Source organism: Coregonus clupeaformis, chromosome 8 (genome assembly GCF_020615455.1).
Source record: "Coregonus clupeaformis isolate EN_2021a chromosome 8, ASM2061545v1, whole genome shotgun sequence".
In the NCBI taxonomy this organism is placed as follows: domain Eukaryota; kingdom Metazoa; phylum Chordata; class Actinopteri; order Salmoniformes; family Salmonidae; genus Coregonus; species Coregonus clupeaformis.
Window position 1 is genome coordinate 15,537,882 of NC_059199.1, and position 70,669 is coordinate 15,608,550.

General features: G+C 42.2%; 5 protein-coding genes across 6 annotated transcripts; 3 read left to right on the forward strand and 2 right to left on the reverse strand.

The window, feature by feature from the left end:
• The first annotated feature begins 1,504 nt into the window (after nt 1–1,504).
• LOC121572130 (NADH dehydrogenase [ubiquinone] iron-sulfur protein 2, mitochondrial) lies at nt 1,505–19,213 on the forward strand. The gene is made up of 13 exons (XM_041884058.2): nt 1,505–1,648; nt 3,022–3,125; nt 10,320–10,510; nt 10,801–10,921; nt 11,421–11,533; nt 12,329–12,403; nt 13,943–14,106; nt 15,771–15,890; nt 16,420–16,549; nt 16,848–16,943; nt 17,348–17,431; nt 17,861–17,918; nt 19,003–19,213. The coding sequence occupies exons 1-13, from the start codon at nt 1,542–1,544 to the stop codon at nt 19,038–19,040; spliced, it is 1,401 nt and encodes a 466-aa protein (XP_041739992.1). The 5' UTR covers nt 1,505–1,541; the 3' UTR covers nt 19,041–19,213.
• Nucleotides 19,214–19,303: 90 nt separating this feature from the next.
• LOC121572131 (high affinity immunoglobulin epsilon receptor subunit gamma) lies at nt 19,304–25,282 on the forward strand. 2 transcript variants are annotated; one of them, XM_041884059.2, is made up of 5 exons: nt 19,304–19,731; nt 22,669–22,760; nt 23,515–23,565; nt 24,006–24,029; nt 24,134–25,282. In XM_041884059.2, the coding sequence occupies exons 1-5, from the start codon at nt 19,668–19,670 to the stop codon at nt 24,197–24,199; spliced, it is 297 nt and encodes a 98-aa protein (XP_041739993.1). In that variant the 5' UTR covers nt 19,304–19,667; the 3' UTR covers nt 24,200–25,282. The 2 variants fall into 2 exon arrangements, with proteins under 2 accessions (XP_041739993.1, XP_041739994.1); XM_041884060.2 differs by having other exon boundaries at nt 23,527–23,565.
• A 3,082-nt stretch (nt 25,283–28,364) lies between these two features.
• Nucleotides 28,365–46,512, forward strand: LOC121572988 (nectin-4). The gene is made up of 12 exons (XM_041885030.2): nt 28,365–29,070; nt 36,112–36,233; nt 36,344–36,419; nt 36,997–37,164; nt 37,835–38,113; nt 40,171–40,288; nt 43,518–43,669; nt 43,883–44,042; nt 44,180–44,255; nt 44,456–44,527; nt 44,881–45,057; nt 45,251–46,512. Exons 1-12 carry the CDS (start codon nt 29,037–29,039, stop codon nt 45,647–45,649), a joined length of 1,833 nt encoding a protein of 610 aa, XP_041740964.1. The 5' UTR covers nt 28,365–29,036; the 3' UTR covers nt 45,650–46,512.
• A 16,147-nt stretch (nt 46,513–62,659) lies between these two features.
• Nucleotides 62,660–64,900, reverse strand: LOC123491436. The gene is made up of 8 exons (XM_045222215.1): nt 64,718–64,900; nt 64,443–64,501; nt 63,963–64,032; nt 63,786–63,875; nt 63,242–63,340; nt 63,031–63,114; nt 62,820–62,924; nt 62,660–62,743 (listed from the first exon to the last, which is right to left on the reverse strand). Exons 1-8 carry the CDS (start codon nt 64,898–64,900, stop codon nt 62,660–62,662), a joined length of 774 nt encoding a protein of 257 aa, XP_045078150.1.
• Nucleotides 64,900–67,999, reverse strand: LOC123491437. The gene is made up of 13 exons (XM_045222216.1): nt 67,866–67,999; nt 67,404–67,447; nt 67,087–67,164; nt 66,876–66,941; nt 66,659–66,763; nt 66,413–66,490; nt 66,209–66,295; nt 66,029–66,127; nt 65,790–65,894; nt 65,441–65,539; nt 65,271–65,318; nt 65,068–65,148; nt 64,900–64,953 (listed from the first exon to the last, which is right to left on the reverse strand). Exons 4-13 carry the CDS (start codon nt 66,909–66,911, stop codon nt 64,900–64,902), a joined length of 792 nt encoding a protein of 263 aa, XP_045078151.1. The 5' UTR covers nt 66,912–66,941; nt 67,087–67,164; nt 67,404–67,447; nt 67,866–67,999.
• Between the last annotated feature and the right edge of the window lie 2,670 nt (nt 68,000–70,669).

The following is a 70,669-nucleotide window of genomic DNA, read 5'->3' on the forward strand; positions in this document are numbered from 1 at the left end:
GGTGCTAAATGTGATGCGCTGTCTGACGGGGAAGGATTGGTGGGCTGGGCGTTCCTCATTGAAGACCATGTATGTTGCATTGATCCGATCTGTAATAGACTATGGCAGTATAGCGTATGGTTCGGCAGCCCGGACCTCACTGGAAAGGCTAGATGTCATACAGGGGCAAGGACTCAGAATATGTAGTGGGGCGTTTTGGACGTCCCCAGTGGCTGCATTACAGGTGGAGATCGGGGATATGCCATTGCAGATTAGGAGACAGCAGCTGGCAATGAATTATTGGGTCAACCTACAAGGACATGGGGTGTCTCATCCTGTGAAAGGGATTTTACAGGCATGCTGGGAACATGAGTGAAGACAGAACACGAGCTTTGGGTGGGTTGGTAATACCCATGCGAAGGAGATGGGAATGTATGGAAGGGAGTTTAGTCCAACGGTAGCTATTCCTGTAAATCCACCATGGCTACTCCCGCCTCCGGTAGTTGATCTAGAAGTGTTGGAGAGACTACAGAAAGATAGGGAGGGTGTTGATCCATCTGATTTCTTTAAGAGACGTCTGGAAACTGTTTATCAGGATTTTGTGGCCATTTCCACAGATGGTTACACAAAAGATCCATGGACAGGACGTACTGGGTCAGCATTTGTAGTGCAGGAATGTGGGGTGGAAGTCAGGAAACTTATTATAGATCATCTGGCTGTATATACGGCGGAGCTGATGGCCATACTGTTGGCCTTGCAGTGGGTGGAGGAAGTCAAACAAGACAGAGTAATTATTTGCTCTGATTCATGTGCAGTGTTAATGAGTCTCCAGTCCTTTAGCTCACGTAGCAGACAAGACCTGCTTTATGAGGTGCTACAAATCCATGGCAGGATTAAACAGATGGGTATTCAGATAATATTTACTTGGTTCCCAGCTCATGTGGGGGTTGAGGGGAAAGAGGCAGTATATGAACAGGCTAAACAAGCACTTGGTAGTGGGGATGTTGAAGTTTCAATGAGCAAGGTAGAGGCAAAAAGACTGATATATACAGTGATGGTGCAGAGATGGCAGGAGCAGTGGAATAGAGATAATAAGGGAAGGCATTTATTTCAAGTACAGAGGAAAGACAGGGAGGGGAGGACAGCAGGAAGGGACAGAAGAGAGGAGGCTATTTTTTTTACAAGATTAAGGGTGGGACACAGCCATTTGAATAAGACATTAAATGTGATAGGAAAGCATCCAACAGGAAAGTGTGATTATTGTCAGGAAACAGAGACCGTGGAGCATGTATTGCTACAGTGTGGACATTATCAGAGGGAAAGAGAGAGGATGAGATCTTGTATGAGGGAGAAGGGGATACAGGAAATTAGTGTAAAGAGTATATTGAGTAGAACGTCATTAGAAATAGTCTCAAACGTTGCAGGTAGGATTTAGTTTCTCCCTGTCTCTGGCCCACACTCCAGTACAGTAGGTGGCGGTAATGCACCATAACGTTGGATGCCAATAGCCGATAAACCCCACTGAAGAAGAAGAAGGACGCAAAGATACGTCGGCTGCCAAGATGGCGGGGACAATGTTGAGGTCTCTTAGCAAACTCGGACGTCCTTCAACAAAATTGATTTTAAATAGTAATTTAGTTAGCCCTGCTTTCACTGTCCTGCAAAACAGGTGAGATTCTCATATTTCGATAAGTGCAAGTATAGTTTAACCGGACAATAATGACCAAATAGGTCGTTTAGGGATCAAAACGGTCACATAACAGCCAGCATTAGCTAGCTAACAAAAGGCACTGCTCATCATACAACAGCGTTTGGGCTTGTCGTTCACAGACCTGACAGGCCACCCAACATCAACATATTGTGTCTTATGTTGTGTCAGAAGGAACTGTTGTATACTTGCTGTAACATTAAAACAGCTTTTAGTTAGGTGGCAAACCGGCTAACGTTAGTAGCTAGGTTACTTGAGTCGAATCATGTGGATTTTGACAGCACTGCAGCACATTCGATTCGTGGCCAGCTTGTCCTCTTGCGAACTAGCAGAGTAACGTTAACCTTACCTAGCAATTTCTTGCAATTAAAATGCATGTTTCTCACTTGTCTGAAAAAACGTCTACAATGAGTAGAACGTTGTCACAAAATAGGTCTGGATTCCAGGCTAGCTAGTTAGTCACCTTGTTGTAGTTTGCTAGGCTCAATAACAACACGTTTAGATAACGTTTTATGAGTGTTTACACAACCTGAAGCCAGTTACTGTATTGAGGTCAACAACACCGGTTGTACACCTCTCACACATTCATATGAATCACTTCAGAGTCAAATATAAAAACGTGTTAGACAGTAACTTGGAACAGTTCAGCCTTTTCGAGAGAGAAAAAAAACAATCAATTTGTGCCTTGAGAAGTCGGCTATGAACCATTACCAACAGTTGGGTAATGCTTGATATTGAGGCCTGCTTTATACACAAAATCATTATATTTGGTGAGTCTCTGTTTATTCCTACTGTTTTACCTGTGTGAAATGTAATTAGTGACCATGTCGTCAGTCTGTCTTGGTTGACCTAGAGCAAATTAATGCCCTACCCAGGCCTCCAGTCTACTTATATTAGGAGTTTACTTGGCACATGTTATCAAAAAGGTCAAATAAGGGGTGCTTATGTTTGTCCTGTTTCACACATGTACAAGTGTGTAACCTGTATAAGTGTGTGTGGTGTGAATTATTTTGATATTTTTTGCATATCCCACTCCCCCTGTATTATTTGTTATTGCTCTGAGAAAGCATTAGTTTACCTCACTAGAGTGTGTAGGTTAAACAAGTGGTTTTCAAACCTCCTCCTAGACATTTCACAATTTTGTTGTAGTCCTGAACTAGCTCACCTGATTCAGGTAGGCAAGGGCGCTTGATGATTAGTTCAAATAGATGGAACGGCTGGGGGTCCCTGAGGAGAGTTTAAAACCCCTTGGGTTAAACACTGGGTCATCCACATACACACACTGCCTTAGTACCATTGATGCATCATGGTTGCTTGTTGTTCTCTCTTTCCAGGCAGAAACAGTGGCAGCCAGATGTGGAGTGGGCGGAGCAGTATGCCGGGGCGGTGATGTACCCCAGTGCCATCACTGAGAAATGGGTCCCCCCACCGTGGAATGGTACGCCCCACTGTTTTGTTCAGTCTTCATCTATAGGCCTGCTAGTTGTTATTACGGATGGGCATGAGTAATCGAGTACTCAAATTGACATCAAAACTCAATATTGTGTTCCACGATATAATATAATCAGTTGATATTACAGTTTCAGTAAATTAATCTTAAATGGCACTTGTTTTTTTTATTGACTGAATATATGAGGCAATTTAGCAATTAGGGTTTGTTATCTGTATGAAAATGTATGCACTCACTAACTGTAAGTCACTCTGGATAAGAGTGTCTGCTAAATGACTAAAATGTAATGTGAAATGTTATCTGTAATGGTTATTATAAATTAGGCATTGTTGCTCACTGTTGGCATGTAGATAAATGCACACTTATTTTTTTACACTTATTTTTTCCCTTGTTCTAAAAATAGCTTTTTTTCATTCGAGTACTCAAAGTCAAAGGTCAAATCCCAAGTGGTTTTTTAGGCCCAAGTCCAAAGTTGTGTATTATGATTGAAATCTGTTTGTTTGATATGTGGTAGTTGCATTTTATTGACTGCTGCTCCATCAAACCTGATTGGCCACAACATTGTTGTCAGTGGTTTCTAAACTCATTCTGTGACTTTATCACTTTATTATAGATTTAGAATCATTCCACATCATGCTCTGTGACGTTGTCATACAGTCATTCTACATACAGCTTTATCTCAACTCGTATGCATGAATTCCGAACCAACTAGCCCAGGGGTGTCAAACTCATTTTAGCTCAGGGGCCACATGGAGGAAAATCTATTCCCAAGTGGGCCGGACCGGAAAAATCATGGTGTATATATATAACTTAAAAACAACAACTTCAGATTGTTTTCTTTGTTTTAATACGATCAACATACAACATAAAGATGGAGCCTGAGGACAGTGTGTCCAAAATAGTACAAGCACAACATCACTATTAATCATAAAACACGTCAAGTTTATTTGAAAATTCTAAAGAAAAAGAACACACAAACACACAATGCCTCAGTGATTAACAGAACTGTTTCACAGATCACAGAACTATATCAGGGTGTCATTTCTCAGGCAGAAATGTAGATAAAAATAATGAAATCCTGTTCCCCAAACAAGTGCAAGAACCACAGAGTCAAGAATAGGTTAAATATACAAATAAAATCAATTAAAAACAATAGCACATCAACATAAAAACATATAAACATAAAGCTGGAGCCTGAGGACAGTGTCCAAAAGCACAACATCACTATTAATCATAAAACACCAAGTAATTTGAAAGTTCTGAGGACAAAGAACACACAAACACACAATGCCTCAGTGATTCACAGAAGTATATCACAGATCACAGAACTATATCAGGGTGTCATTTCTCAGGCAGAAATGTAGATAAAAATAATGAAATCCTGTTCCCCAAACAAGTGCAAGAACCACAGAGTCAAGAATAGGTTAAATATACAAATAAAATAAAATCAATTAAAAACAATAGCACATCAACATAAAAACATATAAACATAAATCTGAAAGCGTTGCTCAAACTCCCGTAACAGTCCCGTTATTTTATCTTTGAACCGCTTCATGTCTGCCACATGTTGGGTCGCGCACACATTTTTCAGACAGGGGAAGTGAGCTGCATCACCACTGGCAAGTTGCGTCTCCCACAATGACAGCTTCAACTTGAAAGAACGTATGCTGTCATAATACTGCGTGACAACTTTGTTGCGCCCTTACAGCTGTTTGTTCAAGTTATTCAGGTGCTCTGTAACATCCACCATAAATGCAAGGTCCTGCATCCATTCTGCGGAATGAAATTCTAACACTGGTTTGCCCTTTTCTTCCATGAACTGTTCAATTTCTTCTCGTAAATCAAAGAAACGCCTCAGCACAGCACCTCGGCTTAACCATCTTACCTCAGTGTGGTATGGCAGGCCATAGATGTGGTCTTTCTCTCTGAGAAGGCTGTCAAACTGACGGTGATTCAGGCTTCTGGATCGGATGAAATTAACAATATGGATGACCACCTTCATGACGTTATCCATCTTTAATGACTTGCAACACAAAGCCTCCTGGTGCAAAATACAGTGAAAAGTCAAAAAATCACGTCCTCCATTTGCAGATTGCACTTTCTCTCTGAACTTTGTCACAACGCCTGCTTTTTTCCCGATCATTGAGGGCGCACCATCTGTAGCCAGGCTGACAGCGCGGGACCAGTCCACTCCGACCCTGTCCAGCGCGCCGTCGAGTGCGGTAAAAATATCAGCTGCTGTCGTTGTATCTGTCATCGGCACCAACTCCACGAACTCCTCGGTGACGGTCAATGTGTCATCAACTCCGCGGATGAAAATGGCCAGTTGTGCGACATCTGTAATGTCCGTGCTTTCATCAATTGCAACCGAAAACGCAATAAATGACTTTACTTTTTGCTTCAACTGGCTGTCCAAATCCACTGAAAGATCGGAAATCCTGTCTGCAACTGTGTTTCTTGTCAGGCTGATATTTGCAAAAGCCTGCCGCTTTTCAGGGCACACAATCTCCGCTGCCTTCATCATGCATGTTTTTACAAATTCACCCTCACTAAATGGTTTTGAAGCCACTGCGAGTAAACACAGACTGCTGTTTCTTCAGACCCGCCAACAGTTCATTCACCTTCTCTCATCTCCGCTGTCCTTGAAAGTTGTCATATTTGTCGGCATGAAGACTCACATAGTGGCGACGAAGGTTATATTCTTTCAGCATTGCAACATGCTCTGAACACACCAAACATACAGCTTTCCCATTCAATTCCGTGAATAAATAGGATGACCATTTTTCTTGGAACACTCTGCACTCTGCGTCCACTTTTCTCTTTTTTGACAGAGACATATTGGGGCAATGAGGGTGCCAAAGCACATAATGTTAAAAGTAGAAGCCGTAAAAAAAATCGCGGGCAGAACAAAGTAGCTCATTGGCTGCACGTGCTTGACCTACTTGCTCTGCCCCGGTATAAACAGTTTGCTTGCTTAACACAATTGCTATTGCGCCATCCAGTGGACGCAATTGGAACAGCAGTTTATTTTATTGAAAAATTGCAGCGCATTTTTATACTTTACCCAAAAAAAAAAAGACAATTTTTTATTAATTTTTTTATCATCTCGCGGGCCGGATTAAACCCGTTTGCGGGCCTGATCCGGCCCGTGGGCCGGACGTTTGACACCCCTGGGTTAGAGTCATAAGTGTTTTTTTCACATATGCTGGGCTATTAACAAGTGCAGGAGTGAGAAACGTTGACAGGAGGCCTGCTCAGTCAAAAGCCATGAAGGCATATCATTCTGTCGGATCCCAGGTAAACTTTCCCTCCAGAAAGACACAATGTTCAGATTAGCAGCCCAATAATACAGTTTAAAGTGAGGAAGGCCAAAACCCCCCTCTATCTTGTACTTGCATAAATGCTTCTTTGAAATTCTGGCTGCCTTGTTATCCCATAAGAATGGAATTACTATTGAATACAGTTTCTTAAAATAGCTTTGTGGTATGAAATTGGGTAGACATTGGAAGAGGTAAAGAAACCTGGGTAGGACAACCGTTTTAATAGCGTTTATACGACCAACCAAGGAAATAGGCAGAGTTGTCCAAAAATCAATTTTTTGTTTAAGCTGATCAATTTTCATGTCCCAATTCGTTTTCAATAGCTGATGAAGTTTTCTTGTCACTACAATGCCAAGGCTTGTGAACTTGTCCTTCACTGTTCTAAATTGGGTAGATTGCAGAAATTGCATATCCACAGGCCGTGATATCGGCATCAATTCGCATTTTTGCCAGTTTATCTTGTAAATAAAATAAATTGGTCATTTAGCAGACGCTCTTATCCAGAGCGACTTACAGGAGCAATTAGGGTTAAGTGCCTTGCTCAAGGGCACAGACAGTTTTTTCACCTAGTCGGCTCGGGGATTAGAACCAGCGACCTTTCGGTTACTGGCACAACGCTCTTAACAACTAAGCTACATGCCGCCCTGTAGCCAGAGAAGGAGCCAAATGTATTTATCAAGTTAAGTAAGGGGGGAATATAAGTTTTAGGCATGGATAAAAACAAAAGAACATCGTCTACATAGAGAGAGATTTTGTTCTGCGTGTCTTTTATCTTAAGGGGAGCTATATCTGCACATACGCAAATGCGAGTAGCAAGGGGTTCCATTGTATAGCGAAGAGAGCAGGCGAAATAGGGTACCACTGTCGACAGCCTTTGAACAGGCGGAATGACTACGACATCTCCTGATTGGTTACCACGGATGCCATTGGGTGTGCATAAATAATTCTTATCCAGTTAATAAATTCCTTTCCAAACCCGAAATGCTCCAGAATTCTATTACATATCCATTGGGCCCAGGGGCCTTGCTGTTTGGAAATTGTGCTATCGCTGTGTTAAGCTCCTCTAAATTTATCCCGGCACCGAGTGCAGCAGCTTGCCCCCCTGTCTAGTTTAGGAAGTTCACATTCAGTGAGAAAGTGTTCCATAGTTTGTGGATCAGTAGCATTTCGATTGATATAGCTCTGAGTAAAACTGCGCAAAGCATTTATTAATATCCTGCAGATCTGTTACTATTTTACCATTCTTGTCTTTTTATTTTATGAATAGCTCCTAGATGCCTGTACATGCCTTAGCTGTCTTGCTAATAATTTATGTGGTTGTCACCCAGTTCAAAATAACTGTTGCATTCTAGCAAGTAAAGAGGCCACCCGTTTGGAAAGGATAGTATTGTATTTCATATTTCAACTTTGTGATCTTCTCAAGGACTGCATTCGAGGAATTTGTTCTAAAAACATTCTCTTGTTCCCCCTAACTCTCTTTCAATTAATTTCAACCTAGTATTGGCGTGTTTCTTCCTCTCCGATGTATATGAAATAATGTAACCTCTAATCACAGCCTTGAGAGATTCCCAAAGGGTGGAGTCGTCAACATCCCCCGTGTCGTTAGCGCAGAGGAAAAAAGCAATCTGCTCCATCAAATACTGACACAGTCTCATCTTTCAACAAGTAGTCTGTAATTAGAATCGGTTGATAGGTAACCGACGCAGCTGCTGAAATTAGTTTGGAGTCCAACAAAAAATAGTCAATTCTGGAATATGACTTATGAACTGATGAAAATAAAGAATAATCCCTATCAGTCTCCAAATATCGACAATGTTAAGGTTTGTCATCAATGTATTTAGACAGTCACTGGCATTTGATTGTTGAACTGACCTTGATAGCTGTTTATCTAAAAGAGGATCTAACATACAGTTAAAGTTGCCTCCAACAATAACACTTGTATCTGAGATATTTGCTATGGCCTTAAATACCCTTTGTAAAAAATAATGGATCATCGAAGTTGGGTCCATATAAATTGACCAAGGTTATTGGTATCGAATTCAGTGTACCAGCCACAATAATATACCGACCATTAGGATCTGAAATCGAGGATGAGTAAATAAAATGAATGTTTTTCCTTATCAGGATTGCTACCCCTCTCGCTTTTGCATCAAAATTAGACTGGTATATCTGACTGATCCAGCCGACTAGTAGTTTGTCCTAAGCCGAGCGTTTTAATGAGTTTCTTGAAGAAGCACTATGTCAGCGCCAAGTGATTTAAGATGGGAAAAAACCTTAGCTCTTTTCACGACATGACCCAAGCCATTGCAGTTCCAACTGACTATCTTTAATCCACCAGGTCTACTCTATGCCTGGTCACTATGTGGCATTTCTTATTTTAGAGCAAATTGTTGCTGTCATACAAAACCCAAAAGGAAAACATCCCGCCGTGCGGGAACTTGTCATGCCACCTGTACTAAAAGTGAACATAAAACACAGACCCCATACCCCCTCCCGTCTCATTACTGAGTGACTTCCCCAAACGAAGCACTCCTTGACTAACACACAAACCTTACGGTACCTAGACATAAAGCCTGAACTAACTCGGCATCTATAGATGCTCCGCATTTAAACAAATATTAAATAACACTTATCTCTCACGTCAGGGGCTGTGGGACTAAAACATGATTGGCTAAACAATGCTATATAAGCAATAACATCTCACCCATCATTATAAGTCCCAATGTCTGATCTTCTGATCGAAAAGACATCGGCAGGAAATTCAAACACGTTCCTGGCCTGTATTTGCCACTTAGCCTGCTGACAGCAGTTCTGTATCCTCAGCCAGGGAGCTTGCTTGACAAGAACAGGTCGGCCTCTTTTGGGTTGTCAAACGTACGTGTTGATCCCTCGACTGTCATCTTAAACCAGGCTGGGAAGAGGAATCAATATCGGATGTTGGCCGCCCTGCATTTCTTGCACAACTCATCATACTCTTTCCGTTGGTTCCTCACCTCACAAAGTAAGATCTGGGTAGAAAGACACCCTGGCTCCGTTGTAGTTAAGGGGGAACTTATGACTAGCCAGCTTGAGGATGAGATCCCTGGTCTGGGGATAGTGCAGCCGTGGTGGTGCGCCCTTGGCCGGCTTCGTTGCCTGTGATCTGTGTGCGCGGTCGATCAGCATGGGCGTTTTGAAGTGTTCACTCCCCAGCAATACTGGTATCAGCGCCGAAACAAATTCAGTGGGTTTCCCTTTCTCAGTGTCCTGCTGGATCCCAAATATCCGGATGTTCGGCCGTCTTGAATGCGACTCGAGCATTTCCATTCGGGCTTTCAGGGTTTTGTTGTCATTTTCTCAATGTCCTGTAGCCTGGTCTTTTGATCAACTGTCGTCTGCTCGACCTCATGCACCCTACCCTTGTTTGCCTTCACAGTTTCAGTCAAAGTCCCAATACTATTTGAGATATCAGCCAACCTTGTGTCCACCTTCTTGCTTAGTGAGTTTATAGCGGCCAGTAGGTCACTTGGAGTAGGTTCTGTGGGGAGCTCTTGGGAGCTAGCATCTTCAGCTAACTCCTCGTGGGTTGGCGATTGTTGACATCGGTTTGTTGTCTGTCTCATCCAAATGATCTTGTTTAGCGCCCCCTCTTTTTGGTGCCTTTTCCTTTTGTCATATTGCCAGACAATGTTTAAAGTTATAGGGGGTGAGAGATTAAGATAAATATAAATTTGTTTCAAAATTGAGCGGAGCTCTAACAAAACACGTCTATTCCATAGCACGCTCTCTAGCCCCCCCCCGGTTTTACTTTTAACAATAAAGTAGCTTTCTTATCAACTTTAACTGCCAAATCTCCTCTCAATCTCTCTCTCGCTCTCCACAGATAAGGATGCTCCTATGGAGAAGGAGGTGTCTAACCTGACCATTAACTTTGGCCCCCAGCACCCCGCGGCCCACGGCGTGCTGCGTCTGGTGCTGGAGCTCAGCGGGGAGTCAGTGAAGAAGTGTGATCCCCACGTGGGCCTGCTGCACCGCGGCACAGAAAAACTAATTGAGTACAAGACTTACCTGCAGGTACGTAACACCATGTAGCACACCTAGAGACAGTAAGGTATGGCACCAAGTGGTATGTAAGAAAACATCCAAAAACACTAAGGCTGAATCATGGCAGAATAGTTAAACCTGCAGCTAGGATAGCAAAATAGTTCAGCCGTCAGCTAGGATAGCAAATTGGCTGAAAGTTACTAGCGTCAGTGTCCTGGCTAAGATGCTTGTAATGTACAATCTCGTGTTAAGGCTCTTCTATAACGGGCATATTTTTGTTTGATGAAATGTATTGATCAATCTTCCTGTGTGTACTATAGGCGCTGCCCTACTTTGACAGGCTGGACTACGTGTCCATGATGTGTAACGAGCAGGCCTACTCTCTGGCCGTGGAGAAGCTGCTCAACATCCAGGCCCCTCCCCGCGCACAGTGGATCAGAGGTGAGACCAGGTGCTTCTAGACGACCATGCCAGAAAGGACAAACTAACCAATACATTCAACTGATGAGCAAACCAACTTAAATGAGCTTTTTTTTCCCGAATTGTAGGTTCAGAGATAAGGGTACAGTTTGGGTTAACAAGTGGCATTTGTGGTTAAAAAAGTGCTGCGCCTCCCTCCTTTACCAGCATGACAATAACAAGCGTGAGAATCATGACGACCTTAGGTAATCTGGCCCCATTTACAATTTTATAGTCACTAGTATGAAAATGTAAGCACGCACTAACTGTAAGTCGCTCTGGATAAGAGCGTCTGCTAAATGACTAAAATGTCTAAAATGTCACTAGGGGGCAGTAGTTAGCTACATGGAGTTCAACAGTCAACATGGGAATACAGTGGGACTGTGGCTTGTCATGGAACACAATCTCCACACAGGCAGAAGATGGGCAACAGTTGGTGAATTAAGTAAGTATGACTTTTCAGTGTCAACTTGTCTTGTAGTTCTTTTCGGCGAGCTGACTCGCATCCTGAACCACATCATGGCCATCACCACACACGCCCTGGACATCGGAGCCATGACCCCCTTCTTCTGGATGTTCGAGGAGAGAGAGAAGGTGAGAACAGAAACAGAATTTAGGATCTGGGGCCGTATGTATCAAGCATCACAGAGAAGGAGTGATGATGTAGAATCAGTTTTGCCTTTTCGATCATAACGAATCAGATTAAAGCACTCTGAGATGCTTTATGAACGGGTCCTGATCTTCCTCCCTCCTTTTGCTGAAGTAGCCATTTTTAACTCCTTAAATAATAATATGCCATTTAGCAGACAGTTTTATAGATGTGCGCATACATTTTTACGTATGGGTGGTCCCGGGGATCGAACCCACTACCCTGGCGTTACAAGCGCCATGCTCTACCAATTGAGCTACAGAGGGGGTTTTTAAAGTCCAATGCAGCCGTTCTTATCTGAATATCAAGTCATTTCTGGGTTACTATTAAGTATATTACTGTGATTGTTTTCAGTTAAAATTGTGAAAAAGAAACAAAAATTGCTTCGTAGCAAAGAGCAATTTCTCAAGCAAGAATTTTGCGAGGACTGTCTGAGAGTGGTCTGAGTGGGGATGGGGTAAACTAGCTGGCAGAGAGGTTTGGAACTCTCTTTCTTATTGGTATATTAACAAATGTAATGTCACCAGACAGGCCAAAACTCCATCTCACCCAAACAGGCCGAAATTTCAGGCAGTCTTTTCAAACGTCTCATACACTAAAAGTGCATTATCATAATTTTCACAATTTCCCAGTATTATTCCAACCTCAGTGTGTAAATATATGTAAAACACAGGAAAATCATGTTTTTGATTGCACTGGACCTTTAATGGTGTTTTGTCTTGTCTCTATCCTTCTCCTAGATGTTTGAGTTCTATGAGCGTGTCTCAGGGGCCAGGATGCATGCAGCCTACGTCAGACCTGGAGGAGTACACCAGGTGAGGGCTGCCTGGGAACTAAGTGTTATGGGGTTGCTCCTGGGTGAAGTTTCCCCTAGGTCCAGATCTAGGATCAGCATCCTCTCCCCCAATCCTAACATTCACCGGGGGGACGGACGGACGGACGGACGGACGGACCACAAAACTGACCCAAGATCAGCGTCTAGGGGCAACTTCACCCTACAGCTATTTATTTTTTCATTTTATTTTTTATTTCACCTTTATTTAACCAGGTAAGCCAGTTGAGAACAAGTTCTCATTTACAACTGCGACCTGGCCAAGATAAAGCAAAGCAGTGCGATAAAAACAACTGTGACATATGGGGTAAAAAAACATAAAGTCAAAAAAATACAACAGAAAATATATATACAGTGTGTGCAAATGTAGCAAGTTATGGAGGTAAGGCAATAAATAGGCTATAGTGCAAAATAATTACAATTAGTATTAACACTGGAATGCTAGATGTGCAAGAGATTATGTGCAAATAGAGATACTGGGGTGCAAAAGAGCAAAATAAATAACAATATAGGGATGAGGTAGTTAGGTGGGCTAATTTCAGAAGGGCTGTGTACAGGTGCAGTAATCGGTAAGGTGCTCTGACAACTGATGCTTAAAGTTAGTGAGGGAGATAAGTGTCTCCAGCTTCAGAGATTTTTGCAATTTGTTCCAGTCATTGGCAGCAGAGAACTGGAAGGAATGGCGGCCAAAGGAGGTGTTGGCTTTGGGAATGACCAGTGAGATATACCTGCTGGAGCGCAGACTACGGGTGGGTGCTGCTATGGTGACCAATGAGCTAAGATAAGGCGGGGATTTGCCTAGCAGTGATTTATAGATGGCCTGGGGCCAGTGGGTTTGACGACGAACATGTAGTGAGGACCAGCCAACAAGAGCGTACAGGTCACGGTGGTGGGTAGTGTATGGGGCTTTGGAGACAAAACGGATGGCACTGTGATAGACTACATCCAATTTGCTGAGTAGAGTGTTGGAGGCTATTTTGTAAATGACATCGCCGAAGTCAAGGATCGGTAGGATAGTCAGTTTTACGAGGGCATGTTTGGCAGCATGAGTGAAGGAGGCGTTTGTTGCGAAATAGGAAGCCGATTCTAGATTTAACTTTGGATTGGAGATTCTTAATGTGAGTCTGGAAGGAGAGTTTACAGTCTAACCAGACACCTAGGTATTTGTAGTTGTCCACATACTCTAGGTCAGACCCGTCGAGAGTGGTGATTTTAGTCGGGTGGGCGGGTGCCAGCAGCGTTCGATTGAAGAGCATGCATTTAGTTTTACTAGTGTTTAAGAGCAGTTGGAGGCTACTGAAGGAGTGTTGTATGGCATTGAAGCTCGTTTGGAGGTTTGTTAACACAGTGTCCAATGAAGGGCCAGATGTATACAAAATGGTGTCGTCTGCGTAGAGGTGGATCTGAGAGTCACCAGCAGCAAGAGCGACATCATTGATATACTATATAGCTATGGGACTCGATGTATGCGATGGAATGGTCGCTATAAAGATAAGATGATTGTGTTATCTGTTTGTTCCAGGACATGCCACTGGGACTAATGGATGACATCTACGAGTGGTGCAAGAACTTCTCCATCAGAATAGACGAGGTGGAGGAAATGTTGACCAACAACCGTATCTGGAAGAACCGCACTGTGGACATCGGGGTTGTGTCTGCAGAGGACGCACTCAACTATGGCTTCAGGTGAGATGCACTTTCACACACACACACACACACACATACACTCTCAAACTGTTGAGAAGCTAATGAAAGATGTAACTAACTCAAATCAAATTGTATTGGTCACATACAGTGCCTTGCAAAAGTATTCATCCCCCTTGGCGTTTTTCCTATTTTTTTGCATTACAACCTGTAATTTAAATGGATTTTTATTTGGATTTCATGTAATGGACATACACAAAATAGTCCAAATTGGTGAAGTGAAAAGAAAAAAAAAACTTGTTTCAAAAATTTCTAAAAAATATATTACGGAAAAGTGGTGTGTGCCATATGTATTCACCCCCTTTGCTATGAAGCCCCTAAATAAGATCTGGTGTAACCAATTACCTTCAGAAGTCACATAATTAGTTAAAGTCCACATGTGTGCAATCTAAGTGTCACATGATCTCAGTATATATACACCTGTTCTGAAAGGCTCCAGAGTCTGCAACACCACTAAGCAAGGGGCACCACCAAGCAAGCGGCACCATGAAAACCAAGGAGCTCTCCAAACAGGTCAGGGTCAAAGTTGTGGAGAAGTACAGATCAGGGTTGGTTTATAAAAAAAGATCAGAAACTTTGAACATCCCACGGAGCACCACTAAATCCATTATACATTTTTTTTGAAAGAATATGGCACCACAACAAACCTGCCAAGAGAGGGCCGTCCACCAAAACTCACGGACCATGCAAGGAGGGCATTAATCAGAGAGGCAACAAATAGACCAAAGATAACCCTGAAGGAGCTGCAAAGCTCCACAGCGGAGATTGGAGTATCTGTCCATTTTACCACTTTAAGCCGTACACTCCACAGAGCTGGGCTTTACGGAAGAGTGGCCAGAAAAAAGCCATTGCTTAAAGAAAAAAATAAGCAAACACGTTTGGTGTTCGCCAAAAGGCATGTGGGAGACTCCCCAAACATATGGAAGCAGGTACTCTGGTCAGATGAGACTGAATAATGGATGGCGCTAAAAACAGGGAAATTCTTGAGGGAAACCTGTTTCAGTCTTCCAGAGATTTGAAACTGGGACGGAGGTTCACCTTCCAGCAGATGACCCTAAGCATACTGAGTGGGTTAAGGGGAAACATTTAAAAGTCTTGGAATGGCCTAGTCAAAGCCCAGACCTCAATCCAATTGAGAATCTGTGGTATGACTTAAAGATTGCTGTGCACCAGCGGAACCCATCCAACTTGAAGGAAATGGAGCAGTTTTGCCTTGAAGAATGGGCAAAAATCCCAGTGGGTAGATGTGCCAAGCTTATAGATACATACCCCAAGAGACTTGCAGCTGTAATTGCTGCAAAAGGTGGCTCTACAAAGTATTGAATTTGGGGTGGTGAATAGTTATGCACACTCAAGTTTTTTTTGGTCTTATTTCTTGTTTGTTTCACAATAACAAATATTTTGCATTTTCAAAGTGGTAGGCATGTTGTGTAAATCAAATGATACAAACCCCCCAAAAATCTAAATAGGAAAAATGCGAAGGGGGGTGAATACTTTCGCAAGCCACTGTACACATGTTTAGCCAAAGTTATTGCGGGTGTAGCTAAATGCTTGTGTTTATAGCTCCAACAGTGCAGTAATATCTAACAATTCACAACAATACACACAAATCTAAAAATAAAAGACTCCCTCTACTTGTCTGTCAGTGGTGTGATGCTGAGGGGTTCAGGCATCAAGTGGGACCTGAGGAAGTCTCAGCCCTACGACAAGTATGACGAGGTGGAGTTTGACGTCCCCATCGGCAGCAAGGGAGACTGCTACGACAGGTGAGAAGAACGCCTACTATCCTCTCTCTCTCTGTCTGCCTCTCTCGCTCGTTTACTTAGTATTGCCTTTGTATAGATGAGCGATTTTGACTGTTTTACCTTCATATTTATCATTGATTGTTTTTGATTGTATCCTCTACATCAGGGTTGCCCAACCCTGTTCCTGGAGAGCTACCCTCCTGTAGGTTTCCGCTCCAACCCCAGGTGTTACTAACCTGATTCATCTTATCAACCTGCTAATTATTAGAATCAGGTGTGCTAGATTAGGGTTGGAGCAAAAACCTACAGGACGGTAGCTCTCCAGGAACCGGGTTGGGCAGTCCTGCTCTTTTTTGCCTTGTCGGGGGCTTGTCTAGTGGTAGTGCTGCCACACCCGGTCCACATATGCCCCTGGAGGGCAGCGGTTCAATCCCCCGTTCCACCACTCACGTTCTCTGCTGGATCCCTCATCTGTCTCCCCATCTACTTAACAATATTTATATTTACATCTTGTTTTGTTCCCTCCCTCTTTGTCCTTGGTGTTGCTCAGGTACCTGTGCAGGGTGGAGGAGATGAGACAGAGTCTCAGGATCATGATCGAGGCCCTCAACAAGATGCCAGCAGGAGAGATCAAAGTGGACGACGCCAAGGTGGCCCCGCCCAAGAGATCTGAGATGAAGGTGAGAACGACTAAATGGAATTTGATTTGAGATCATTTAGGACAGTGGGGTGCACATTTTTGTTTTTGCCCTAGCACTAACACACCGGATTCAACTAATCAAAGGCTTGATGAGTTCATTAGTTGAATGAGGTGTCTGAGTGCACCTTTTTGGAAACACCGATTTAGAACATCCCCGCCGATTTCGTCTGCCTTTACCCTATAGTTAAACTCAAGCCCTGGTTATGGTGGAGTGTTGCACATTGAGTCTACATAAGCATAAACATCAGTTGTAATGGTGGTTAATGTTCCCATGTTAGATGTCCATGGAGTCTCTGATCCATCACTTTAAGTTGTACACAGAGGGTTACCAGGTGCCCCCCGGATCCACATACACAGCTGTAGAAGCACCCAAGGTAAGCCCTCCCTCCCTCAGACATACATGGATAGAAGAGCTTTGAGCCTTTCTCTGTTTGTAATTTAACCTCATACTTTGAGGATATTCTAAATGTGCAGTTTACTGTTTGTAATGGTGAGATTCTCCTCCAACTGATCAATGTTGTAGGTCATAGGACGCCTTTAGATATAACACAATTTCATGTCATTTATTACATTGATTTGACAGCCAGATATTCTGTAAATGTGCCAGATTTAGCTAGCTGGTTAATTAGAATCTGTAGTCCCTGGGAAAGTAGATAAAAACACTGAATTATATTATGATGTTGTGTAATGTGATCTCCTCTCCTGTCTCTTCCAGGGAGAGTTTGGTGTGAATGTGTTGGGTAGGAATATTAATATGTAATATTGTGTTATTTTCCAGGGAGAGTTTGGTGTGTATTTGGTATCTGACGGTTCCAGCAGGCCCTACCGCTGCAAAATCAAAGCTCCAGGATTTGCTCACTTGGTACGGGGAGTTCAAACTACCACAACACAGAAAGAATTCACACCCTGAATTATTTAACGCAGTTATTATAAATTATTCAATGTGTTAAACAGCTTCCTCCTCAAGGCTACTTACAGTTCATTAAGGACATTTAGAAACCAGTATAAAAGCATTTGTAAAAGAACACAAGCCCAACCCTGCCTTCCCCTCTCTGTCTCTGTTGTAACATGTTTGTTCTAGGGACATTAACACACCAGACCGTCCCAAACTGTTTTAGTTTCTGTATCAAATCACGATAAAATAACTTTATTGAAAGTGCATTGCGCAAACGTGTCGCAACACAGATGAAATAAGAAAAAGGTTATGTATGATGCTTCTTGCTGTTTATAGTTGAATTGGAGTTGGTTGGATTGGAGTTGGTTGATGGTTTTGCGATGTTGTCTTCCCCAGGCTGCCCTGGATATGATGGCTAAAGGACACATGCTGGCTGACGTAGTGGCCATTATTGGTAAGACATGTTTCTACTGGGTCATGTTCAGTAGGACACACTGTAGCAAAATGTTTTGCGACGGATAACAAAAATCTGTGTTCTGATTGTATTAGTACCTCTGTTTTAAAAACAAATCTATCTCTGCTTAACACGACCCTTATGTTATCAGTCAACCATTGAATATCAGAATCCTTAGCAATGAAATTAATGTACACTGAACAAAAATATAAACGCAACATGCAACAATTTCAACAATTTTACTGAGTTACAGTTCATATAATGAAATCGGTCAATTGAAATAAATTCATTAGGCCCTAGTCTATGGATTTCACATGCTATACATGTTGGTCACAGATACCTTTAAAAAAAAAAAAAATATGAGTGTGGATCAGAAAACCAGTCAGTATCTGGTGTGACCACCATTTGCCTCATCTCCTTCGTGTAGAGTTGATCAGGCTGTTGATTGTGGCCTGTGGAATGTTGTCCCACTCCTCTTCAATGGCTGTGCGAAGTTGCTGGATATTGGCGGGAACTGGAACACGTTGTTGTCCTGGGCTGGCGTGGTAACATGTGGTCTGCGGTTGTGAGGCCGGTTGGACGTACTGCTAAATTCTCTAAAATGATGTTGGAGGCGGCTTATGGTAGAGAAATGAACATTCAATTATCTGGCAACAGCTCTGGTGTACATTCCTGCAGTCAGCATGCCAATTGCACACTCCCTCTAAACATGAGACATCTGTGGCTTTGTTGTGTGACAAAACGGCACATTTTAGTGGTCTTTTATTGTCCCCAGCACAAGGTGCACCTGTGTAATCATCATGCTGTTTAATCAGCCTCTTGATATGCCACACCTGTCGGGTGGATTATCTTGGCAATGGAGAAATGCTCACTAACAGGGATGTAAACAAATTTGTGCACAAAATTTGAGAGAAATAAGCTTTTTGCGCGTATGGAAAATGTCTGATCTTTTATTTCAGCTCATGAAACGTGGGACCAACACTTTACATGTTGCGTTTATATTTTTGTTCAGCGTAGTTCCTGTTAAAAAATGTATGGTCACCGATGTATATGGTTGAGTTTTTGCTACTTTTTCTTGTGACAGGCACCCAGGACATTGTGTTTGGAGAAGTTGACCGTTAAGTTAAAACACCTGACTGTTGAATGATGACACCCATAGTTCCACTCTGAAGAGGATTTCTCAGCGTTGTCATTACTGTTTGTCTCCCATTCACTGTACTGAGATTCTGACAGATGGGCCAACTCGTAATCATCGATGTATAATGCTATAAACCTAATAAATATTTTATGACTGATCGGTCAAATAGTGTCAATTCACTTATCATTATCTTTGTAGTTAAGAAACATACAGTAAGACCTTTAGGGAAGTCATAACATGTGATGCTATTTCCGTTTTCAAAACACCATGTTGCACAACCAACATGTGGCGAAGAAGTGGTAAAGATCGAGTAAGTCGACAGAAACCGAAGCATTTCTAGGTGTCTTTCGATCTGTCCTTCCTCCAACACTGTGTGCAGGCCCACAGTCAGGGGAGTGGTCTGATCATCAAAAATGGACTGAGCTAAACCACAACTTCCCCCCTGCTCTACCCTGGATTTCTTTGCAACACTTCGTCATCACCACACTAAAACAACTGACTAGTCAGCCCTGCTCAACCTGTATCCTGGTTACTGACTGAGCAGTCTGACGTCCGGTAAAAATAAAGCTTGTTGCCGCTGCCTACTGTCCTGTTGTATCCTTGTTGCTGTGATGATGGGAGACAGATTCCCGTTTCTTTCAGCTCTTCCTCTGTGGATGAGCTTTGGCAGTGCTGGTGAGTCTGGAGTTTGATTAGTACAAACCTCTTGATGTTTGGTTATTGACCTGGGCTATGAAAGTTATTTATTTGTGGGATTAACATGAGTTTAACTTTTTGATTAATATAATCCACTGGAAGAAATATTTTAAAGTCAAGTAAATTATAAAGTATCATAGTGAGTCCCATGATTGAGATCAGGGCTCACATCCACAAAGCATCTCAGAGTAGTGCTGATCTGGGCTCCCGAGTGGCGCAGTGGTCTAAGGCACTGCATCTCAGTGCTTGAGGCGTCACTACAGACCCCCTGGTTCGATTCCAAGCTCTATCACAACCGGCCATGATTGGGAGTCGCATAGGGCGGCGCACTATTGGCCCAGCGTCGTCCGGGTTTGGCCGGTGTAGGCCGTCATTGTAAATAATAATTATTAACTGACTTGCCTAGTTAAATAAAGGTAAAATAAAAATCTAGGATCTGCCAATATAATCTTATTCATTATGATCTACAAGGCAAAACTGATCCAAGATCAGCACTCCTACTCTGAGATGCTTTGTAGATACGGGCCCAGATCTCATGGAGTCCAGCAAATAACATAGTTCGAGTTACAAATACCGGTACATCGTGTTCAAATCTTTTCACTGAAGACTGACATACAGTACCAGCCAAAAGTTTGGACACACCTACTCATTCAATGGTTTTTCTTTATTTTTACTATTTTCTGCATTGTAGAATAATAGTGAAGACATCAGAACTATAAAATAAAACATATGGAATCATGTAGTAACCAAAAATCTCAAATTTGGACTCCAGACCAAAGGATACATTTCCACCGTTCTAATGACTATTGCTCATGTTTCTTGGCCCAAGCAGGTCTCTTCTTATTGGTGTCCTTTAGTAGTGGTTTCTTTGCAGCAATTCGACCATGAAGGCCTGATTCACACAGTCCCCTCTGAACAGTTGATGTTGAGATGTGTCTGTGACTTGACCTCTGTGAAGCATTTATTTGGGCTGCAATTTCTGAGGCTGGTAACTCTAATGAACTTATCCTCTGCAGCAGAGGTAACTCTGGGTCTTCCATTCCTGTGGCGGTCCTCATGAGAGCCAGTTTCATCATAGCGCTTGATGGTTTTTGCGACTGCACTTTAAGAAACTTTCAAAGTTCTTGAAATGTTCCATATTGACTGACCTTCATGTGTTAAAGTAATGATGGACTGTCGTTTCTCTTTGCTTATTTGAGCTGTTCTTGCCATAATATAGACTTGGTATTTTACCAAATAGGGCTATCTTCTTCTGTATACCCCCCTACCTTGTCAGAACATAACTGATTGGCTCAAACACACTAAGAAGGAAACTAACTTTTAAGAAGGCACACCTGTTAATTAAAATGCATTCCAGGTGACCATCTCATGAAGCTGGTTGATAGAATGCCAAGAGTGTGCAAAGCTGTCATCAAGGCAAAGGGTGGCTATTTGAAAAATGTCAAATATAAAATCATATTTTGATTTGTTTAACACTGTTTTGGTTACTACATGATTCCATGTGTTATTTCATAGTTTTGATGTCTTCACTATTATTCTACAATGTAAAAATAAAGAAAAGCCTTGAATAAGTAGGTGTGTCCAAACTTTGGACTGGTAGTGAAGGTCCGTCAGTGAAAAGATTTCAATGTAATGTATCGGTATTTGGAACTCGTTAAATATTATTTTGTTACTATTATGAATTATCAACCATTTCGTTGATAGAAACCCTGTAGCGACATGTTTACAATAATAATTATTGAAGTGGGTAAGATGATCATTTCTCCTTCCTGTCTGTAAATGGTTTTGCACATGACTGTTTTAACCTGGTTTTAGAAATAGATTTTTCATTATGACAAACTGGAGTTTGGAGCAAAACATTTCTTGTATATTAGTGTAGGATTGGTGATTCTGACATTTTCTCTATAGAGGGTAAAACGATGTCTGAGATGTCAAACAGTTAACTATTGGTTAGATGGACCGAATGTGTGTAAAAGATTTTAAAAAGAAAAGAAAAAAGGATAGGGCTCAATTCTAGTTTCGGTGCCATTTCTGTGAAAGCAGAAGCGAAGCAGTGGCCACATTGGTCCTCTAACATTTGATACTGAAGAAAGAATGTGATAGCATTACTTTTTCACGGCACTGGTATGCACTGACGAAATATCAGCACCATCTACATGGTCCACACACACACACACACACACAGAAGATTACACTATATCTAAGCATCAGTGTAAGTGTACTGCACCTATATGCATGCATATACTATCAGTTATCCATATTGAGTGTTTTCTTCCACATAGCATTCTCTATTTAAATCTACAGCTGTTTTCTGAGGCTAACAGATAAGCGGAAAAGAAACAAAAATAGGTTATAAATCAACCACATCACCCTAGTCCCCCCTCAGTTGCACACACACACCAGACCGAGAATAGAGATAAAATAATCACATTTTCCATATGAGAACTGAGAGACACTCCATGTGAATGTGATGATTATTATGCCTACTTGTCAGTACAGAATGATATTAACCAAGATCCTTTTTGACATGGTGTGGATAGGAGTAGGTAGGTACTGTACCAGCCAAACAGGTAATGAAAGATGACCGTGAGATCTGCATGACAGACTGAGATTACTGGTGGTCACTTGCAATAACGGATATTATCTGGTTGTTTATACATTTGAGTAATTTAGCAGACGCTCTTATCCAGAGCGACATACAGTTAGTGAGTGCATACACTGGCCCCCCGTGGAAAAACGAACCCACAACCCTGGCGTTGCAAGCGCCATGCTCTACCAACTGAGCTACACGTGGCCTATCTTAGTTACATGCACTGTAAGTCGCTCTGGATAAGAGCATCTGCTAAATGACTAAATTGGTGGTCAAAACCTCAGAGAACCATCCTGTAAATAGAAATTATTCTCCTCTGTCCTCAGCGGCCCTGGGTGAGCCTCAGATCTGCTACATCCTGGACGGCATCTTGTTTCTGTACGGTATCATCCTTACTGTGCTCTACTGCAGGATCAAGGTACAGCTGCCTTGCCTTCTACACTCTATAAATAGTTGTATACCCTTTCCCCAGATACTGTAAATGCCTCATCACAATTCTATCTCTGAGATCTACCGACAGTGCCTTAGACTTCATGGTATAGTTTCTGCTCTGACATGCACTGTCAACTGTGGGACCTTATATAGACAGGTGATGTGTTTCTTTCTGAATCATGTCCAAACAGTTGAATTGGTCAAAGGTGGACTCCAATCAAGTTATAGTAACACCTCAAGGATGATCAAAGGAAATTGGATGCACCTGAGCTCCATTTGGAGTGTCATAGCAAAGGGGTGTGAATACTTATGTAAATTAGATTTCTGTATTTCATTTTCAATAAATTAGCAAAACAATTCTAGAAACATGTTTTCACTTTGTCATAGGTATTGAGGTATTGTGTGTAAATTTAATCCATTTTTAATTCAGGCTGTAACAACAAAATATGGAATAAATCAAGGGGTATGAATACTTTATAAAGGCACTGTAGATCTGAAAGATGTGGATAGGTATAAACACTGATCTAAAAAACAATGTTCTCTGCAGTATGACTATGGGTATAAACAATATGGTAGTAGCTCCACCTTGTCCTCTGGAAAGTTAGGTGGAATTTTCACCATATTACTTATACTTATCCAACCCATCCAATCGTTTCAGATCTACACAAATGCCTGTAACAGCTTGCGGTTGTTTCAGTTTTATCGGTCTGTTTGTCTTACCTCTATCTTTCAACACTCAGTATTTCACACAGATGGCTCCGGTGACTGGGACTGGGACAGCAAAGCCAGTGGTGAGAAACCCACAGTAACATGATCTACACTGTTAAACCCCATTAAACAAGCCCCCATGACACCCAGATACATAAAAACTAGCCCCTGCAGTTGGCTGGGGATCAAATCAATGTAATGCGAGATATATCTAGTCCTGTACAACGCAGACAGACACATCTATAGCTTTACAGTGGGTTCGGGTCAGTGAGGGATTTTAACATTAAACCTTATTTTTCACACCCTTTCTACAAAAAAAACATGCCACACCTGCACACACACACACACACACACACAAGCACATCCTGTTTCAAGGTGTTGTGAATGTGTAGACTAAACAGTTGGGTTGGTAAATGAATGGATTAGAAAGTAGAGTATAAAGAGAGTTCACATGAATAGGGATTTAGTCATTTTCCTCTGTGTTTGACTTTTCTAATGGTGTTCCTCTTTCACTCTGACACAGAATGCAGATGAGAGCATCTATACGGTGAGTTGGTGATGATGGTGATCTTAGTTGATGTGTGGAATTTCAATTGTAGGTCCTTGCTTAATGATATTTTTTCTCTGTTCTTTCTCTCTCTCCTATCTCAGGGACTGACCCGTCATGCTGCAGACACCTACGAGACCATTGGTCAGAAGAAGAAAGGTTTGAACTAGTTGAGGATGAAGAGTTGAAGAAAGAGAAAGTTTTACTCTTTCCATCTGTTAAATCACCTTTGTCTTTGCAGGCATTTCCCATGTCTCTTATGTATTTTATTTATCATAGCTTTTGAGCGAAAATGTAGACATGTATTTTTATTTTATTTTTTGTTACATTTATTTGCAATTCATATGTGAAAGCCTCCTTTGTATGCTGAGGTATGTGTCTCCAAAGAGAGAGAGACGTGAGAACTGCAAAATATGGAAGAAGTTGAGCTGTGGGTAAATATTTCTTTATGATTGTTTTGACAGTAATATTCAAAAATATGCATAAAACAATATGCGCATTTTCCCACCAGAGATGTTATCATCGAACTGTTTTTTTTTTGTGGATAAAATGCTGTGCGTGATGATGTAGTGCACATAAACATGACTTTTACCGTTACATTCCCATGTACCGAATGAAAAATATAATTTCCATCGCATTTTCAACTCTACTGATGGTTTGTCACAAAAACTGTTGCATTATATAGCAAATGTACCCGATCTGGTCATGGCACATGCGCTCTACCCAACACCTAGCAGATCAGTGCGGGTAGGCTACCTATTATGAGATTATTATGGATAAGAGCGATATTATTTGTATTGGTCAAACCTAAGCATCGATCATCATGTCACCAGAATAAGACCCTCGATGTTAATTGTAAAGGAACAGCAAGCTCATTACCTTGCACATTCACCACCCTGTGAAGTTCATAATATATTTCCTCTGTAGCCTGATAAACTGCATGCTTTCCCGAGTCGTAGTGGGAGAACCACACAACATATCATCTCGTGACTCCCAAGTTTACTTCATCCACATGAAATGGTTGGATGGAAACCTTGTTTGTGTCCTCTTTGTATGATACTAAGTTTTAGCTTGAGATTTATGTTTTTGGTATTTTCAAAACGTCTCAAATATTTTTTCTATAGATTAATATACAGTTTTATCAAATCATATACAGTTTTTAACTCTTGAAATTGGTGTTCTGGGTATATTTTTGGTATTTTCAAAGTTTATACGGTGCTTTTATAATACATTCTAATAAAATATCAAAATGATGGGTCTGTGGTAGGCTATCTTGATCTTCTCTTTTCACACAGTTGATGTATCTAGCTCACGCTATTTCAGAGGCTCATTTCCGTTACACCAACTCCATGGCAACTGATCCTGCCCCCGGCCACACACTGTCCGACTCACATCCTGTCTGTGTGTGCGGGCGCGGTCTTGGCGGTTCTGCAGCCCTAGCCGAGACAAATGTCTTTGCCTATACCCCCGCGAAAATAGAATAGTCCCAGCAAGCAAAATAACATTGAAAAGAAGTCTAAAATATGTATTTTTCCAGACTTTGAAGTTGGGTTCATTTTAGGTTCTGAATGAAAGTTGAAAATATGTATTTTCCGGATGTTAAAAATACGTAATTTCCGGATGTTGAAATCAGGTTCATTTTCGGTTCTGAATTAAAGTTGAAAATACATCGTAATGAAGAGTAAAGTAGGATACAGTACATTATACTGTGCTGAACTATACTTTTCTTTACTGTACTGTATTCTGCTGTCATCTACTGTGCTGTCCAAAGTTGTGAAACAGAGATGTCTATGATTGGTTCAGATTTGGTCCATGGATGTTGAAATCAAGGCCGGTCTGGACCCCACATTTTATTTGATTCGGCGCCATTTAGGTTAGGCTATTTGATCGGAGAAACTTGCATAATGTAAAAAGTGTCTCATGACATTGTCAAATATGATCTCCACTCCAGTCTGTAGGCTAAAGAAAAGACAATATACTCTTTCTACCATAGGCTATATGCTACATGATTTATGTTAGACCATTTTTTGCCGAAAGTTGGTGGAGCTCCGCAGCCGTGCATCTCCAACAGCACCCTGGAGAGGCGTGCTTGGCATGGACAAGCAAAATATTTAAAAGTGGGCACTGCTTATCACGGGCGGCATCTGCGCTCACCTAAATAGCCCATATGCCACTGGGTAAGAGACATTTTCATTATTTTTGGGCAGAATTATGCAGGGCTTTATGTGTTGTTAGAGGTGCGTCTTGGTCAGTTTAGCTCGGAAAATGCCGCCCTCGTCAATCTGCCGTTGTAGGCGGCCGCCTTCTGCTAGTGGGTTTTGACCAGAGGCAGTGCCTCTTGACAACGCTTCGCTCCAATGCTTAGCTTCGCTTGAAATTTGCAGAGCTCAACGTTTTGTACCGCACAGCTAGCAGGGTTCTCGCTGCTCACCTTCCCCGCACATTTCTGCACGTGTCCACGTGCTGTAGTGGAGAAGGTCGAGAGCATCAAGTTCCTCTGTGTCCACATTTATTAAGGACATATGGTCCAAACACACCAACACAGTCGTGAAGAGTGCACGACAATGCCTCTTATGTGGCATGGGCCCTCAGATCCTCAAAAAGTCATACAACTGCACCATTGAGAGCATCTTGACTGGCTGGCTGTGTCACCGCTTTTGGTATGGCAACTGCTTGGCATCTGACCATAAGGTGCTACAGAGGGTAGTGCGTACGGCCCAGTATATCACTGGGGCTGAGCTCCCTGCCATCCAGGACCTCTATACCAGGCGGTGTCAGAGGAAGGCCCTAAAAATGGTCAACGACTCCAGGCACCCAAGTCAAAGACTGTTCTCTCTTGCAGCGGTTCTATGCACACAACACACACATACACACGCTCACACACACAACACACACGCTCACACATACACATTTTCACACTTTTTACATAAGCTGCTGCTACTCTGTTTATTATCTATCCTGATTGCCTAGTCACTTTTACCCCTACCTACATGTACATATTACCTCAACTAGCTAGTACCCCTGCACATTTACTCGGTACTGGTACTCCTTGTATATAGTCTCGTTATTGTTATTTTACTGTGTTACTATTTCCTTTTTTATTTTTTTGCAAATGTTTCGTACTTGTTGTCGCTGCATTGTTGGGAAAGGGCTCATAAGTAAGCAATTCACGGTAAAGTCTACAGTATTCGGTTTATGTGATTTTTTTTTTAAATTGTTCGTTGTTGGTGAAAACACTACATAATGGGCGGGGCCTCCCTGTGTGTGTCCATCTGTCCCAAAGACATTAAAACCAGGGTCTGTCCTTGCACATTTACAGAGAACCAATGGGTGCATAATGTAACCAAACGTAGGGGGAGGGGGTTCTCTACTATACTGTTCAACCAATCCAGTAAATGTGGAGGAAGAGGTCAAATGGAGTCCAAACCTTAAGAAAGTCAAAAAGCAGAAGTCGTGTTATAGGCTCTCTTTCCATTTCCCCTGAAAAGCGGAACATCCGGTTGTTGTCCTGGGGATTTGGCAGAGGCTAACGTGCTGACCACACCGCACGCATTGCAAAATACATTTACACATACATGTTATTCAATCATTGCACCTAGACTGCTCGCGCGCGTCAACGGTTCTATTTGTGACGCTCAACGCGCTGCAAGTCCTGTCTCTCCCATCTCCTCATTGGTGTTTAGGAGCATATACCGACGTGGGTGATTGAAAGATGAACTGAGGTCTACGCTCCAGTCCAGTTGGCTGTGGTAATGCACCATAAAGTTGGTTGCCAACCGCCATATAAAGTCCAAATAAGAAGAAGAAGCCTGAAGGAGGAGAGATTACTCGAAAACAAACTTTTACCGTTTTATCTGTGGATGAATTGTCGGAGTAGAGGACCTTGTCCATTTCAGATAAAATAACAACCCAATATATCAATGTTTATATCCCAGGACAAATTAGCTAGCAACAGCAAGCTAGCTAGCTAAATTGCCATAAATGTTTAATGCTTTTCGACCTGTCCCCAAATTAATATAATTGGTTCAGAGTTTATTTTGATATTTCAACCTGCGTGTCCTGATCGCGTCTGGTGTGGGGGAACAAAATCAACTTGCGTGGAAGGGCTACGCCTAACTCAATGTCTGATGTAGTTGACATGTAATGCTGAGTGTATGCCACAGGATGGCAATGATGCTGTAACAGCTACTATGGCCACTGTCAATTGAAAGCAGAAAACAGTGGAGGGAGAATTTAAAGGGGAAGTCAGTTTACCCAACTGAAAGTGCCGGAGGGCTCCTAACTGTTTTAGAGGTTGACATTCCTTTAACCCCTCCAGTAGAGATGTCATTCTGCCGGAGCTTACAACTCTTTTTCATCCACAGCTTCTGAAATTACCACACCTATGTAGATGTCAAGCAATGAAACTATTCATTTTCTGATGCATAAAGGGATAGATGTAGATCATGATGTATTGTAGCAAGGATACACCTATCGTGCAAGAGGTAAAAATAAGTTTGTTGTTCTAACTAAACTGGAAAGGTGACTTCCGAGGTGTGTGTGTCAGAGAGAAAGAGCGCTTGCAACAGGTGTATCCAAGAAAACAGGTAGGCTGAACCACTCCTACTTTTGAGAAGCCAGAATATGGTGTGAAAGAAACAGAACATACTTTGTTTATTTCATTAGCCATAAATTATTATTTTGCCAAAAAGGAATAGGCAACAAGTTTCGCACGGAGGGAGAGCAACTTTCCAAAGGATTTATTGGAATAAGATGAGCCAACAACAGCATACAACATATTATTGAATCATAAACTTTGGCTATACCTAAGATCAATACTACTTTTAGACTTCTTTACACTCTTGTCTTGGATTTGGAATTGGATGAAAGAAAGTTGACCGAGGTTGAGCTGAACTTCTTGGACTAATGTCCTGACTGATTCCAGCGTTGGACTAGACCACACACCTTTAACTGTATTCAGGACTATCAAGGAGCAGTCGGGCGGACCACTCCACCGAACCGGGGAGAATGACACTGCTGCTGTGGATCCTTGGGAGTTTCAGTAAGTGATTTATTCATGATTTAATGTTTAGACTATGATCAATAGTAACACTGCACTAAGTAAGGCAATATAATTTTCTATGAAAGCTTCACACAATAATGACAAATATATTGAAAGTTAACTAAAGCTCTGCATTTTTATTTTGGTTTACCTGTTGTCTTATGTATTTTTGTAATTTACCTACCAAGTAGTTTTTTTAAATATAATTATAAAAGTAGGCTACTTCCAATTTTGGCTCTTGTCCAGCTTCTTGTGTCTTTTCTGGATTAGATGAACAACACTTGAGTTGTTGTCTGATATTTCTGGAAAAACAGGCTGCAGTTGATCAATTTCCCTCCCTCATGTTTACGATTCAGTCCAACTCTTTCTCTCTCTCTCTCTCTCTCTCTCTCTCTCTCTCTCTCTCTCTCTCTCTCTCTCTCTCTCTCTCTCTCTCTCTTTCTCTCTTTCTCTCTGTCTCTCTCTCTCTTTCTCTCTGTCTCTGTCTTGTCTCTGTCTCAATTCAATTACATTTGCTTTATTGGCATGACGTAACAATGTACATATTGCCAAAGCTTACTTTGGATATTTACACTATTAACATAATTAAAATAATAATAATCAATATTGTCAACGGGACAACAGTAACAGCAATAACCAAGTGTCAAAATAACCATTGAACAATAACAATATCAAATCAAATCACATTTTAGGTGCAGAGTCAATGTGCGGGGGCACCGGCTAGTCGAGGTAATTGAGGTAATATATACATGTGGGTAGAGTTAAAGTGACTATGCATAAATAATAAACAGAGTAGCAGCAGCGTAAAAGAGGGGGTGGGGGTGGGGGGGGCTTGACTGCCCTTGACCAGCACAAAAACATCCTGTGGCGTACTGCATTAGCATCAAATAGCCCCCGCGATATGCAACTTTTCAGGGAAGTTAGGAACCAATATACACAAGCAGTCAGGAAAGCAAAGGCTAACTTTTTCAAACAGAAATTTGCATCCTGTAGCACGAACTCCAAAAAGTTTTGGGACACTGTAAAGTCCATGGAGAATAAGAGCACTTCCTCCCAGCTGCCCACTGCACTGAGGCTAGGAAACACTATCACCACCGATAAATCTACAATAATCGAGAATTTCAACAAGCATTTTGCTACGGCTGGCCATGCTTTCCACCTGGCTACCACTACCCGGCCACCAACTCTGCACCCTCCGCTGCAACTTGCCCATGCCCCCCGCTTCTCCTTCACACAAATTCAGACAGCTGATGTTCTGAAAGAGCTGCAAAATCTGGACCCCTACAAATCAGCTGGGCTAGACAATCTGGACCCTTTCTTTTCTAAAACTAGCCGCCGAAATTGTCGCAACCCCTATTACTAGTCTGTTCAACCTCTCTTTCGTAACGTCTGAGATCCCCAGAGATTGGAAAGCTGCCAGCGGTCATCCCCCTCTTCAAAGGGGGTGACACTCTAGATCCAAACTGTTACAGACCTATATCCATCCTGCCCTGCCTTTCGAAAGTATTTGAAAGCCAAGTTAACAAACAGATCACCGACCATTTCGAATCCCACCGTACCTTCTCCGCTATGCAATCCGGTTTCCGAGCTGGTCATGGGTGCACTTCAGCCACACTCAAGGTCCTAAACGATATTATAACCGCGATCGATAATAGACAGTACTGTGCAGCCGTCTTCATCGACCTGGCCAAGGCTTTCGACTCTGTCAACCACCGCATTCTTATTGGCAGACTAAATAGCCTTGGTTTCTCAAATGACTGCCTCGCCTGGTTCACCAACTACTTCTCAGATAGAGTTCAATGTGTCAAATCGGAGGGCCTGTTGTCTGGACCTATGGCAGTCTCTATGGGGGTGCCACAGGGTTCAATTCTTGGGCCGACTCTTTTCTCCGTGTATATCAATGATGTCGCTCTTGCTGCTGGTGACTCTCAGATCCACCTCTACGCAGACGACACCATTTTGTATACATCTGGCCCTTCATTGGACACTGTGTTAACAAACCTCCAAACGAGCTTCAATGCCATACAACACTCCTTCAGTAGCCTCCAACTGCTCTTAAACACTAGTAAAACTAAATGCATGCTCTTCAATTGAACGCTGCTGGCACCCGCCCACCCGACTAGAATCACCACTCTCGACGGGTCTGACCTAGAGTATGTGGACAACTACAAATACCTAGGTGTCTGGTTAGACTGTAAACTCTCCTTCCAGACTCACATTAAGAATCTCCAATCCAAAGTTAAATCTAGAATCGGCTTCCTATTTCGCAACAAAGCCTCCTTCACTCATGCTGCCAAACATGCCCTCGTAAACTGACTATCCTACCGATCCTTGACTTCGGCGATGTCATTTACAAAATAGCCTCCAACACTCTACTCAGCAAATTGGATGTAGTCTATCACAGTGCCATCCGTTTTGTCTCTAAAGCCCCATACACTACCCACCACTGTGACCTGTACGCTCTTGTTGGCTGGTCCTCACTACATGTTCGTCGTCAAACCCACTGGCTCCAGGCCATCTATAAATCACTACTAGGCAAATCCCCGCCTTATCTTAGCTCATTGGTCACCATAGCAGCACCCACCCGTAGTCTGCGCTCCAGCAGGTATATCTCACTGGTCATTCCCAAAGCCAACACCTCCTTTGGCCGCCATTCCTTCCAGTTCTCTGCTGCCAATGACTGGAACGAATTGCAAAAATCTCTGAAGCTGGAGACTCTTATCTCCCTCACTAACTTTAAGCATCAGTTGTCAGAGCACCTTACCGATCACTGCACCTGTACACAGCCCATCTGAAATTAGCCCACCCAACTACCTCATCCCTATATTGTTATTTATTTTGCTCTTTTGCACCCCAGTATCTCTATTTGCACATAATCTCTTGCACATCTAGCATTCCAGTGTTAATACTAATTGTAATTATTTTGCACTATAGCCTATTTATTGCCTTACCTCCATAACATGCTACATTTGCACACACTGTATATATATTTTCTGTTGTATTTTTTTGACTTTATGTTTTTTTTACCCCATATGTAACTCTGTGTTGTTGTTTTTATCGCACTACTATGCTTTATCTTGGCCAGGTCGCAGTTGTAAATGAGAACTTGTTCTCAACTGGCTTACCTGGTTAAATAAAGGTGAAATAAATAAAAAATTAAAAAAATAGTCCGGGTAGCCATGATTAGCTGTTCAGGAGTCGGATGGCTTAAGGGTAGAAGCTGTTGAGAAGCCTTTTGGACCTAGACATGGCTCTCCGGTACCGCTTGCCGTGCGGTAGCAGAGAGAACAGTATATGACTAGGGTGGCTGGAGTCTTTGACAATTTTGAGGGCCTTCCTCTGACACCGCCTGGTATAGAGGTCCTGGATGGCAGGAAGCTTGGCCCCAGTGATGTACTGGGCCGTACACACTACCCTCTGTAGTGCCTTGCAGTCGGAGGCCGAGCAGTTGCCATACCAGGCAGTGATGCAATATAGAGGACATGTGCAGGTTGGTTGGTCTGTCAGACACTGTCCCTCATCTTATGGCAGGCAGCAATGTAGTGCGCTGCCAACCCACAGCTCTCTGCGTCCTCCCCCAACAGGACGGGTAGCCTATTCTCATTAGAGAGGTTTTTGAAACCTTGAAAAACGGTTTCAAATTTTGGGAAATGACACACTCTAATTGTTTTATATTTTTGACATTTTGTCAGGAAATGCAGCTCTATCTCAGGTTCTGCTGTGGTGCAGCGGTTGCACAGCCTTTCCTCTACAGGGAGCCAGGTTTTCCTGTGTCTACCCTTCTCAATGGCAAGGCTGTGCTCACTGAGCCTGTACTTTGTCAAGGTTTTTCTAAGGTTTTGATCAGTAACCATGGTCAAATAGTTAGCCACGGTGTACTGTCGATTTAGAGCCAGATAGCACTGCATTTTACTTTGTGCTTGTGCTTGTGTTTCCCAATAAGCAATGTAGTTTTGTTTTGACTGTGTTGTAATTTGGTTTATTCTGATTGATTGGATGTTCTGGTCCTGAGGCTTCAGTGTGTTATTAGAACAGGTTTGTGAACTCAGCCCCAGGACCAGCTGGATGAGGGGACTCTTTTCTTTGCTCAGCTCTTGGCATTGCAGGGCTTGGTAAAGATATGAGAGGGGGTCACTGTATTTTAGATGTTTCCAAAACTTAATTGCTATTTTTTTAGTTTTTATTATTAGTGGATATTGGCCTAATTCTTCCCTGAATGTATTGTTTGTAGTTTTCCTCTGGACATGTAGGATAATCTCACAGAACTCTGCATGTAGGGTTTCAATGGGGTTTGTCCCATTTGGTGAAATCTTGTTTTGCAAGTGGTCCCCACACCTCGCTGCCATAAAGTGCAATTGGTTCAATGACACATTCAATTAGTTTTAGCCAAATTTTAATAGGTATTTCAATTTGAATTTTTTATTTAATGGCGTAGAATGCCCTGCGTGCTTTCTCTCTCAGTACATTCACTGCATCATTAAGGTGTCCAGTTGATAAGTAATTGTAGTGTGTGCAGTACTCTATATATTTTGTACCAATTGAGAACTTTGGTCTAATTCCCTGGAAAATCATTATTTTAGTCTTTTTGGGGTTTATTGCCAGGGTCCCGGTCTGGCAGTACTGTTCTAGCAGGTCCAGGCTCTGCTGTAAGGCCATGTGCTGTGGGTGACAGCAGGCACAGGTCATCTGCGAAGAGCAGGCATTTAACCTTTAACCTCTCTCTGTCTCTCGGTCTCTTGGTCTCTCTCTCTCTCTCTCTCTCTCTCTCTCTCTCTCTCTCTCTCTCTCTCTCTCTCTCTCTGTCTATGTCTATCTGTGTCTCTCTCTCTGTCTCTCTGTCTCTCTCTCTCTCTGTCTCTCTTTTTTTCCCTCCTTCTCTCCCTTTCTTTCTCTCTGTCCCCCCCCACACACACATACACACAAGTATGTCTGTATGGGGATCAGAGAAGGATTGCAGCCGGCGTCTATCGTTCTGTACTGTATTTATAGATGCTGATGTATAATGACTGTTTTGCATTAAGAATACAGAGACATGGTTTGTGTGAGGCAGAGGCTGAGACATAGATAGAGACCGACTGTGTGTGTGTGTTTGTGTGTGTGTGTCCAATGTGACAATGTGTATTTATTGATGCACAGAGGGGATGAGGCAGTCAGACGGCAATCAGGACTTCATTCGTTGAGGATCAACAATGTTGTGACTTGGCAGAACAGTGTGATATTGTAGATAATATAAGATTACTGGTTATGTCTACATCAATTAGGTCTGGGAGTTTACAGTTCTACCTGATCATGATTTACTTCCTTTACACGGATCAGTCGTCCTGGTCCCTTTGCAGAAAAACAGCCTCAAAGCATGATGTTTCCACCCCATGCTTCACAGTAGGTATGGTGTTCTTTGGATGCAACTCAGCATTCTTTGTCCTCCAAACACGACGAGTTGAGTTTTTACCAAAAAGTTCTATTTTGGTTTCATCTGACCATATGACATTCTCCCAATCCTCTCCTGGATCATCCAAATGCACTCTAGCAAACTTCAGACGGGCCTGGACATGTACTGGCTTAAGCAGGGGGACACGTCTTGCACTGCAGGATTTGAGTCCCTGACGGCGTAGTGTGTTACTGATGGTAGGCTTTGTTACTTTGGTCCCAGCTCTCTGCAGGTCATTCACCAGGTCCCCCCGTGTGGTTCTGGGATTTTTGCTCACTGTTTGCTCACTGTTGGTGAGATCTTGCGTGGAGCCCCAGATCGAGGGAGATTATCAGTGGTCTTGTATGTCTTCCATTTCCTAATAATTGCTCCCACAGTTGATTTCTTCAAACCAAGCTGCTTACCTATTGCAGATTCAGTCTTCCCAGCCTGGTGCAGGTCTACAATTTTGTTTCTGGTGTCCTTTGACAGCTCTTTGGTCTTGGCCATAGTGGAGTTTGGAGTGTGACTGTTTGAGGTTGTGGACAGGTGTCTTTTATACTGATAACAAGTTCAAACAGGTGCCATTAATACAGGTAACGAGTGGAGGACAGAGGAGCCTCTTAAAGAAGAAGTTACAGGTCTGTGAGAGCCAGAAATCTTGCTTGTTTGTAGGTGACCAAATACTTATTTTCTACCATATAATTTGCGAATAAAGTCATTAAAAATCCTACAATGTGATTTTCTGGATTTTTTTTCTCAATTTGTCTGTCATAGTTGACGTGTACCTATGATGAAAATTACAGGCCTCTCTCATCTTTTTAAGTGGGAGAACTTGCACAATTGGTGGCTGACTAAATACTTTTCTTCCCCACTGTATGTACTGTATATGCATGTGTTTGTGTGTGTGCGTTCATGCATGCGTTTGCATGAACTGTGTGTGTGTGTGGGAGGCATGTGTGTTTCTCTGGACACTAAGGGGTTCACTATAAACTGGTATGAACAGTTAACTAGTCCAACAAGTCAATTAATATATCTTCTCATCTAATCACTTGCTTTCATACACCTGTTTCTCTCTGTCCTCCCCCTGACTGTCTCCCTTTCTTTTTGTGCTCTCTTAAATTCCTTCCCCCTATCGCTTGGCCTCTCTATGTTCTTTGCAAACAAACTTTCCACATCTCTCTGTTCTCTACACCTCTTCTCTTCTCATACTTTCTGTTGTTCATCCCCTAAAGTATACGGAAGGACACTGAGAAGAGTGTTAGGTTACTAATCCTCAGTCATGTTTCAGTGCACAGTCTCCCTAATGTCGTTCAACCTCTCATTCTCTATCTCTCAACCTCTCTCTCTCTGCTCTTTCTCCCCCCTCTCTATCTCTCTCTCTCTCTCTCTCTCTCTCTCTCTCTCTCTCTCTCTCTCTCTCTCTATACTACACTGTGACGTATTGTATTTAGCTATATTGTAATTGTCTTTATTCTGTGTTTTCTATAATGACGTTTACGATGCCACACATATTTTCCCCAAGGGGACAATAAAGTCAGCAAATAAGTCTCTCTCTTTCTCTCGCTGTCTCTCCCCCCTCTTCCTCCCTTTCTCCTTCCCACCCTATCCCCCTCTTTCTCTCTCTCCCCCAGTTGCTGTGGTGCAGGGGGACTTTGTGGAGCCCTCTCCCCTGTTCTCGATGCGCTCCTTGACCGAGGTTGAGACCCGGCTGCCCTGCCGGTTCAAGGTGGAAGTGGGCCAGGTGGTGGTTCAGGTCTGAAGCATGATTTACTACAGTACCCATAATTCTCTGTACAACATATCCGGTTTTATATTAGAAAATACGTCCCTAATATGATGGTGTCTCGTCTCTCCTTGTCACAGGTCACCTGGACCAAGGAGAAAGCAGATGGTACCAAGGACCAGATGATCACAGTTCACCACACTGCCGGACACACAGGTAGGACACGTATATAGTAGGGTCAACCATCTTTCTCTTTATAATATTGTAGCGAACGGCAGGGCAGGAAAGCGAACCCAGGTCGCTGGCGTGAAAGGCAAACACCCAACATTTCATGCCAATAGGGTTAACCCACTTGGTGGGAATTGTAACATATAGCAAGGACTGCCCCATCTGAACGGGAAAGCGCGTCCCCGCGCTTCGGCTACTCAGCCTCCTCACACGTCCGGGTTGTGGGTTCCGATGACCTCACAGCCGGCATCCCACTTCTGACACCACTGTAGTGAACGACGCGGCAGGGAAGCGAACCCGAGTCGCTGGTGTGAAAGGCAAACACCGTACGCATTGTGCCAATAGGGTTAACCCACTTGGTGGGAATCGTAACAAGGCTCATATAGTGAGGATCACTACATTATATTGGTAGTTCACCCTCTTTGCTAACACTCGAAGCCTCACAAGTAGTTGACAAAACTACAGATGCACTTTTAACCTAGCTACTCCTCCATCTCTCTCTTTTTGCCTCCCCAATATCTCTCTTCCTCTCTCGTCTATCTCTCTCCTCCTCCCCCTCTCTCAGAGTTTGGTCAGTACTCGGGGCGTGTGCGGTTCGGCAGCAGTGAGCCCACGGTGGACTCGTCTCTGATCATCATGAACACTGTGGAGTCAGACGAGGGCAGGTACAACTGTCACATCAGCACCTTCCCCTCTGGGAACTTTGAACGACAGCTGTCACTCACCGTGTGGAGTAAGTCCCTCCCCTTACTTCCTCTTCCTCATTGTATCACTTTGATTTACAGAGTATAATGTCCTTCTATGGCCTATATCTTTTAATGGAAAGAGAGTGGTTGATTGGTTGGATGATGACGATGATGATGATGTTGATAATAATGAGGATGTTGATGATGATGATGATAATGAGGATGATGATGTTGTTGATAATGATGATGATGGGAACAGGTGTCAGTTGTAGTATTACCAGCTAAAACAATAGCTTCAGTTGTGGTAATAGTAGTCATATAAGCCACAAGATCAGTAAACGATTAAGAACTGTCCTTGTGACTGTCAGTGTATCCAGCTGTCTGAGTTTTTTAGGATTAAGTATCCTCAAAGAGCTGATCAAGGGGTTTTTAAACACCTACCTAACGGAGAAGATTAGTTCTCAGCTTGGGTCATGACAAAGCTGATCCTAGTGCAGTGCTTAGTGACTTCCACCCCCTGAAGTATCATGTCACTGATCTAGGAACAGATGAACCTCCAACTAACAACTAAGACCAGTTCTAAGATTAGTCCTAAAATCACCTCCCCAAACAAAACACTAAGACCAGTGATTAGTTGCTTCCTCTCCCTGAAGCAAGTCTGACAGGTGAACATTCTTGATCCTTGACATTTGACCCTTGACCTCACCCCCACCACAGCCACACCCATCTCCTCCCTGGACCCCGTGGTCCTTGTCGAGGGCCAGTCCTACCGATTGGCCGCCTCCTGCCGCTCCGTGGCCCGCCCCCTCCCCAGCCTCTCCTGGGACACGGACCTGACGGGCAGTTCACAGAACAGGAGCTCGGTGGGTAGGTCAGTCTCCATTCACTACTCGCTGCACCCCCTGAGGAGTATGAACGGGAAGAGGCTGGACTGTCTGGTGTGGCACCCGACTCTGGAGGGACCCCGCAGGATCACCAACAACCTGGTGGTGCACTGTGAGTTCAGACTCCATAATAACTACAATTCTAGATACTTAATGCACATCTCATTGAGTTTAGTCGCCAATTAATGACTTATTAAACCAGGCTAATAAGCCATATATGTTTTATGCTTGACCTCTGACCTCTTATGCTTCATTCCAAATTGACAAATTTAGAAAATAAATATTAGAAAAAATTATTTAGGGGATTTTTGCTTTTTTATTTAGACAAATTAGAAACAGCGGGGAGACAGATTAGGAAGACAAAGTGGGAAAGGTGGAGGCATGGATCAAACCCTGGTCTTTGTGGTTGTGTACATGTGCCTAGACCACCAGAACATGTGGACTAGTTAATTGAGTACATAAAAATGGTGGTTACCAGGGTCAGAGCTTAGCTTTCACTCCCATGGGTGTGAGGCATAGCCAGGGGCCCCCCTCCTGTGCGTCAAATCTTACTCAGTATGGACAATCACTACCTCATTTCCCAAGTCAAACATGTACAGATAATATTGCTTTTTAATTTAATTTACCAATGATTTAAGCTAATTTTATCTACCATGATGAACACAAGCTTGGATTAGGCTAAAGACATTCGTACCAGCAGTTACAAGACAAATAGCTACAGTACATGACCAAAAGTATGTGGACACCTGCTTGTCGAACATCTCATTCCAAAATCATGGGTATTAATATGGAGTTGGTCCCCCCTTTGCTGCTATAACAGCCTCCACTCTTCTGGAAAGGCTTTCCACTAGATCCACTAATTTGAAGGGGTGTCCACATACTTTTGTATATACAGTGCATTCAGAAAGTATTCAGTCCCCTTGACTTTTTCCACATTTTGTTACGTTACTGAACGGAGCAAAATACAGCGCGATCCTTGAGGATAACCTGCTCCAGAGCGGTTACCATCAACAGGACAACGACCCTAAGCACACAGCCAAGACAATGCAGGAGCGGCTTCAGGACAAGTCTCTGAATGTCCTTGAGTGGCCCAGCCAGAGCCTGGACTTGAACCCGATCGAACATCTCTGGAGAGACCTGAAAATAGCTGTGCAGCGACACTCCCAGCGACACTCCCTATCCAAGCTGACAGAGCTTGAGAGGATCTGCAGAGAAGAATGGGAGAAATTTCCCAAATACAGGTCTGCCAAGCTTGTAGCGTCATACCCAAGAAGACTCAAGGCTGTAATCGCTGCCAAAGGTGCTTCAACAAAGTACTGAGTAAAGGGTCAGAATACTTATGCAAATGTAATATTTCAGTTTTCTATTTTTTATAAATATGCAAAAAATTCTAAAAAACTGTTTTTGTTTTGTCATTATGGTGTATTGTGTGTAGATTGTTGAGTGAAAAAAACAATTTAATCAATTTTAGAATAAGGCTGTAACGTAACAACATTTGGAAAAAGTCAAGGGGTCTGAATACTCTGAATGCAGTAAATAATACACACAGAGAAATGACGCGGTGTAGCCTATAAATGGCATATTTATTCGGATAATAATTAAACTCATTATGACACTTTCTTTCCTCCCTTTCTAACTTGACGCTGCCATGCAGCTGCTGCTCCTGTCATTGTCACGGTCACCGGATTCACTGTTAGTGTCAGGGACGTTGTTGTTAGTCTCAATCTTCTCATGCTGCTTAACTTGACTAAATAAATGTGTTAAGGGTACATATGACCAGGTTTAAAAAAAAAAATCCTGGTCTCCCTTTTTTTCGTTGCTTTTGAGCCCCAGATTTACACCTACGTTCCATTTTAGCCAGAGCTCAGACTTGTTGCTAGCTAGCCAGCTAGATCTGAAGCTAATCCCCACCAATTTTCTTCAATTATATGAAAAACATTATTGAGGGCCCCTCTCATTTGCTGCCATATCTACCATGAATTAACCCAAGCTTGTATTAGGCCACAGAAATGCATACCTGCAGTTACAAGGCAAACAGCATAACCATGCAGTAAATAATATGCTCAGACAAATGGCCTGGTGAAGCCTACACATGGGATATTATCCTGTAGTAGCATTGTCCATGTGTGTTAAAATCAATTGCCCTCTGATCTTGTTTCTCTGTTGTAGATCCTCCCAATGCAGAGATCTCAGGGTTTGATCAGAACTGGTATGCTGGTCTGGAGGGAGCTGTCCTCAGCTGTGTCAGTGGAGGAAACCCCAAACCACAGAGTTTCACCTGGACAAGGTAACACCTGCCCTTCCTGCCTGACGGCCTCTGTCTGTCTGTCTGTCTGACTGACTGACTAAACTGTCTCACTCTGTCTGTCTGGCTAATCTGTTTTTGTTTGATTTACTGGTAATTCTATTAGTCAGTTTTAAAGGTGTTACTAAGCCAAACGGGGAGGTCAGGCGTTGTTTCTAGTTTTGCTATGAGTTCCACTTGCCAGGTTGTCATAATAAGGTGATTGACTTGAATATTTCCAGGGTTTTTCTTTATTTTTACTATTTTCTACATTGTAGATTAATAGTGAAGACATCAAAACTATGAAATAACACATATGGAATCATGTAGTAACTAAAAAAGTGTAAAACAAATCAAAATATATTTTGTATTTGAGATTCTTCAAAGTAGCCACCCTTTGCCTTGATGACAGCTTTGCACACTCTTGGCATTCTCTCACATGATTCCATTTGTGTTATTTCATAGTTTTGATGTCTTCACTATTATTCTACAATGTAGATAATAGTCAAAATAAAGAAAAATCCTTGAATGAGTAGGTGTGTCCAAACTTTTTACTGGTACTGTATTGTCATACACGGTGAGGATTGCTGTGCTGAAGCAATCCAATAAAGGCGGAGCTGACTGAAGTTCTTGTGGTTTCTCACCTGACACATTTTTCTGGTAGCCTTTGGAAGACATCCTGCATGGTGGATTAAACCATTCTCGGGGAGTGGTAGAGGGTAGAGGTGGAACAAACCATCTACTGGAAATTGCTTCAGAAAAATGTCTCATTAATAAAAAGTGACAGTTACGCCTTTGGGGGAATTTAGAGTCTCAGTCAGAAGTGATATATTTTTATATGTGTGGTTTACTGGATCATGGCCCACTTGGCACACACTGGTTAAATCAATGTTGTTTCCACATAATTTCAATGAAACTAGTGTGGTGAGACGTGTCACCAAGTCTTAAGCTGTTAGTCACATGAACACACCTGCAAGGCATGTGTGTGTGTTAGTAACACACACACACACACACACACACACAAGACACACACACAGTATGCTCACACACCCACACTGATTCCGTCAATCTCACCCTTATATACTTAAGACTTAGATCTCTTGTTACACTGAATCGCTCCTTACTTACGTGTACTCCTCCTTAAAACACACACGATGCCGCACACTCGTGATGAATGATGAGTAAGAAAGTTAAAGAGGCACAAAGATCATACCCCCAAAACACGCTAACCTCTCACCGTTACCAATAACAGGAGAGGCTAGCATTCTTTCCAAGGGAGTATGATATGTATGCCTGTAACTTTTTCACTCCTCATTATTCACAATTCATTCATGCTTATCCATATCCACATTAATGTAGAATTGTTCAGAAACATATTCTATTCTTATTTACAATAAAAGTGATCCCAAAACGACACCGTCCTTAGCTCTTCAGAGATTAAATTTATTGGTACGTTTTTATTTATAAGGCCATATTGAGAGAGCTCCCATTTTATTTGTGTAACTACCTTGTCCAGCAGACCAATGAAAACTATCACCTGTGCTCACATGACTGTGTTGTGTTGATTGTGCCTAAGACCCGTACAGAGCTAGCGAAAAATGTTTTACAGTTCTCTGCCCCTTCCGATTTGAACAAGCTTCAAAAGGTCCTGAAAATACAGGAGCTCATCCGTTTGAATGAGCTTAAAGCTAGGTTAAACACTATGATGGATAATGAAGTGGGGGGCTGTCAATGTTTTGACCCTTAGTTTGCACCACACTGTCCCAAACCATCTTGCTGTTCAATGTGTAAATGTTTTTTAACTGTAGTGCTTTGTGTTTTATGTTGTAAATGTGTCTGCAACTTTGTGTGCTGCTATTTTGGCCAAGTCTCTCTTGTAAAATATATTGTTAATGTCAATGAGACTAACCGGGTCAATTAAAGGTAAAATAAAATCATTGATATTGGGCACAACATAATCTGAAACACAACCAAAACAAACTGCAAATGTATCCAACAAGTTTGTAGAGTCACAAGCTTGATATAGTCATTGCATGCTGGGAATAAGGGACCAAATAATACAACTTTTAACTACTTTAATACACTATAAGTGAATTTGTCAAAATACTTATGACACCTTCAAATGGGGGGACTAGATACATAAAGTGCTTTCATTTCTAAAAGGTAAAACAAATATGTATGAAAATACCCTCAAATAAAAGGTGACATTCTGTACTGTCACCTCATATGAAACATTTGATGGAGTATAGAGCCAAATTAAACATTTAGCTTCACTGTCCAAATAAATACGTAGGGTAGTGTACTTAACACACACACAACGCCCACCCGCACGCACCCATGCAGGGGGTAAACCAGTTTGCCTCTCTGTACAAAGCAGCAGGTGAAGTAATAACCTGTAATAGTGTCGTGTTGCAGCTTGTGCAGAGAGCAGACAGAGGAGGCAGTTTCACACGAGGGAGGGAGGGAGGGAGGGGGGGGGGGGGTGAGAGAGGGAAGAGAAAGGGATGAGTGTTGGCCCCGAATAGGAGGGGTCGAAAGACAAGGAATGGGGGAAGTGGGAGGTATCGAGCCAAAGTGGGCATGGGATGGGGGAGGAAGGCTAGACTGTGGATTTGTTTAGAACATTATCAGGCAGTGTGATCTGTGTCTATGTAAAATGTTACGGTTTCTGTTTTCTCCTGCTTATTGGGGCTCATATAGGGTCTGTTCAAAAGTCCCAGAACAGGACTCAAAGCTATATAGTAGCCTATTGTTCATATATAAGACATTTAAAATGGGAGTTCTGGGCCCGTATTCACAGTGTATCAGAGTAGGTGTGCTGATCTAGGATCAGGTCCCCCCTCTTATTCAGGATATGATTTAAAGCCCAAACTGATCCTAGATCAGCACTCCTACTCTGTGATGCTTTCTGAATATGGGTCCTGGTTTGTTGTGGCCTCAAACACTGCTTCATGTCATTGTGGTGCTCATTTGACCTTTCGGGTTAGTGTTGTTTGGTGACCAATAGCCAATAGTAATTTGAGATGTGTTGCTATGATGTTCGGGTCATTGTTGTTGTTTTGAATGTGATGTTTTGTATGATACTGTTGGGTGTGTTAAAGGAGTGCGTTCAGGTTCTGTGAGTGGTGTTGGGCGTTAATAGAGTCATGACATTCAGCCCATTATTGTAGGATATACTGTATTCTTCTGTTAAACCCTATGTTAAGTGCTATAGTATTTCTGTTATGCGCAGGAAGGGTGGAGACTTACCAGAGGGCGTAACGGCAAGAAATGGATCCCTGCTGTTTAATAGGCCCCTCAGCCTGACAGACGCTGGCATCTACCAATGTGTGGCCAATAACATTGTGGGGGTGGGGAAAGCAGAGGTGGAGATCACTGTGACAGGTAGGTTGTGCTGTCATATAAAACAAATAACTTTTGGGATATATGGGAGTTTTTCTTTTTGCTGTAGGCCATGTTTCTGTCCTAAAGAAATAACTCTGTATTAAATTAATGGTGCCATTTAAGCATTTGGCTTATATGTTCACTTCTGTATTCAATATGATGTGTATGTTGTTTAAGAATATGACATCACTTCCTGTTGTCCCTTTCCCACAGAGTTGCCTCAGAATCCGGCGTTGTTCAATAGTCTCCTGATGATCATAGTGGGAGGGGTGGCCGGAGGACTGCTACTCATCATGGTCATCGTAGTAATCTCAGTGACCCGTCACCACAAACGCAAAAACAAGAAACTGGAGAAAGAACTGACTGTAAAGAAGTATGTTTTCAAACCCCGCAGTAACTCCCCTAAAATCATTCTAGAATCTAAATTATAAATGTTACGCCGAAACAGTAAATGCTTTTTGAATTAAGAATATTTAACAACGCTTTTATCTCTCTTTCTCTCGCTCTCAGGGAGGAGATCAGTACTCTCTCCAGACAGGCCTCTTTCAGGAGAGTCAACTCAGTCAGTACGGATGCTAGAGGACAGGTATATAATATGACCATGTCTTACAATCTGTGGTCTCTACTCAACAGTCTAGGCATGCAGTCATTTTGTAAATAAATACTTGCAATTCCACGAGCATTATCTATTTGCCTCGAGCTAATATGGTATCTCGCTCTCTGTCTCCCTCCCTCTCTCTCTCTGTCTCCCTCCCTTTCACTCCCCCTCCCCTCTCTCATCCCTAGTTCTTTCAGATGGAGGAGAATATCCCTCTCAGAGTGGAGGGGACACTGCGGGCCAGTCTGTCCTCTCTAGGGGTCAGTCTTAATTTCACTCTTTCTCTGCATGCAGGCAAGCCTTTAGATTTAGCCTCCATATTCATGGATGCTAAGTTCTGAGCTCTGAGGGGCAGGCAAATCTTATTTTAATGTTTAATTAACATTTATATAAATAATGAAATGTAAGGAGCTTCTTTTCTTTAAATAACATTTTTATGTGAAAAGAAAAGTAGTGCATCGCACATACCGTATATTAATTATACTTCATATTAATTATACGTTATGTTATTAAGACTTAATGCTTTCTCTCCATCTTCTGTTCTGGAACTCCTGCTTCGGAAGCCATTTTAAATCTATTTTTCTCTCTCGATCTCTCTTTTCTTCACACACAGGAGCAAGGGCACATCAGGGACAGTCGCTCTACTCTGGTAGGGGGAGGTGGGCTAGACTACCTGGGTCGACCTGTTCTGAACAACTCTTCACGAAGAGGGAGGGAGAGCAGAGCCACAGACAGAGAGGAGAACAGACTTAGGGTGGAGTCATACGTCCGGAATAGCACTATGTCTTTGGTAAGTGTGTGTGTGAGAGGCATGAGGAATCATGAATTGCATACCCACGTTCTTGTAAATTGCTATGAAAATGTGAACCTTTTAAACTCATACATTTAGTATAGGTTGCTAATAGTCATACTCAAATTAGCCCTAGTTATTTATTTCCTCTATCTAACCACATGGTTACCCCTTGACTCTGTTTGACTCACAGGAAACCCGTCTCCACCCGCCTATCCAACCCTCTCCCTTCCCAATGGAACAATCCACCAAGCTGCTGAGGTCCCTGAACGGCAGCGCCATCATTCCAACAGAGGGGGGTTTACATGTACGGCACTCCCCTCTCAGCTGCAGCTACCCTCCCGTCACAGACGAAGAGGAGGAGGGTGAAAGTGTGGAGGGAGAGCGGGGGACAAGCCCCAGGATGAGTCTGATAGATCAGGGGAGGTCAGAGGACCAGGACAACAGTTCTCAGATCTCAGATGCGGAACGTGGACTCAACCATCACTTCCAGCAGAACAATGGAACGTTGAGACCCAAACCCCGGCCCAACGGCATCCCCCTCACGCCATCCCCACACGCCTCCCTCATCCACAAGGCCCAGATTGTATAGAGGAGTCCGGGCAAGGGCAGATGACGCACTATACGACAAGGACTGGTTGTGACTGTTTGGGATAGGTGCCCGCCGGTGTGGTGGCATAACTCAGTGGCAGCCAGTTTACATCCTTTTCACTTCTGGAGCATACCTCCACCTTCGCCTCAAGCTCTCAGAGATGTCTGATCAGCAGATAAAGGTTTTGATTGGTGAACAGATAATGCTTCTGATTGGTGTAGAGATACAAATAAGTAACACATATGTATCACAGGAGAGGAGCTGGACATGTCAAATAAAAAGCTTATGAATGTCAGGTTGGACATAGACCAAAGTAGTCATAACATTGTACTGTATATAATATCACAGCAATAACGATCACTCCAGGAAGCATCAAGAGGACATTTACATGATTTTGTACCCTAAAAAGACTCCACCACGCATTTTGTATTGTATTTTATTATTATTTTTGAAGACATGATGACAGGACACTGTAACTGAGATACAGTATTTGAATATCAACTAATGCAGTGACTCCTAACTGAACTCAGAGAAGAGGCATTCAGCAGAAGCACAAATAGCGCCTGCCTGTTGTGTTGGTGAACTTTCACCCTCCTTTCCTCTGGATGAGGGGATACAACACATATTGTTCTGTTCACCCTAAAATGGAGTCCATCTTTCTGACTTTAAGTGTGGCAGGAGTTTATCTAGATATACCCCTCCTTGCCATGAACTTGGGTGTGCACAAACAACATCACTTTGAACTCGCTATAGTCTTTGACGCCAAAAGCCAAAGAGACTGCATTTTAGCAGTGGAAAAAGTACCCAATTGTCATACTTGAGTAAAGTAAAGATACCTTAATAGAAAATTACTCAAGTAAAAGTGAAAGTCACCCAGTAAAATACTACTTGAGTAAAAGTCTAAAAGTATTTGGTTTTAAATATACTTAAGTATCAAAAGTAAAAATATTACTCATCAAATTCCTTATATTAAGCAAACCTGACGACACATTTTATTTTTATTTTTTTACATTTATGGATAGACAGGGGCACACTCCAACACAATTTACAAACAAAGATATATTTTTAGTGAGTCCGCCTGATCAGAGGCAGTAGGGATGACCAGGGATGTTCTCTTTATAAGTGTGTGAATTCGACCATTTTCCTGTCCTGCTAAGTGTTCAAAATGTAACAAGTACTTTTGGGTGTCAGGGAAAATGTATGGAGTAAAAAGTACATTATTTTCTTAAAGAATGTAGTGAAGTAAAATGTTTCAAAAATATAAATAGTAAACTACAGATACCCCAAAAAATGACTTCAATAGTAGTTAAAAGTATTTTTTACTTAAGTACTTCACACCACTGCAAACAGCCTTGATATGAAACGTTTTACACAACAGTGAGATCCTATGTGAAAGTCTACTAAAACTGAGGACTTGTATTGTTCTATTTTCTTACACCAGACATTTAGACAATATAACTGTTATATGCCTATGTTTGTATACATACAGTTAAAAGAGCCTTTGCTTTTTAGGCCAATATGAAGTATTATTATGTCTGATTTTACTGTATTATAATGAATTGAGTGCGTCCGAAATGACACCCTATTCCCTACATAGTGCATTACTTTTGACCAGAGCTGCTGGTCAAAATAAGTGCACTATATAGGGCATAGGATGCCATTTCAGACGCAGACATGCTGTGGGCCTACATCTATATAAGTGGGTTTCTTTCATGCCGTGTTCCAGTAAATGGCTTATTGTAGTTCCCTGGTTTGTATGTAATTGTATTGTATGTATGGGATTAATGTGTGGAACTTTCTATTGTTTTAATGCACATGTTCTTCTTTAGGAGAGTAGCAGTATCATTCCATTATTTTCTATAACAATTTTCCTTTGTATAATACTGCAACACTATGATCTTTCTAAGTGAATGTAATACCTACATAGAATGTAAGAGGTTGGAAGTATATACCCCGCCCCCTGGTGTGCGCTAGTGGATAGTGCAAGAGAGGAAGAAAGTGCATGGACCTTGCTTCAAGGGTCTGCAGACAGGGTTTTTCCTGGCGAGGTCACATGGTCATGTGAAAACTCCTGGCCCTAACCACGAGCTACAGTTGCCACAACTGGGGCCTGTTCAGAAGGATGTTGTAACAGAAAGTTCAGATTCAGAAATGTATAATAGATATGATTGGTAGAACAAGGAATTGTCAGCTCTATTCATTCTATTTCTATCTGCAACTTTCAGAACGTTGCACTAAATCCATCCCTGCATGACTTCTAAACATGGAGATGTGTTAATTCAGGGAGGGAGTCTGTCTGAGCAATGTATTATTGTGAAATAAAAGGGTTTGAGTCGTGGTTGAGTAGTGACTGTTTGTAAGTCGCCCTGGATAAGAGCGTCTGCTAAATGACTTAAATGTAATATAAATGACTGAGTCGTGGTTGAGTAGTGACTGAGTCGTGGTTGAGTAGTGACTTGGTGATAGGCCCTATTATTATTGTTTTGGAGTGACTATCATTATAGCCTTATATTTGACATTTATCAAAATCATTTCAAAACTTGTGGTACTGTTCTCTATCATATAGCAAAGTTGAATGATTGTATATTGATTAAAACGTAAACATGCATTATTATAGTGAAACAAGAACATGTTACAACTTTATTCACAATTCCAAAATAACAATGAATGTCAAAGCATTGTCAGAATGAAAGCTACAGGTTGTGCCTTTAACCTGCGTCCTCCCAGTGGCTTCTTTCAGGAAGCAGTATTAGATTACTTCCAATATTAGAAAGAAGATACTATTTAAATCAAACAAACCAATGCCGCAGCCTCCTCTCAACAACCCTGAACCATATGGCTTCTGAAATGTATGATATCCTTATTTTTTTGCTACATTTCCCACAGACGTGGGTTTTGAGGTGGGACGCCAGAGCAAAGGTTTTACCGCTGTGATTGCAGACGAACGGCTTCTCTCCAGTGTGCAAGGACTTTAGGATTTGTGTTCATAGAAACCCTTGCCACATTCGTCAGTTATTAGGCGGTTCTTCTGTGTGGGTGCGTTCGTGTCTCTTGCGCTTACGTTGACCTTTGAAGCCTTTCCCACAGTAGCTGCACGCTAACGGCTTGCTGGTCAGGTGCGAGGCTTGATGCTTCTTAAGGTACCTCGACCGAATGAAGGTTATTGGGCATTTGTCGCAAGCATACGGCTTGGATTCCGTGTTGACTCTTCTTATTGTCGCTAAGCGTATACTTGATTTTGAAACATCCGACACAGAGTACTGGAATGCTCACTCTTCTGAATGAACACTTGGGTGAACCTCTGGTTTTAACTTTGAACGTGGTCTCCTTGCTATTTGTAGCCTTGTCAGCCTCACCAATGGGAGTTTGCATGTCAACCTGAAAAAATATATAATTTGTAAATGGATCTCCAACATAGTCACAGAGCAGCACCCCTGGAACAGGTTAGGGAGTTAATTGCCTTGCTCAACGGTACAACCCGTCAAGTCATGTGATTCAAGGATCATAATAGTAAAGGGCTTATGCCCACTGATAACGTTAGCCCCCTGGCCTGCATAATTCATGCAAACATGTCAAATATAACAAACCTCTAAATCCTCTGCAAACTCTGGTGAATATGGTAATCTCATCCATTCCTCCCCTTCCACTGTCTGTGGAGTTCATTCCACTGTGTTTTCAGGTATCTCCTTACCATCAGTAATCTACAATAGCTTCATTTTCAGTGATTTAATCTCACTTTGACTCTGGGATATCTCCGAAAGTAGTACTGCAATGCCTTTGAAGATCAACTGGTTGATTTTGATAATAGTCTTTCACAAAAGGTTGCTTCACATTCAACTGGACCTAGAATCAGAGAACAGATACACACATTTTTCATTCCACAACAACCTGTTTTAAAGCTGTTTAACCATCAACAGCAAACTAATTAGCACATACGTTAACAGTTTGTATTTGTAGAGGTAAAGTTAGCCACTTAATTTCCCCTCCAACTTGGATTCGGTCTTTCCTGCATCAATGTCTGTTCTGTGTTGTGTTGAAAAGACTGAGACCACTATACATTTGTCAATTTCATCCTCCAACAACATCATTAATTCATCCATAATATAAACCAATTCATAATGGAAAGTATCGGGCTGCCACATCATGTATTTGGGATTTATTGACCAACAGCTAATGTTAGTACTTCCGCGTCACAGGAATGTCGGACATTTTCTAAATAAAAGTCCTCCACATAATAGTAGAAAACTGTCAGTAACCTGTATTTATGATTTTAAAAATAACAATGATTCATATTTTTTCCCATATTTAAGTGATATTTGCATTACATTTGTGTTAACTTGTTCCAAGGTCAAATGAAAAATAACACGTTTCTGTATACAGCACACACAAATATACTGTATAGGGAAAACGATTGATTGTGTGTCTATAAAACCAGGGTCCAGTCTACTCACCAGAGCCCCTAGAATACAAAATAGATGAGTTTGAACAAAAAGCTAGGTCATTGCAGTTGAAAGCCAGCATCTCGGACCTTGAGGCCTGGATTTTAATACTTCTGTTTCACAGCTGACAATCACATCGTTTTTGCCCAATCAAGTGATGGCTCTCCGTTGACGCCCTTTGCTTCGGTCTTCTTATTTGTGACATCACGTCCAATTTTCAGTATTTTCTTTCTGCCTCTTTTTTTCTGTCGTTGGGATCTCATTGCTTCAGCCTGCCGTCTCCCTCTCCTTAGGCTCAGTGTCCTCGAAGACTCAGGTAACCACATATCGCGGATGTCAAGCCTGTGCAACCGCAGTATGGGCTGATTGCGCAGACAGGAAGCTGTTAAGCGGCTGGCTTTCGGGCCACTGCGGGTGTAAGGGCAGAGAACAGCCTCTTCTCTCCTTCTCTGTTTTATTGACTCTCTGTCGACTGTTTTGCGTTGAACGGTCATCTCGGTGGCGTCCTCTATAGCCTCGACCTCCACAGAAGCCGAACCAACTCGTTGCATTGAAGGCCAGACCCTTGAGTGCCAACTCATCCCTGGTAATTTTTTGAGTGCCAACTCATCCCTGGTTATTTTTTGAGTGCCAACTCATCCCTGGTTATTTTTTGAGTGCCAACTCATCCCTGGTTTGACTCTATTACAGGTGTCATTTCTGACTCGTCATCAGATGTGACAGGGATTTGATATCCCTGCATGGTGGGATCTGACTGTTTCTCTGAGCTAGCTTGGCAAGAGGCACTTTCTTCCATCAGAGAGGAAGGAAAAGACAATGAAGAGAGGATGTAGTTGCCAGCAGCGGCCCTTTGAGCTAGAGAGAGAGAGAGCATCATAAGTAATCAGGATAAACTATTGAGATCAATCAAATATTTTCTCTCATTTTCCAGCTTTCCTACTTGTAAACCTTGACCCCCGTTATGAAAGGCATAATTCCATTTCAATATATTTTCACAATTTTGTTGAAGCCTGGGGGTCCCCGAGGAACAGCTGGGGGTCCCCGAGGAGAGGTTAGAAAACCCCTAAATTAGTGTAAAAAAAAAAAACACCTACCATTGGTGTCAAAATGGTGTCCATTTTTATTGTGAAGAAGAAGTGCCTGTAATGGCTCAGGGTGAGCTACAGACTGAACACACTCCTCTAAGAGACCAGGGGAGAGGCTGAGCCACGACGCAGTCTAACAAACAAAGAAAGTTACAGTGGCGGTGTTACAACGTTTTGCCTGGAAAGAGAGGCACTTTGGGTCCTAACTCCAGTCCTAACTTGAGATCTGCATGCATAGTAGGCTACAACAAAATGATGTAAAGTACCTGTTCAAGGTTTGGAGCGGGAATAAGCTTATCCAGTTTAGACAGGAACTCGTGCACAAGAATCTGCAGTGAAGAGTCATACCTTGGGACGAACTCCTCTGAGAGACAAAACAAGCAGATGACACAAGTGCTTCTGAAGAAAGTTCTGTGATTTTTATTTACACTTCAAAAAATGTCATTCCTAAGAAATGGGTTCCATCGAAATGAATGGCTCACTGGCACTAGGTGGGAATCGGGAGCAGTGAATGCAATTGTTTCCGTTTTTCACCCTCAGTGTATTATGACACTGACCTGGAAGAAGAGATCCCTGTCCTCTGGTTCCTCTAGCAGGTTTTGAATTAGCTTCATGAATCTTGCCTCTGATGCCTCCACCTTAGGATCTGAAACCTACAGCAAACACAGCACAGTCTCTAAATAAAACTACTCAGCAAATTATTTAACAGACTTGATCTTATATATCGTTGATCTGTCTTTAAAGCAATTTAACATAGCAACTTATAGTAAACTGTAAGAATGTGTGGCCATGTGGGAATAAAACCCACAACTCTGGAGCAGGTTACAAGCTAGCCTTTGATCATGACTCTCAGTTCCATTACATTACACATAAGAGTCATTGGACGAAGGCGTCTTCTGTAGGGGAGAGTTTTGTTAAGATTCCCGAATCTCAGTCTGAACATGCATCGCTTGCAGTACGGTTTTGAAAGATTAGGCCCATATGTTTCGAAAGCTGTATCGCAAGCGATGACTATTCACGTTTCTAAACGTTAAAACACAGCGTCAGGATTGTAGTTCACAAGGCAGTCGTGGGCGAAACTAATGGCTGAGTACTGTAGGGAGAAGGCAGAATGCCGCCTATCACTTGAGAGCTAGTTACAAGAATAACGCTTCAACCAACTCAGTCATAGGAAAAGTGGTTCCTTTGCTGAATAGCCCTCAACTCCTCTCCCTTCTGACTGGATATAAAGCTACTTATCCTGGCCAGGCGTGGCTGAATGGTATCAGGGTCGGCCAGGTCATCCGAGCGACACAACTCCAGAACCAGCTGTCAATCACGAGGCACAGTTGACTGAACATCTGGGAGCTTAACTGGTAATATTATGTGGCAACAAGGGTTCAAGTGACAGACACATCTCAACATCAAATGTTCAGAGGGGACTGTGAATCAGGCCTTCATGGTTGAATTGCAGCAAAGAAACCACTACCAAAGGACACCAATAAGAAGAAGAGACCGGCTTGGGCCAAGAAAAAACTAGCAATGGATATTAGACCGGTGGAAATTTGTCCTTTGGTCTGGAGTCCAAATTTGAGATTTTTGGTTCCAACCGCCGTGTCTTTGTGAGACGCGGTGTGGGTGAACGGATGATGTCTGCATGTGTAGTTCCCACCGTAATGCATGGAGGACTGTTGGAAAAGCATTCCAGGTGAAGCTGGTTGAGAGACTGCCAAGAGTGTGCAAAGCTGTCAAGGCAAAGGGTGGCAATTTGGTTACTACATGATTCCATATGTGTTACTCCATAGTTTTGATGTCTTCACTATTATTCTACAAAGACTGGTACAGTACCAGTCAAAAGTTTGGACACACCTACTCATTCAAGGATTTTTCTTTATTTTTACTATTTTCTACATTGTAGAATAATAGTGAAGACATCAAAAGCTTTTCCAACAGTTTTGAAGGAGTTCCCACATATGCTGAGCACTTGTTGGCTGCTTTTCCTTCACTCTGCCGTCCGACTCATCCCAAACCATCTCAATTGGATTGAGGTCGGGGATTGTGGAGGCCAGGTCATCTGATGCAGCACTCCATCACTCTCCTTCTTGGTAAAATAGCCCTTACACAACCTGGAGGTGTGTTGGGTCATTGTCCTATTGAAAAGCAATTGATAGTCCCACTAAGCCCAAACCAGATGGGATGGCGTATCGCTGCAGAATGCTGTGGTAGCCATGCTGGTTAATTGTGCCTTGAATTCTAAATAAATCACAGACAGTGTCACCAGCAAAGCACACCCACACCATAACACCTCCTCCTCCATGCTTTACGTGGCAACTACACATGCGGTGATCATCCGTTCACCCACACCGCGTCTCAAAAAGACACAGCGCTTGGAACCAAAAATCTCAAATTTGGACTCCAGACCAAAGGACAAATTTCCACCGGTCTAATGTCCATTTCTCATTTTTTTCTTGGCCCAAGCAGGTCTCTTCTTCTTATTGGTGTCCTTTAGTAGTGTTTTTTTTTGCAGCAATTTGACCATGAAGGCCTGATTCACACAGTCTCCTCTGAACAGTTGATGTTGATGTTGAGATGTGTCTGTTACTTGAACTCTGTGAAGCATTTATTTGGGCTGCAATTTCTGAGGCTGGTAACTCTAATGAACTTATCCTCTGCAGCAGAGGTAAATCTGGGTCTTCCATTCCTGTGGCGGTCCTCATGAGAGCCAGTTTCATCATAGCGCTTGATGGGTTTTGCGACTGCACTTCAAGAAACTTTCAAAGTTCTTTAAATGTTCCGTATTGACTGACCATGTCTTAAAGTAATGATGGACTGTCGTTTGTCTTTGCTTATTTGAGCTGTTCTTGCCATAATATGGACTTGGTCTTTACCAAATAGGGCTATCTTCTGTATATCCCCCCTACCTTGTCACAACACAACTGATTGGCTCAAACACATTGAGAAGGAAAGAAATTCCACAAATGGACTTTTAACAAAAGTCCGGCTCTGTCGCGGCCGACTCTGTCGTAGCCGGCCGCGACCGGGAGACCCATGGGGCGGCGCACAATTGGCCAAGCGTCGTCCAGGGTAGGGGAGGGAATGAAGAATCTCAAATATATTTTGATTTGTTTAACACTTTTTTGTTTACTACATGATTCCATATGTGTTATTTCATAGTTTTGATGTCTTCACTATTATTCTACAATGTAAAAAATAGTAAAAATAAATAAAAACCCTTGAATGAGTAGGTGTGTCAAAACTTTTGACTGGTAGTATATATCGTTAGTTACAGTATAGCTAATATGATAACCAAGCTAGCTAGCTGGAAGAATCAGCATGGCTAGCCAACTAGCAACACAGTCAATCGAAAATATTTACCCTGCTCCTCCAAAAGCGTTTGCATTTTACGCCTTCAGAAATCTTTGCTAGCTAGTGTGAGAGATTTATTATTCTCCTAAATTGATGGGATGACTAACTTAGAAAGAATGCATTCTTGACTGGGCTAATGTAGGTTGTGACACCTGGCAAGCTGTGATTGATGTGAAGAGCTGTTTTAGGGGGTAAAGGGAGATAGGGATTTGTGTCTCCAGATGCTGGAATATACTGGTTCTTTGTTATCTGTGAACCTTCCTTGGACGTAGGAATGATGTCTAAGGGAGCTGGCTCTTCTCACTATGACAGGTTGTTATGATATGGACATATGCCTGGCAACAGAGGTGCATCAACGGATTGGCTGAGTAAGTTTAAACCACGCTCAAGTCTACTCTAATTGGTCAGCAGAGAGGTGGAAAACTCTCTCTGTCAGAGTATTTGAGTATTGAATCTAAAACAATGAATTAGTTCTCTGTCTGCCCTGCGAGGTTTTTCAGTGAGCCCGTATACGAACCAACATACTTATCATCCATACATTTTGCATATAATAAATTTAGCTTGGATTGAAGATCTCTTGATTCTTATTCCAAATACCAGATTTGAATTACGCAATTTCTAACACTAGTTATATAGCTCAAAAATAGTGTAATTCTTTTTGTACCAGCGTCTTGTCAGGAACACTAAAAAAACACTTCCGAGTCACGGAATTTCAAAAAAATGTTCATAGTAAAAGTCTCTCACGTAATAGTATTAAAGTGTCAATAACCTGTATTAATTCATGATATATGATAAATAATTCTCTAAACATGAACAATGATTCATATATGTTCATATGTAGGTGACATTTGCATTAAATGTGGGTTTTAAGACATGTTCCAAGGTCAAATAAAGAATAAGACGTTTCTGTATACAGCACATACAAATATTGCACTACAGGAAAAACTATCGATTTTCTGGAGTGGAAAATGGAAAATACTCAGTATGGTCTCTATTAACCAAATATAGTTAGTTTGGGATGGGGCCTGTTGCTGGCTTTTAATGCCCCCACCTCCAAAACGAACTATTTTTGGTTAGTAGAGACCCTACTGAGTATTTCTCACCCCAGTTTGTTTGAGACAGGTAGTACATGGAATACATATTGGACTGTAGGTAGAGAAAAAAACGTTACTGTCTCAGTTAAAGTGAGGTGGAAAATACTCAGTAGGTTCTCTACCAGTGGCGGCTCCTGAAAAAATTCTCAGGGGGGGCAATTTTTCTGATGATTTAGGTGACCTACACACATTTTAAAAAAGATATGTCCAGCAACAACATGAAGACAGGGGCAGCATATAAGTCAATACTGATATACACATTACTTGCTTCAAAAAGGCCTCATGGTTGAATTGGAAATATGTGCACCTGAGCATAATTCACAACAAGCAAGCAGGAGCTTTTGATAGAGGCTACTGAAAACATTGATGCAAGTTATTGGTAATAAGAAATTTTTATAGACTTCCATATTCTGCCCTCTTGTATAGATTTGTGAAAATGAACAGTGATAGACATTTTGCCTGAAAACAGAATTTGAAAATAATTTCTAGAAAAGGTAAACACAGCTATCTGTATGGCTTTGTAAAAATGAACAACCATATTCTGGCCAATTGTATAGATTTGTAAATATGATGATGTCTCCTTTCATGCATACATTTTCAAATAAAGCTCTGCTTTGAGAAAGATCGAATGATATTGTTTAATCTTACCTTATGGCCTGCACACTGCTTGTGAAGCTGTCGAGGGCACGTTTGATGAAGACAGCATCGATGTCCTTCTTCTGTGCCCTTGAAAACTTTAGCATTTTTAAGATGGTCATCAAACACCTCATCTAATTGTGCCACAAAGTTGACAAGTCCAAGAAAAATACCAGGGTTGGTGGAGCCCTCCGTTTCATCTTTGCCTCGCAAAGCTAACTCAAACACTCCGCAAAAACTTCACACACTGGATTAGCCGGCTGAGGATGTGGCGGTTCTTGCTAACCTCATCGTTGTGGCGGCGGACAGCTAGCCTGTATCCCTCATCCAGTTGAGTGACAATGTTCACTCTCCCCAAAGCAGACAATCTCAAACAGCTATCCATGTGGGTCTTTGACAGCTCATGTTTCTTAATCTTTTCTGAAAGATGGTGCATGTCGGTTACACCAGTCGCTGTCCAAGCCGTGCTGTCTGCCGTGCCGCCTTCAGGGTGAAAGAGTAAGCAGGGGTAGCAGAAAACTGCATTAGCTACATCGCAGCCTGCTAGCCAGATTTTTCGTTCATACCAATTTTTGGAAAATCCTCGGGTGTAGGACTTTCCCCCTTTAGTAGAAACCTGTTGAATTATTAAATTTGGTCTGGGAGGTCCTAATTGTTTCGTTGCCAATTTATCTTGATTTGTTGCACGACAAAAAGGAACTTCTTTCAAAGAGACAATCGAGTTGCACTGAAGGCTAGCCATGTTGACAGTAGTAATGAATTGATTGACGAGGCTACCCGCTCTTTTCTTAGTTACGTTCATGGTTATGTTACGTATGACGAAAGCGCGTAAGTGCAAGCCCTCAGAATCCCATAGAGATTGTATTGAAAGCTCTGATATTTGAAAAAAATTGATTTTACATTAGAGGCTATGAGAGACTTCTGGGCGATTTTCAACCTGACTGAAATCGCCCCAAAACGGGCGGGGACATTTGAAGCACGACTTTAGCCTGATTGGACATTTAGTGGCAGATCAGACGTCTAGATTAGAACACTGATAACTACTGTTGCCGTGATATAATTGATTAGAAAAAAAATCCCTTCCTTTTCCCGTTTGGCAGTGCGTCGCCCATATCGCCCTAATGAACACACCGCCCCTGTTCTCTACTAACCGAATATGTTTAGCTTTAAGGGGGACTGTGTTATACGGCCTGTTAATGGCTTTTACTCTGCCCCCTCCATAGCCCCCAATGCAATACACTGTACCACATTGTATGCTGTTTGACCACAGTAAAAGTCCAGCAACACTTCCTATGACCTAGCTTTTTGCTAAAACGAAACTTTTTTTGTATTCTAGAGACTCGTGAGTAGACTGGACCCTGGTTCTATGGACACACAATCGTTTTTCCTGTACAGTGCAATTTGTTGGTAAAATACAACAAAAATACAGTAAGACTGACATTACATTTCAAAATTGCATACTTGAACAATAGCACCAGTAAATCAACAAGAATTATACAATCAATAACAGTATTTCTTATTTTATTTTTTACCAGTAGGCGGTTATGTTCTTTACATTCATTTACTTAACATTTACATTTTAGTCATTTAGCAGATGCTCTTATCCAGAGCGACTTACAGATAGTGAGTGCACAAATTTTTTCATACATTTACATTTTATTCATTTAGCAGACGCTCTTATCCAGAGCAACTTACAGTTAGTCATTGCATACATTTATTTTGTTCATACTGGCCCCCCGTGGGAATCGAACCCACAACCCTGGCGTTGCAAGCACCATGCTCTACCAACTGAGCTACACAGGGCCTCAGTCTGATGGCCTTGAAATAGAAGCTGTTCTCGGTTCCAGCTTTGATGCACCTGTACTGACCTCGCCTTCTGAATGGTAGCGGGGTGAACAGGCTGTGGTTCGGGTGGTTGATGTCCTTGATGATCTTTTTGTGACATTGGGTGCTGTAGGTGTTCTGGAGGGCAGGCAGTGTGCCCTCGGTGATGTGTTGGGCAGACCCCACCACCCTCTGGAGAGCCCTGTGGTTGCGGGCGGTGCAGTTGCCGTACCAGGCAGTGATACAGCCCGACAGGATGCTCTCAATTGTACATCTGTAAAAGTTTGTGAGGGTGTTAAGGGGCCGCATTTCTTAAGCCTCCTGAGGTTGAAGAGGCGCTGTTGCGCCTTCTTCACCACATTGTCTGTGTGGGTGGACCATTTCAGATTGTCAGTGATGTGTACGCCGAGGAACTTCAAGCTTTTCACCTTCTCCACTGCGGTCCCGTCGATGTGGATAGAGGCGTGCTCCCTCTGCTGTTTCCTGAAGTCCACGATCAGCTCCTTCGTTTTGTTGACGTAGAGGAGAGGTTATTTTCCTGGCACCACTCCGCCGGGGCCCTCACCTCCTCCCTGTAGGCTGTCTCGTTATTGTTGGTAATCAGGCCTACTACTGTTGTGTCGTCTGCAAACTTGATGATTGAGTTGGAGGTGTGCGTGGCCACGCAGTCATGGGTTAACAGGGAGTACAGGAGGGGGCTGAGCACGCACCCTTGTGGGGCCCCTATGTTGAGGATCAGCGAAGTGGAGGTACTATGGTGTTGAAGGCTGAGCTGTAGTCAATGAGGTTAGCAGTGTGGTTAAGGTTAGGGCTAGACATGAGGTTAGCAGTGTGGTTAAGGTTAGGGCTAGACATGAGGTTAGCAGTGTGGTTAAGGTTAGGGCTAAACATAAGGTTAGCAGTGTGGTTAAGGTTAGGGCTAGACATAAGGTTAGCAGTGTGGTTAAGGGTAGGTTTAACATCACATTTTAAGAAGATAAATTGTAGAAATAGCAGAGCTGCCAACTCTCACGCTTTCGCCGTGTGACACACGTTTTTGCCTGTTTTCACACGCACTCACAACCACACATCCAATTTCTCACGCTAAAAAAATCGGCCGAGACTCGTTCGTTCCTTTTTTCAAACTCCCTGACGGTAGATGGCGCTGATGAGCGCCACTGAACCATATGCGCTGCACCCCGAAGTTAGCGACAGGAGAAGAGATACCATTGCCGCGAAAGACAACAGGAGAAGAAACGGTCACTACCTCAAGAAGTCTGATAAGAAGCTGAGCTGAGACTAGGTATGTAACAATGAAATGTCGTCCAATTGAGTACTCACTCTCTTAAACTTTAAATCTTGAAAGAAATTATTTGTTTGTGCGTGCGTGTGAACATGATTTAGTGTGGTGAATGTAAACTCAGCTGATTTCGAACAGGTAAGATGTATTCCAAAGAATTTAACATAAATACAGGAAATGTGTGCAATAGAAGTAGGTATGTTTTTGTAACTGAGAGTAGAGTTATTAAACCAACATGACCATTTGAATTGTTTAAGGTTTCAAAGATGTCCCGTAAGAGACCTTTGCCAGGACAAAAGCGAAACCTTTTATTTTATTTAAAGAACCAGCCAAGTGAGAAAAGACAGACAAACACACTGACAGAACAGCCAGAACGATTGATAGAAACGACAGGACAACAGACAGAGGAGCAACACAAAGGACAGAGAGAGCAGGAGACAGGACAGACTGACAAACAAGCAGAGGAGCAACAGACAGGACAGATTGACGCACATGCAGAGGAGCAACAGACAGGACAAATAGAACAACCAACAGGGCAGATGGAAGGAGACACAGAGGGACAGACAGCAGAGTCCCCCCCAATCCAACAGCAGGGCCAGAAGAGTCGTGCTCTGGCTGGAGCAGCAACATGCAAGCAAGATGTAGTGCGCCATATAAAAAGCAACGGCCACCAAGATAAGCAACGAGCTCTCCTGTCCACAGCCACAATATCCCAATATGCAATGGCCGTTCCATCTGTTGGGGGTATGTCTGCACAAGAGGTTAAGGTATGATATGTGTAATGATTCTGTCAAGGTTCAGTCAAGAGTTTTGTGTTCTAGTTGATCACGGTAAAGACATGGTTGATAGTTTTGACTAATTTGTGGTTTGTATTTCAGTGTAGTACAGTCCAGTTTTCTTAATTTGAGATCTTAGTTGCTGAATGTGTTTTTTACCTGTGCCCTATTATCGCAGGTGTCTATTTTAAATAAACTATGGTCTTTTGGGAGGATTAATAATTTTTAATTTCTTACAGACAAGAAGGGCTGAGGTCAAAATGACAGCTGGGTTAATAGTTCACAACGTCCCCCTAGCCTTTGCGGACCACCTGGGGCCTCTCCTAAATGAATGTTTCGGAGATTCGAAGACAGCGCAGGAGTACAGGTGTGCCAGGACTAAGTCATCCTGCATTACCAATGAAGCACTCGCACCATATTTCACACAGGAGCTTGTGAAGGAGATGAAAAAAGCCCTGTATACCCTTGTTACGGATGGGTCGAATGACACTGGTATTTCACAAACTATTTGAGATTTTTCTCCTCTGCAAAACATGTGCTTTGTGTATTTTTAAACATCTAATAACATGAACATCTGTATGATTCTAACTTGTCATTATAGGAGTGGAAAAGATGAACCCGCTTACTGTCCGGGTCTTCATGGGCAGAAAAGTTGTCCACCAGTTTTTAAATATGTGCACAACAAGTGGGAACAGATGTGGGACAGCAAGTGAGATCTTCACCAAAATTAACTCCACCATAGAGGAGCATGGCATCCCTTGGGAGAACTGCATTGGTCTCTCAGTTGACAATGCAGCTGTGAACATTGGACCACGTAATTCCATTGCCTCTAGGGTGCTCCAGAAGCATCCCAACACCTATATTCATGGTTGTCCTTGTCATGTGGCACATAACACCGCCAAAGCTGCAGGAGTGGGATTTTTTAAAGTGAGTTAAGGCCTGATTTATCTTTACATGTAACTTTTTATTTGTATCCTAATTACGTGCATTGACTGAATGTGTTATGATTGATTTATGCATTGCAGGTGTCCGGTTTTGATTTGGAGGATATGGTAGTGGACATCGGTTACTGGTTCAAGGGTAGCACAAATCGGAAAGGATACCTGACAGGTATGCATGTTTGATACTATTAAGTGTAATACTGAAATACTGAGCTGTAGAAAATATATGATATGGATTTAATGTCTAAAACAGAGTTTTGTGAGCTCCATGAAGCGGAGTACATGGAGGTCCTCCTGCATATCTCGGTCCGTTGGCTAATCCTTGAACGTTGTGTGACCAGGATCCTGAGGCTGTATGAACCTCTGAACAGCTACTACAAATCTGCTAGTATGGTTATTAAGGGTGTAACGATTCGTTTTAACAACGATTCGATTTGTATCACGATTCGTGGTTGTCGATACGATTCAAGGACGATATTGGTTCATTTAGAACGATACGATCCGAAACGATTCAGTGACTTGAAATCGATTCAGTAACCTTTTAGCCAAAAAATTCAACCAGTGTGACTGAAATAAATACCTGGATACTGGACAGTGCAGGTGAAGTTTCCTAGATTCCTGTTTCTTGTAAGGACCGCAATGGTGGCTTGATAATTTCTTGCTCGTCGGCTTCTCCTCTGTCATCCGCCATGCTATGCTTTGTTGTCTTGGCGCCTTTGCGCTGCTGCTGGCGCGATGACGTCACGGATAGGCAGACTGAATTGAGTAATGTTTAAAGCCTTTATCATTAAAAGTGCTAAGAAAAAACATCCATATAAAGTCTGACGTGCTTAAATCCAATGGGTTATTTCCTAGTATCGATACAATCGATTTATTACATTTTAAAACGATGTTAGATCGATATATGTTGTCCAAAAGGCCAACTCGCCGAGCACAGATCGATGTAGTTGGATCATAGGAATATAAATCGATACATCGATGTAGTAGATGGATCGTTACACCCCTAGTAAAAACACTCCAGTGCGCAAAACAGGGGCACTGGAAAATACAAGGCACACAGGGAATATTCCCAGCGATACAAAATACATGGAGCTCCACCCGAGCTTCTCTCTCCTCCACAATAAACAATCACACACAAAGACAAGGGGGCAGAGGGAACACTTATACAGGTACTAATGAGGTGATATGAACCAGGTGTGTGTAATAAACAAGACAAAACAAATGGAATGATGAGATGAGGAGCGGCAGTGGCTAGAAGGCCGGTGACGACAAACGCCGAAGCCTGCCCGAACAAGAAGAGGGGCAGCCTCGGAGGAAGTCGTGACAGATACTGTATATTTTTGAAAGAATAATATATTTCCCTTGACAGAGTAATGCTGAATGTAAAAAATGGCTCAACTTACCCCACTCTCCCCTACACATGATGTAACATTTGTTTACGATTGACAGATAATGTTTAAATGCAAAACACTTTATACAGATAATGTTTAAATGCAAAACACTTTATTTTGTGATGGGGCCCTCAGCTCAGTTTGGGAACCTTAATCCAGGCTGGACAGCAGGAACTCAACCTGTATTTCTAGATTCCCCATCACCTCCCCGAGAGCCTCTCTGGGCTTTCATAGATTGACTCATTGAGGTTGAAGATGGATTCTAGCCATGCCTTCATCTGGCCCTGTTGACAACAGACACATCATCAACTATTATTGAGAGAGAGAGAGAGAGAGAGAGAGAGAGAGAGAGAAATGTACCTTAACGAGGAGGTAGAAGTTCTCAGCAGCCTCTGTCCAGGCTCCTCCAGGAGGGTCAATCCTCATTATGACTTGCAGGAGCAGATAAAGGAAGCTACCAGGCTTCTGGAGAAGGAACAGGGGACATGAGTGAGTGTCTACAGATCTGATATGACAACAGTGTGTATAGCATAGATAAACAACAGGATGTTCCATTCTTAGGGCCACTTACAGATATAGGAAGAGATGTCTTTCCTTCTAGAAGGCTTAGTAGAACGAATTCATAAAAAACATCTGCGAAGTTGATGCGGTCGATCTGAAGTCAAACAAATAGGATAATTACATAATCTTCATTGACAAGCACTTTAGAAAGTCTCATTGAGTAGATGTTAGATGAGAAGACGGTGCCTGCAGCTAACGCTCAAGCTTGCATGTAGACCTACTCCTACGAGAGCCATCTCCTGCTCTAGTCGCTCCCTGTTTGCTGGCTCATTAATGAAGTTCACCAGTAGGTCGTAGGCCTGCTGAAACTGCCTCACATCCTCAAAACAAAACAATCATAAAATTCCTTAAAACTTAGATCATAAACTCAAAGATTCAGGTCTGTAATTCAAAGGGCCTCCGAATGTTTGGCTAGTATGACGTTGAAACTTTTCAACTAAACCCTATGAATCACTGTTGCCTAAAGGTAACCCACTGTGCAAGAACTGGTTGAATCAATGTTGTATCAATAAAAAATGTCAATGTGATGATGTTGAATCAAAGTGGGAAACTGATTGGATTTGAAAGAAGTCATCAACGTAAGGGAATTTCGTCTTTTAACCTAAATCCAATTACGTTAATTTTGGGGGGGATTTCACATTGAATTCACATTAGTTGACAACTCAACCAAATGTAAATCAAAACGAGACGTTGAAATGACATCTGTGCCCAGTGGAAACTATATATCTGGTGTGATGAACGTTGCACAATTATGTAATTGGTTACCTGCTGGTTGAGCTCGGATAGTCCACTCAACACCATCCTCCCAGCGTGGGTGAGGTAATTGAGGGAGGTACTGTCTGAGGATGTCAGAGCCTGTGAGAACAAGACAGTACATTTACAAATAGTCCAGAAATGTTCATGAAGTGAAATACAAAAAGTGCTAAATTCACATTTTCTCACCTCCATAGCACGTCTGATACCGGCCAGCCTCAGAGAGAAGTTGGTTGTCCCTTGGTTTTCAAAGTAACGCCTGTAAATAGAAATGTTCAATAACAAATGTTCAACCTAAGAAGCTAAAACATCAGTGCCATGAAATTAAGAAATAATTTTATGTTAGCCTATATTATAACTGCAGGATTCAGAAAGACCATACCAATGTAGGATCTTAATTTGATCACTCTTTTGTTGCTGAGAATTTTCCTGCACGGCAGGAAATGCAAACTTGTAGCGTATTTGGAATTTTCAAGTTTGTAATTTCCACTTTGAAATTTTAGACTCGATTTGCCCTAACGAAAAATGTATCCTGTTGCTGCAGGATTATTTTCCTGCTGTAGCAAACTGTCTCAAATTAAGATCCTACATCTGTATAACTACAATATTGGGCAGATTATTTCAAAGCAAAGGTTTTTACTATAGATGAACACATGAAAGCGAACCCACCGCAACTGGGGCACATCTGCAGCATTATTTTGCTCCTCCACAAACTCCTCCTCAAACTCCTAAAACAGACATCACATTAACTTAAACTCTACTAAACTGCAACATCAACTGAAGCAGACAAAACATTCAGTGACATCATAACAATACTTTCATCTTGACCTAACAACTTGACCCTTGACAGACAACACAAACCTATCGATACCAAAACAATGACACACACCTGTACACACAAGTACAAATGAAATAAGAATTATTGACTGTAGAAAGAGTTTTACCTGAGGAGTGCTGTCAGGGGTCTGGTCCTGGTCCTGGGTGGAGTGGTAAGGTGGAGGGGGACTGGGAGGGGAATCGGAAGGGAAAGGGGGGAGGCGGAGAATTCTGGGGAACTGGTGAGAGGAGCCAGAGGACGGCTCATGAGGGGTGGTGATGATGTCAGAGGTGGAAAACTGATATGCCATCATCTCATCCCCCTCTCCTGGTACCCCTCCACTGTGGTGGAGATATCCACCTGCTGTTTAACACACAACATGTGACACTGTCAGCCCAACACTGAAAACCACCATATTGAAAACCCCTCAACCAAACACTGAAATAAATCATAACACAGAGAAACAACGGGGTGTACCTGGGCATCCTCATAATAGGTGAACTCAGACCTCCTCTTGACAAGGCAGGACATGAGTCCATGGATCCTTCTACCAAGGAACTAAAAATGAGGCAAGAGATTAGAACGTGTAATTTCATTTTCTGTCAACATGTATTTATTCAAATAGGTAAATGGACATTTGCCACTTTACATTTTTTCTGTGAAAAATTGCCTGACTGTACCTTAATACCAGTCAGCTTCTTGTTGGTGAGGACCACCTGGACGAGACCCTTTAAAAGAGACAGAGAAACATTACATTTCATCCAGAAAATATAAGTAGACATATAGCATGTGCGTCATTTGACACAAATCAGGTGCATTTGAGACGAAAGACCAGTTGAGAATCTCTCACCCATGGGTCCAGGATTTTTTCCTGGATGACTCTGCTCCACCACAGCTGCTTCTCTACTCCCCTCACAATGCACAGGTGATGCATGTCCTCTTCATTTTGCTATAAAGAAAAAACTCCTTCAGTCTCCAGACCTCTCTCTATATGTTAGCTGTAGATGTCTATAACATTTGGCAGGCGATTTCAGTTCTGAGTATAATCCCTGGCAGTGATATAGAGCCCACATGATGTTCGTACGACAAGTTTCCCCTAGGTTTCAATTAGGGACAGACATACAAAAGAAAACCCTGAGACAATTGGGAGTTCAAATACACAGGTGTGTTCATAAATGTTAAGAATATGTCTGAAGTACCTGCACTCGTCCATAATGGATATTCCAGTAATGGAAATGAAACGAACCCCAGTTCCCAACCAGCTGCAACTTCTCATAGGGAAAACCAGAGTCTTCCCTATTTGGCTGAAAAACAAAGACATCCCCTAATTATAGAGATTGCTCTGTGATTAATAAGACACACAATTGTGGAGATAGAGGACATGGTAATGTGTACTATTACTAATCAGCTATGACTGTCTAATAATGTGATTGACTACCTGTGAATGGCTATCTGAAGGTGCTGACAGTTCGTCAAGCACTAGCCTCCCAGCTTCAGTGAGGTGAATGGTAGGCTCCTCAATAACCAATTTGGAAGTCTGTGAAAAAAAAGGGAACAGGGTAAAGTAAATTCTCCCTATAAGATCAGATGAGCTTTGGTTAATAATGTGTTTGGTTACCTGTGTGTTTAACACTGCAAGCTCTGTTACCAGCATTCTCCCAGCACGAGTGAGGTAGTAGACTGGTTTGGCCTTGGAGAAGACAGGCTATGAAGACAAGGGAATATGTTTTTTTCATTATGTGGTTTTATAGAAAACTAGTGACTTGATGTTAATCTTTAATATCCTCTAAAGACCAGAGAGTATCAGAATGGATAGACTCACAAAGATAGGAACACACAAGGGTCCAGACCAAGGGATTAAAGCCAGACAGGACCGGTGCCCAACCTCCTCATCCACATACTAAGGAACAAGACAGGATTAAATTAAGAGTCAGTTTGAATGATAGACAGGTAGCCTATAGGACTGACAGACTGGAATAGGGAGGATCGCAAGAGGAGGCCACTGCATGATAGATTCTGAGACACTACACAGGTCTGTGTTGAAAGGTTAAGGAAACATCTGAGGTACCTGCATATGAATGGCTACCTGTTCATTTTGAGAGGACAGTTCATTCCATACCATCCTCCTAGCAGGAGTGAAACAGATGAAAATGGGCTGCTCCACTGTGAATATCTGTGAGAAAATGAGGGAACGAACATCAAAGTATTTCACTACCGTAGTGGATACTGAAGGTAATCCTGCCTATTAGATCAGATGAGCTTTGTCCAATAATCTGCATGGTTACCTGCGTGTTTAACACTGCCAGCTCTCTCACCAGCATCCTCCCAGCATGGGTAAGGTAATATGTTGGCTGCAGTTATAAAAAATAGGGAATATGTTTCCAGAAATGTATTTCCATATTGTTCTTCAGAAAACGTCATGTTTATGTTTAAAGTACATAAACCAGTTTTAAGACCAGAGAGAAGACCAAAGAGTATCAGAATGGATGGACTTACAGAGCTGGGAACCCACAGAGGTCCAGACCAAGGGATTAAAGCCAGACAGGGCCGGTGCCCAACCTCCTCAACCACATACTAAGGAAGAAAATCAGAATCAATTTATGAGTCAGTAAAATGACAGTTTGAATGACAGATTGTTATTGAACCAATCCTGCTAATGAAGCAGTATTGTTATAGCCTGGGTGCCAGTCTGTTTCAGCTCTCTGTCCACTCCTTATGGGATTGTGATGCCAATATCATATTGCCACGCTGGAATTGGCAAGAGAGCGGAAAGACTGGCACCCAAGCTATTGATAGGCCTGCAGCATTCTTACCTGAACAAGGACTGGGTCCTCCTGGTCCAGGGTGGGCTCATTATCTTTATGAAAAACAATAAAGGATTGTTTTCTCTAAGTTTAAGAAATACTAGCTACAAGACACCAGACATCTGTCCATGTAGTTAGGCTGATCATATATTTACTTGTGTTTTATATTGTATGACATCATATGTATTTATGTGTCTGCATAATGTACCAACATGTTCAATTAAACCTAAAGCAAGGGTTTGGTTTCAAAGGAGCAAGTTTGTTTGTTGTTGTTAATCTAGGGCTACACTGTAAAAAAATGTCATCACCATGATTGCTACCTAAATGACACCCTATTCCCTATTTAGTGCACTACTTTTGACCAGCGCCTTTTAACCATAGAACTATGGGTCCTGGTCAAAATAAGAAATAGGGTATTGGGTGGCATTTGGGACTATTACTATTTAGACATTGTCAAATATGTAAACTTACCCTCCTCAACCGTGACAACACGGTCCACGCTCTCCACGGTGGCCAGTGCATCCTCACCGATACCGTAATATTTGCTATATGTGGTCCTCTGTAGCTCAGCTGGTAGAGCACGGCGCTTGTAACGCCAAGGTAGTGGGTTCGAACCCCCGGACCACCCATACACACAAAAACTGTATGCACGCATGACTGTAAGTCGCTTTGGATGAAAGCGTCTGCTAAATGACATATTATTATGAAAGTAGACTGCCGAACCGGTCGCAAACAACAGGTCAGCTGCACACAGAAGCGACCTCTCGCGGAGGAATCTCAGCGGGGTCGCTTTCAACAAACGACTGAACATAGACCTACTCATTATCGCTCTACATACTGCAGTGATTTTGACTGAGTTCAAAACCATCTGACAATTCTTTCTTAGAATTACAGGGTTTTATAGGGACCATTAATACGTCAAAGTATTCCATAAGTCATGGTTGGCTATGTCACAATGGGATGAACATGTTTATCAAACTGATTAAAAAACACTCAACAGTGACATCAATTAAATTGAATTTTGAGCATGATTTGGGAGTTTATACAATTGTAAACTATGAAACCATTGTTTAGAGAACAGTAGGAGTATAACCATTTAGAAAATACTGTATCTATGGCTCTGAGTAGGAGTAGAAGGGACAGCGTCACAATGCGCTCGCCATGGTTCTGAAAAAGAACGTTGCTGCGTTCATCAGCTCTGTGATGTTCTAGGTGGAGACACTCACTGAACCACTCACTTTCACGTTCAAGGTGTCAAAGCGTTCAACCAACATGCATTGGACTAAAACATCATTCAAATAGTTACTAAAAAGCCTACAGATATGTTTTACATTATTATTTTAAATCTCCTGCATAAATCAGCTGAGATAGCCTACTCTTCTCATCTCTTCGCCCTCCTGCCCTGGTGGTTATATCTGAGCGTTTTGATAACTGATTGATAATTTGGATTATTCATATCCAAAGTGAAATGCTGATTGTGTCATATTTATAATGTAGGCCTAGTAGCCCACGTTTCATGACATAACCCTAATCCTAAAATAGACTAAAATTGAAACCCTGGGCGAGCACACAAGCTCTGGCTGTACAGCCGGCAACAATAATACATCCAAAGAGGGTGGCTGTTGAGGAAAACCAGTACACCAACACAAATCTTCATTAGGAGATAAAAGTAATCAGAGGCTAAAAGAAAATGGCAGACAATAGAAATCGAATGCGTATGTTACGGCTGGTTAGTGTTTTAATTACGTAGGACTCCCACAAATCTATTGTCTCTCTAAAAAACTGTAGGCTGCATATTGGTGGTCAAAGTGGTCGAAACGGTGTAGTGATCCTCGCTAATACAGTGAGCCACATTACAATTCTGACCAAGTGGGTTAAATCTGTTGGAGCGATGCGTAGGGTGTTTGCCTTTCACGCATGTAACCTGGGTTCGCTTCCCCGCCCCTTGTTTGCTACACTATTTTAGGAAAGGGACATCTTCATGACCAACAATCTTACTCTAAAAACGTTTGTGAAAAAAGTTTGGTCAGTCTGTGAAAGTTAGAAAAGGTTGGTTAGTCTGTGAAAGTTAGAAACTTCCAGCAGGAATTGACAGTCATCAGTCAAGGTGGTTGGATTATATAGCTACAGTGGTGCTATGGTTCCAAAAGTGCTGGTGATAAAATTAACATAACTGGCATACACATTTCAAAACAAAGCCTATGATCAGGTATGGAGTTTTGGAAATGTTGTTAAACCCAACAGTCTATACTCTATAGCACAAAGTGTGATGACCCCAATGATAAAATTGCATGTTACTCTAATTGTGAGATGTGTTACAGTTTACAATAGGCTACTTGGGTCTACTATACCTTCATCCTTTATTAAAGCATTCGGTTGCTAGCATTATCTCCACAAGCAAGGGTATCCTGGGGAAAGACAAATCTTCTCCTCCCAGTAGACTAACTGGATCAAAGCCAGTAGCCTCTAACATTACTGCTAGATAGCCATGTAAACACGAACCTCAGTGGCAGAGCTAAAGCTCATCTGAGATCTTGCATAGGCTGCTGTTTACCATAATCAGGATATTTTTTTACAAACCTTGGCGATACTTTCTTTGTTCTCGATTCGGAAGAAACTTGTCTCTTATGAACATCTGTGTGCAGTTGCAGGTGGAACTCCAAAAAACAGAGAATATTCAGAAAAATATTAAATCCACTTTTTGTATTGAGCGATAAATACCGCTTTCATATGTGTAGATCTTTCTTTTGGTCGCACTGTGGGAAGTGCTGTCATTAAGGCTACTTCTACAAGCGGCCGCAGCCGCTTCGCATAGAAACGACTAGTTACTGCAACGGTGTTGGGAAATGTGAGATGTGCACAGCTAAAATGCCGAGGACTGTGCAAAAGGTGGATTTAATATATTTTTTGTCGAATTTTCTCTAGTTTTTGGAGTATGCTACCTGTAACTGCACACAGACATTTATAAGAGACACATTTCGTCCTAGGTTAGGGGTCTATAATTGTAAAATAAATGTGTTTGATTGAATAACTAGCCTAATCTAACTATCGTGGTCATACATCTGGACTCTTCATCATCATCATCAACACTTTGAATTACTAAGGAATATTCCTATAGCAACTAGTTGCTAGGGGAAACGAGACACTAGCATTATCCTCTTGTTGTGAGACTGAGAGGGAGGATTGGAGAAGTGCACGAGGAGGGGTGGGAAGCAGAGAAGACGGAGCATGGTTGAAATTCCACCAAATGGATAAGAAGAGGCAGACAAAGTTTG

Excerpts from the sequence above, each read along its gene's own strand:
- LOC123491436 (XM_045222215.1), bottom strand. The coding sequence starts at position 64,900 with ATGGCATATCAGTTTTCCACCTCTGACATCATCACCACCCCTCATGAG. Across the intron at positions 62,925-63,030 it reads AGACATCTCTTCCTATATCT|AAGCCTGGTAGCTTCCTTTA; the intron begins GTAAGTGGCCCT and ends TTCCTTCTCCAG. Across the intron at positions 62,744-62,819 it reads ACTTCTACCTCCTCGTTAAG|GGCCAGATGAAGGCATGGCT; the intron begins GTACATTTCTCT and ends TGTTGTCAACAG.
- LOC121572988 (XM_041885030.2), top strand. The coding sequence starts at position 29,037 with ATGACACTGCTGCTGTGGATCCTTGGGAGTTTCA. Across the intron at positions 38,114-40,170 it reads CAACAACCTGGTGGTGCACT|ATCCTCCCAATGCAGAGATC; the intron begins GTGAGTTCAGAC and ends TCTCTGTTGTAG. Across the intron at positions 43,670-43,882 it reads GGTGGAGATCACTGTGACAG|AGTTGCCTCAGAATCCGGCG; the intron begins GTAGGTTGTGCT and ends CCTTTCCCACAG.
- LOC123491437 (XM_045222216.1), bottom strand. The coding sequence starts at position 66,911 with ATGCTGGTGAGAGAGCTGGCAGTGTTAAACACGCAG. Across the intron at positions 66,764-66,875 it reads TGGCAGTGTTAAACACGCAG|ATATTCACAGTGGAGCAGCC; the intron begins GTAACCATGCAG and ends ATTTTCTCACAG. Across the intron at positions 66,128-66,208 it reads TTGCAGTGTTAAACACACAG|ACTTCCAAATTGGTTATTGA; the intron begins GTAACCAAACAC and ends TTTTTTTCACAG.
- LOC121572131 (XM_041884059.2), top strand. The coding sequence starts at position 19,668 with ATGATGGGAGACAGATTCCCGTTTCTTTCAGCTCTTCCTCTGTGGATG. Across the intron at positions 23,566-24,005 it reads CTGGGACAGCAAAGCCAGTG|AATGCAGATGAGAGCATCTA; the intron begins GTGAGAAACCCA and ends ACTCTGACACAG. Across the intron at positions 24,030-24,133 it reads CAGATGAGAGCATCTATACG|GGACTGACCCGTCATGCTGC; the intron begins GTGAGTTGGTGA and ends CTCCTATCTCAG.
- LOC121572130 (XM_041884058.2), top strand. The coding sequence starts at position 1,542 with ATGGCGGGGACAATGTTGAGGTCTCTTAGCAAACTCGGACGTCCTTCA. Across the intron at positions 14,107-15,770 it reads GCACTCAACTATGGCTTCAG|TGGTGTGATGCTGAGGGGTT; the intron begins GTGAGATGCACT and ends CTTGTCTGTCAG. Across the intron at positions 15,891-16,419 it reads AAGGGAGACTGCTACGACAG|GTACCTGTGCAGGGTGGAGG; the intron begins GTGAGAAGAACG and ends GGTGTTGCTCAG.